The sequence below is a fragment of the Gymnoscopelus braueri genome (genome assembly GCF_963280865.1).
Source record: "Gymnoscopelus braueri genome assembly, contig: SCAFFOLD_236, whole genome shotgun sequence".
NCBI lineage: Eukaryota > Metazoa > Chordata > Actinopteri > Myctophiformes > Myctophidae > Gymnoscopelus > Gymnoscopelus braueri.
Window position 1 is genome coordinate 31144 of NW_027660696.1, and position 72089 is coordinate 103232.

At 42.0% G+C, this 72089-nt stretch overlaps 1 protein-coding gene across 2 annotated transcripts; it reads left to right on the forward strand.

Annotated features, from left to right (window-relative positions):
- Positions 1-9575: 9575 nt before the first annotated feature.
- LOC308081297 (butyrophilin subfamily 2 member A1-like) lies at positions 9576-60290 on the forward strand. 2 transcript variants are annotated; one of them, XM_080457680.1, is made up of 12 exons: positions 9576-9706; positions 23242-23604; positions 24509-24790; positions 26117-26230; positions 28104-28127; positions 28662-28709; positions 30095-30715; positions 31728-31763; positions 34876-34911; positions 43173-43208; positions 51456-51472; positions 58935-60290. In XM_080457680.1, the coding sequence occupies exons 1-12, from the start codon at positions 9589-9591 to the stop codon at positions 59592-59594; spliced, it is 2355 nt and encodes a 784-aa protein (XP_080313806.1). In that variant the 5' UTR covers positions 9576-9588; the 3' UTR covers positions 59595-60290. The 2 variants fall into 2 exon arrangements, with proteins under 2 accessions (XP_080313806.1, XP_080313807.1); XM_080457681.1 differs by lacking the exons at positions 28104-28127; positions 28662-28709.
- Positions 60291-72089: the final 11799 nt, after the last annotated feature.

Consider the following 72089-nt stretch of genomic DNA (forward strand, 5'->3'; position numbering starts at 1 on the left):
AGTAAAAGTATCAATACTGCAATATAGAAATACTCTGTTACAAGTAAAAGTCCAGAATTCAAAATTTACTTGAATAAAAGTACAAAAGTTTTGGCATTAAAATGTACCAAAAGTAAAAGTACTAAAATGTTTGAAAATAGCAGATCTACAAGCTCACAACGCGTCGCATCCGCGACACGTTGTGAGCTTGTAGATCGTCTTTTTTCAAAGAGCCTATGTATAAAATAGGGCTGAAGTGGTTAATGTATGTTTCATAATATCATACTTTATATCTGCAAAGTAACTAGTAACTAAAGTTTTCAAATAATTGTAGTGGAGTAAAAGTACAATGTTTGCCTCTGAGATGTAGTGGAGTAGAAGTAAAAGTATTGGAAATTGGAAATAGTCAAGTAAAGTACAATACCTCAAAATTGTACATAAGTACAGTACTTAAGTAAATGGACTTAATTACTTTCCACCACTGGAAGGCATACAGTCCTTGTGTTGTGCTCACCACATCACCTCGACCTCCTTCACTTGATAAACTTTCCTTCTACAAGTGTGAGCCAGTCGTGACGTCAGTTTAAACACTGTTTCTCTCTCTCTTTGCTGAGTGTGCTGACAGACTTTATTTATGCTTCGACACACCATGGTGTCGCGTACCGAACATAGAAGATCTACAAGCCCACAACGCGTTGAGTCAAAGACGCGGTGTGGCCTTGCAGATCAACTGTTATACTGTATGGGTGGGACTCCTGGGCCACTGTAGCCTGTTATTGGGCCACGAGGCTGGTATTCAGATGATAGACAAGTCAGTGGACCAATCATGTGATGTCTCTCTGCTCTGCGGGACTGGTGCTACTGAAGGATTGGCCATTTTAGATGAGAGACACCATCTTAGATGAGAGAAACCATTTTAGATGAGAGAACAAAAAACAACCTGGAAATTACAGCTATCCTAAAACGGGGGCACAAATAAATAAATTGGGCTGTGCAGCGCAAAAAGTACCGTAATGATGAAAATGAGGGCAAAAATATGTTCAGCCCTGACCCAAATTATAATAATGGAACTATTTGATGTACCATCTGTGGGATCAAATAAGATTATAGCTTTATTTTATTATTAATACAATATTGTATGATTTGACAAATTCAACGATACGTATATCTTTGAGGTAGAAGAGGAGGCGACTAGACTACATCCTGTCTACATAGCCTGGTTGTCAGTACTAAACATGATCTACAGTGGAACCACATCCTGTTCTCTACACCCTGCACACAGAGCTGTAGCTCCACTTTAATATCTACCACCAACATGCACAGCTCTCATTTTAAACTGACCTTTCTTTCTTTTCAAATATTTGTTTTATTCAGATTGTTTGTGAAAAAAATCTCAGTGGCAAGCACTCACACTAACATCTCAGATCTCATTGGTTGTAAAAGTAACTTAGAAAAGGCAACCATTACAAATGATCTAAGTTTAATCAGTATTGTATACTCTTGCACCAAAACAGAACCATATGAATATAAAACCCACATTTCCCTCCCTCCCTCCCCCCCACCTGACCCCCTCCAATCCCCAGCATCATCCAGGACAGCTAAGACAAAAAGCAGATGAATTAGAAAAAATCGACTAAGTAAATTCAGTCACAGTTTGGTGTCATGTAGTCCATGAGCCAGAGCCCCAAAATTGAGCAATTATTATCGAAAGAGTGGGCAAAACCAAACCTATATTAAATTGTTCAGAGGGTCAATACGAGTAAATAAATATATGATAACCTCACCACAGGAGCAGCTTTTTCATGGTTATCACACATTTTGTAATTTTCCCCATACGTACATGACAGGTCAAAAAATGACAAAATTTTAAAAAGAGTTATCATAATGAAACTGCCTGAGTTGATTACTTACATGAAGACGATGATTTATCGTATTACAAGTTTTCTAAAATTGTATATTTAAATATGCAAATTAGGCATTAGGAAAATATGCCCAAATTTGCATAACTTTCCAGAATCAACATTAGAACATTGGACAAAGCCAGAGTCAACATACTTATTTCATTTTGTTAAGATGTTGGAGTCAAATGTTTTTAACGAGGGAATATTCAATATTTGGCTCAATTTTGGGGCTCTGGCTCATGGACTAAATGCCTAATTTGCATATTTAAATATACAATTTCAGAAAACTTGTAATACGATAAATCATCGTCTTCATGTAAGTAATCAACTCAGGCAGTTTCATTATGATAACTCTTTTTAAAATTTTGTCATTTTTTGACCTGTCATGTACGTATGGGGAAAATTACAAAATGTGTGATAACCATGAAAAAGCTGCTCCTGTGGTGAGGTTATCATATATTTATTTACTCGTATTGACCCTCTGAACAATTTAATATAGGTTTGGTTTTTCCCACTCTTTCGATAATAATTGCTCAATTTTGGGGCTCTGGCTCATGGACTAATGGTCATAACTAGGATGCACAACACATTACGTAGGTTGTGTGTTGTGAAATAACGCCAAGAAAGGTCCCCATGACGTGTAGAAGAAGAAGTTCTGTACATTCAGGCCACTGTGCAGCCTTCAAATCTGAACAGAGCAATGGTCACTGAGTTATGTCCATTTGAAGTGTTAAACACTGTGTAACACTGCTGTAGAGACTCACTTGTGTGCATTTCAGCTTTTTTGGTCTGACAAGTGTGTGTGCCTTGCAAGTCTGGATGTTACGTTTGTGACGTCCACCGTCGGTCCACCCTCAAGACAAATTTTATATAGGATGAGAAGACTTTAAAGGGCCCCCATTTTTTTATTTTCCTTATACTCATGCAATTGATGTTCTGTATGTTGAACAGTTTGTTCCAACACATCTTTAAGTTAAACCTTTGTCTCTGTTTCTCATTCTTTGGGTTTTTCCACACATTGAGCTCCCAGCAGAACCTGGTATAAAGCAGTCCATTTATCCATTAGTCTATCTATACTAAAAGCTGTTATTCTTGCGGCTACACATGCGTCACTATTTAGTGCTTATCCAAGTTCAATGTTGGATAAGGAAGGCATCAGTGGTGGAAAAAGTACTCAAATTCTTTACTTAAGTAAAAGTATCAATACTGCAATATAGAAATACTGTTACAAGTAAAAGTCCAGAATTCAAAATTCACTTGAATAAAAGTACAAAAGTATTGGCATTAAAATGTACCAAAAGTAAAAGTACTAAAATGTTTGAAAATAGCAGATCTACAAGCTCACAACGTGTCGCGGATGCGACACGTTGTGAGCTTGTAGATCGTCTTTTTTCAAAGAGCCTATGTATAAAATAGGGCTGAAGTGGTTAATGTATGTTTCATAATATCATACTTTATATCTGCAAAGTAACTAGTAACTAAAGTTTTCAAATAATTGTAGTGGAGTAAAAGCACAATGTTTGCCTCTGAGATGTAGTGGAGTAGAAGTAAAAGTATTGGAAATTGGAAATACTCAAGTAAAGTACAAATACCTCAAAATTGTATTTAAGTACAGTACTTAAGTAAATGTACTTAATTACTTTCCACCACTGGAAGGCATACAGTCCTTGTGTTGTGCTCACCACATCACCTCGACCTCCTTCACTTGATAAACTTTCCTTCTACAAGTGTGAGCCAGTCGTGACGTCAGTTTAAACACTGTTTCTCTCTCTCTCTCTTTGCTGAGTGTGCTGACAGACGCATGCCTTTATTTATGCTTCGACACACCATGGTGTCGCGTACCGAACATAGAAGATCTACAAGCCCACAACGGGTTGAGTCAAAGACGCGGTGTGGCCTTGCAGATCATCTGTTATACTGTATGGGTGGGACTCCTGGGCCACTGTAGCCTGTTATTGGGCCACTAGGCCGGTATTCAGATGATAGACAAGTCAGTGGACCAATCATGTGATGTCTCTCTGCTCTGCAGGACTGGTGCTACTGAAGGATTGGCCATTTTAGATGAGAGACAAACCATTTTAGATGAGAGAACAAAAACCAGCCTGGAAATTACAGCTATCCTAAAACGGGGGCAAAAAAAATTTAATTGGGCTGTGCAGCGCAAAAAGTACCGTAATGATGAAAATGAGGGCAAAAATATGTTCAGCCCTGACCCAAATTATAATAATGGAACTATTGGATGTACCATCTGTGGGATCAAATAAGATTATAGCTTTATTTTATTATTAATAAAATATTGTATGATTTGACAAATTCAACGATACGTATATCTTTGAGTTAGAAGAGGAGGAGACTAGACTACATCCTGTCTACATAGCCTGGTTGTCAGTGCTAAACATGATCTACAGTGGAACCACATCCTGTTCTCTACACCCTGCACACAGAGCTGTAGCTCCACTTTAATATCTACCACCAACATGCACTGCTCTCATTTTAAACTGTCATTTCTTTCTTTTCAAATATGTTTCTATTCAGATTTCAGATCTCATTGTTTGTAAAAGTAACTTTAAAAAAGGCAGCCATTACAATTATTATCCGTTTAGTTTAAGCATTTTATACTCCCCAGCATCATCCAGGTCAGCTAAGACACATTAAAAAACTAAGCAGATGAGACATGAATTAGAAAGAAAAATCGACTAAGTAAATTCAGTCACAGTTTGGTGTCATGGACATAACTAGGATGCACAACACATTACGTAGGTTGTGTGTTGTGGAATAACGCCAAGAAAGGTCCCCATGACTTGGGGTACATTCAGGCCGCTGTGCAGCCTTCTAATCTGAACAGAGCAATGGTCACTGAGTTATGTCCATTTGAAGTGTTAAACCCTGTGTAACACTGCTGTAGAGACTCACATGTGTGCATTTCAGCTTCTTTGGTGTGACAAGTGTGTGTGCCTTGCAAGTCTGGATGTTAGGTTTGTGACGTCCACCATCGGTCCACCCTCCCACCCTCAAGACAATTTTTATATAGGATGAGAAGACTTTAAAGGGCCCCCATTTTTTTTTTCCTTATACTCATGCAATTGATGTTCTGTATGTTGAACAGTTTGCTCCAATACATCTTTAAGTTAAACCTTTGTCTCGGTTTCTCAAAACTCTCCAACTTAGCAACAAAACGTTCTTTTCAGGTAAAATGAATGATTGTGACTCTGACTGGGCACTGTCATTACATCTGATCTAGGGCACAGATGTAATGACTTTTTTCCAGGTAGCGTGCCTTTGCGTCCGCGTGCAGCTTCTCTCTGTATGGTGTCTCTCTGTATGGTATCTCTCTGTATGGTATCTCTCTGTATGGTATCTCTCTGTATGGTGTCTCTCTGTATGGTGTCTCTCTGTATGGTGTCTCTCTGTATGGTGTCTCTCTGTATGGTGTCTCTCTGTATGGTGTCTCTCTGTATGGTGTCTCTCTGTATGGTGTCTCTCTGTATGGTGTCTCTCTGTATGGTGTCTCTCTGTTTGGTGTCTCTCTGTTTGGTGTCTCTCTGTATGGTGTCTCTCTGTATGGTGTCTCTCTGTATGGTGTCTCTCTGTATGGTGTCTCTCTGTATGGTGTCTCTCTGTATGGTATCTCTCTGTATGGTGTCTCTCTGTTTGGTGTCTCTCTGTATGGTGTCTCTCTGTATGGTGTCTCTCTGTATGGTATCTCTCTGTATGGTGTCTCTCTGTTTGGTGTCTCTCTGTATGGTGTCTCTCTGTATGGTGTCTCTCTGTATGGTGTCTCTCTGTATGGTGTCTCTCTGTATGGTATCTCTCTGTTTGGTGTCTCTCTGTTTGGTGTCTCTCTGTATGGTATCTCTCTGTATGGTATCTCTCTGTTTGGTGTCTCTCTGTATGGTGTCTCTCTGTATGGTGTGTCTCTCTGTATGGTGTCTCTCTGTATGGTGTCTCTCTGTTTGGTGTCTCTCTGTATGGTGTCTCTCTGTATGGTGTCTCTCTGTATGGTGTCTCTCTGTATGGTATCTCTCTGTATGGTGTCTCTCTGTATGGTGTCTCTCTGTATGGTATCTCTCTGTATGGTGTCTCTCTGTTTGGTGTCTCTCTGTATGGTGTCTCTCTGTATGGTGTCTCTCTGTATGGTATCTCTCTGTATGGTGTCTCTCTGTTTGGTGTCTCTCTGTATGGTGTCTCTCTGTATGGTGTCTCTCTGTTTGGTGTCTCTCTGTATGGTGGTCTCTCTGTATGGTGTCTCTCTGTATGGTGTCTCTCTGTATGGTGTCTCTCTGTATGGTGTCTCTCTGTATGGTATCTCTCTGTATGGTGTCTCTCTGTATGGTGTCTCTCTGTATGGTGTCTCTCTGTATGGTATCTCTCTGTATGGTGTCTCTCTGTATGGTGTCTCTCTGTATGGTATCTCTCTGTATGGTGTCTCTCTGTATGGTGTCTCTCTGTATGGTGTCTCTCTGTTTGGTGTCTCTCTGTATGGTGTCTCTCTGTATGGTGTCTCTCTGTATGGTGTCTCTCTGTATGGTGTCTCTCTGTTTGGTGTCTCTCTGTATGGTGTCTCTCTGTATGGTGTCTCTCTGTTTGGTGTCTCTCTGTATGGTGTCTCTCTGTATGGTGTCTCTCTGTATGGTGTCTCTCTGTATGGTGTCTCTCTGTATGGTGTCTCTCTGTATGGTGTCTCTCTGTTTGGTGTCTCTCTGTATGGTGTCTCTCTGTATGGTGTCTCTCTGTATGGTATCTCTCCGTATGGTGTCTCTCTGTTTGGTGTCTCTCTGTATGGTGTCTCTCTGTTTGGTGTCTCTCTGTATGGTATCTCTCTGTATGGTGTCTCTCTGTATGGTGTCTCTCTGTATGGTATCTCTCCGTATGGTGTCTCTCTGTTTGGTGTCTCTCTGTATGGTGTCTCTCTGTATGGTGTCTCTCTGTATGGTGTCTCTCTGTATGGTGTCTCTCTGTATGGTATCTCTCTGTATGGTGTCTCTCTGTATGGTATCTCTCTGTATGGTGTCTCTCTTTATGGTGTCTCTCTGTATGGTATCTCTCCGTATGGTGTCTCTCTGTTTGGTGTCTCTCTGTATGGTGTCTCTCTGTATGGTGTCTCTCTGTATGGTGTCTCTCTGTTTGGTGTCTCTCTGTATGGTGTCTCTCTGTATGGTGTCTCTCTGTATGGTGGTCATATGGTGTCTCTCTGTATGGTGTCTCACCATATATGTCTCTCTGTTTGGTGTCTCTCTGTATGGTGTCTCTCTGTATGGTGTCTCTCTGTATGGTGGTCATATGGTGTCTCTCTGTATGGTGTCTCACCATATATGTCTCTCTGTTTGGTGTCTCTCTGTATGGTGTCTCTCTGTATGGTGGTCTCTCTGTATGGTGTCTCTCTGTATGGTGTCTCTCTGTATGGTGTCTCTCTGTATGGTGTCTCTCTGTATGGTATCTCTCTGTATGGTGTCTCTCTGTATGGTGTCTCTCTGTATGGTGTCTCTCTGTATGGTGTCTCTCTGTATGGTGTCTCTCTGTATGGTGTCTCTCTGTATGGTATCTCTCTGTATGGTGTCTCTCTGTCACACATTCTCTCTGTATGGTATCTCTCTGTCACACATTGCCCGGTCCATCTTCTGTCCTTTACCAATAAATCCCTTGTAGTGTATGCGCTCTGGAGTCATGACACGTCGTGAGTAACTGTCAATGTTGTTGATACGAGCTGTTGTTATAGAGCTCATCCAAGATGGCCACCAGAACTACATCAGCCTAACCTAAGCCACGCCTTTTGCCCGAGCCCTATAGACACACACGGCCGGAAGAGGGGCGCCTACAAATTCACGCCCACATTTGACACAGCGCCGCTTCTCGAGGTCCTTTAGAACGATGAACTGCAGCTCTCAATGCAATCTCTATGAGAGGCATTGTAAAATACCGTCATTTCACTGTTTAACTACTGAGGCTGTAGAGATTTTTTTGGTGTTCTAATAAAGTGTCCCATTTGTTTGATTTGCCCTTTTTAATGTGACATACCTGCCATCTCAATATACAACACACAATACACTATAATGTTCTCCATCAGTGTCTCAAAAGTTCTAGCATCTGAAATCTAAGGTTTAAGTGGTCGCATGCATGGTATATACATCACGGACGCATCCCTTGAGATTTCAATACCCAGATACGTTTGTGTCTCATGTATCATTTTTATAGGCTATTTATTTTGGACAATTATCCAAACAGCATCTTGCAGGACTATTTGTATATTAATACTAACCTGGAGTATTCACTAAGTAGTTGAAAATGTCGGGATAAGTTAATTCAACAACGGTAAACCCACACGTTTTAATTTGTCATGTACCGTCGGAGCTCCGTGGTGGGTAGAACATTAATATAAGCCTATGAGATGTTCAAAATATAGAAATATGGATAAAGTCAGTCGGGATTGGGATGAGAATTCCCCACTTCAGAGTGGACGCTTGGCGCTCGTAAAGACAGTGATGTCACTGAAATGCGACTACTGTGTCTGTCTGGAGTCTACTCTCTGCTGTGTTAACATTATGGGTAACCCATAAAAGTGGCAAATTAAATGTGAAACACATCAACTATTAAGAAAACAAGAAGATATGTTGACAAAGACACTCCATACATTTGGAAACATATTTTTATTTAAACCAATATCGTCTCCAGTTAATGTAGGATCATTTTAAAAGTAGGCTAACTCTCATATTATCCTCTCATAGGGAATGCATTGGCAGCTGCAGTACATCGTTCTAACGGACCTCGACTGGAGGCACTGTCTTAAAAGTGGGTGTGAAATTTGTAGTTCCCGTGTTGGTCTATACCCAGGGGTGCAATGCTCACTGGACGGCCTTGCACGCCGTGCCGGAACCTATTTAACCAGGAGCACACGCAGGCACACGCATAGATTTAAAACTACTTTAAATTCGCACCTCAACAAAAGTTTTCAAAGGCTCCCGACTCACACCTAGCGAATTAACATAGGAATAAGCCTAGATGCATATCAATTGTCCATTGTGTGACTTGCAGTGTAGGTGTTAAGCGGCTGTGCGCGTCACGTCATTGAAATAGAGTGCAAGAACATACCAAATGAACATGGCATGCCTGTCTATACCGCTTGCTAGCCATGCATCACAGGTTGTCTGTTACGACCGTCATGGATGAACTTCAACCTGGTGTTTGACTTCTACATTTACAGCCCTTACATCTACATACACGTTCATATTTCAAACATAAAGTGCTGACCTCATGGCCACAGATGTTACAATCTTATTTGATCCTGCATAAGTACCCGTATCTTCCTTATTGTTGAATAAAAAGCATTTTAATCCGATCAGTGGCCATTTTCTTATAGAGTTATAGTGTATGAGAGTGCAATACACCTCCCAACCGATAGGGTCACGTAGTTGAAAGCATACGGTGACAAAACTGAGAAAATGACCACCGATCAAATTAAAATGCTATTTATTCAACAATACGAAAGACGCAGGTACTTCTGAGGTCCCGAGTAGAATTGTAACATCCGTGGCCATGGGGTCAGCACTTTATATTTTAAATCTGAAGGTTACTGTAGATGTACGGTCTGTGAATGGAGAAAGTGCAAACACCAGGTTGAAGTTCACCCATGAGTCGGTTCAGGGCTACTGTGACAAAACTCAGATGAAAACGAAAGTAATCTCACACGATCTTTGTGAGAGAGCAGCAAAGCATGGAGCTTCACTCGGTCTCACATTTGTCTTTAAAACTCAGTGTTTTAGCAGCAAAATCATGGATTTATTTCTACATGTTGCTGATCTGGAGCAGCTGTTACAACACATCTGTCACAGGTAATGATAACAGTTATTTAGTGGAGTTATGTGAGAGAGAGAGTTATGAGCGAGAGAGAGCGAGAGAGAGAGAGAGCGAGAGAGAGAGAGCGAGAGAGAGAGAGAGAGAGAGAGAGAGAGAGAGAGAGAGAGAGAGAGAGAGAGAGAGAGAGAGAGAGAGCGAGAGAGAGAGAGAGTTAACAGTTATATATACTATATATATACATATACTACTGTACACTGACATCATGGCCAGACTAACACTGTTTATTGCATGGCTTGGTTGAATGCTTGATTCTTATTGGTATGAACTCTATAACAGACGCTGTCTAATCAGAGACTCAGAACACCTGCTCATATCAATGTGCGCTGCTTGGTTTTATGCTTTATCCAACATGACAGCCATGTAAACAAACTAACAATTTCATTTACAACTAAACGTTGCTCTCAAGAAGGTTTTTGAAAACATTTGAAGTGAGAAAGGGTCCACTATACTTCCTTGTTTATCGGGGTTCAACAACGCAAGAATACCAAAAAACACTCGCACCAAAACACAGTCGCCCCGGGGCAAATCCGGCGGTATTATAGGCCAATCCGGCGGTATGTAGAATGGGGGCATGTGTGTTTTGGGGCGACACGCTCTCAGCGTGTTGCACCACCATTTAACCGACTTACGCACTTCTCTCAGATCATTCCGCAACCAATACTTATGTTAAGACTTTGACAGGGGCCATTTTGGAATTGCTGCCTCCTGAAGGTGTTTTTTTTAGGACTGTTTTGAAAGAGAGTAGGGTTTTACACTCCTTTACTCCTTTTGGTCCTCTGGTCCAGAGCGTTTAGTGAGTTCTGCCAGGCGCACGGCTCTGTTTATAGACAAGGAATTCCACTGCCCTGCGAGGCTCCAATGAAATGAAAACAGGCATGATTAGTCCAACAGTGGATAGTATTATTTTACCAAAAGTAAACAACTGTCTGCCACGATTTGAAAAAAATGCGGTACTGCTGCTAATTAACAATAATGCATTGCAACTGTGCTGACCTACTGAACAGGGGAATATACCATTTTCAGAGCCAGGGCTGTGCTTTGCTTTAGGCAAGGTTCGGCGGCCCCATGAGATTTGAAAAAAAAAAATATATAATTATAAATAGAAATCAGGGTTGGGAGGGTTACTTTTAAAAAGGAATCCCCTACAGTTACAAGTTACTTGCTAAAAAATGTAGTCAGTAACGTAATCCCGATTACTCCATTTAAAAAGTAACTACTAGTTACTTTCAGTTACTTTTCGATTACTTTTAAGCAAAACTCTATTTAATTAGATAATACAAGTTTTACCATTGATAGACAAGAATGTTGAGCCTACGAAAATAAGATAAGGACAACAGAAATATGGTTAAGGTCATTTAATTGTTAAGAATTTGACCTCTCTGAACAGTTACATTACTGTAGAGTCATTGTGTCAACTAATAACAGATCATAAGAAAATGCATCTTGACCTACAGTACCATTTTGATTGTTTGACAACCAACACTAGCTCATTTTAAATAACACAACCGTCCCCATGGGATCTAAACTCCATCCATGTGTGGTCAAAGTGGCAAATAAAATCTCTTTTTGACATTTTGACATTCCTGGCTGACACTCATTTAGATAGACATGGCATGAGTTTAAAACATTGACTAGACAGTAAAGACTCAAAGAACTCAGCTCTATACAATTATATTTATACCGTAGGCTACTCTTTAAATAGAAATCCTCATTTTATTTGACCTTTACAAAAAATAAATAAAACCTAATAAAATGCATATCCTATAATAAAAAGACACTAAATGCCTTTAGTTTACAGCCTATATTCCCTAAGGCTATATATAGGCTATATAAAATAAATACAATATACCAAGTTACTATCAGAACCTAGTAACAATCAGAACCAAAGAAAGACACTTTAATAGATTATAGTCCCTTAACCAAACCATCTGATAAGTTTAAGGTTAAGAGTAAAGGCTTTTATGCAGGAACATCACTGCAAAGAGGACGAAAAAGAGAGCCACGAATAACATCTGAAAGAGAGTCAATCAAAAGTAAGCCGTGGGCAGTGCTCAGTGCTGGATTTCCGAACGCACCCCTGGTATCTCCGTGTCTGCAGTGTTGCCTGGTCTGATTATTATAAGCCACATTGGGCTAATTTTTCTGAAGTTGCTTGTAAATAGTGGTAGAACGGTTGTGAGCTTGTAGATCGTCTATTTTCAAATAGCCAACATATATAAATATGCACATTGTTTAATGGACGACATATATAGCTTAGAAGTGCTCATGTGGTATTTTATAGTCGCTTCTTTTGGGCTTGTTTTCATAGACCTGGTTGCTTATTTCTCTCGCAAAGTCTGGCAACACCACTCCTGACGCAACAACAGCCTCCACGGTGAGGATTTTACACAGAGAGGTGCGCGCTGTGCTCAACTCCAATCCATTGCCGTCTGTGCGGAGTGTGCGCTCTTGCAGGTGGTTGTTTGGTGTTATAATAATGTATAACTTGTTTGTAAAATTAATGAGGGGAAGGGGAGAATGTAATCCTCCTGTAACGCCCGTTAAAACGCTCCCGTTACTGTAATCCAGATTACACATTTTAAAATGTACTCTAAAGGCGGTTACACACCGGCGAATGTGCGAATATACGCAAAATTCGGACTCGTTCCGAATAATTAAAAGACGCTTTTTCACTTCGCTTTTCCTCTTTTTCGTGCCATGTACGCTTGCATTGACTTTATAAGGTTTTAAAAAAAAGTGTATTATTCGCACGAAAAAATCGCCCCGGTGTGTAAGGACCTTAAGACGTTACCTTTACGTTTTTTTTTTACTCTGATTACGTAACGGCGTTACATGTAATCCGTTACTTCCCAACCCTGATAGAAATAAACAGCTTTCCAATCCATTCGAGGCCCTTAAACAGTCAGGGGCCCCATGAGATCTCCTCAAATTATTATTTAGAAAATATATATAAATAAACAGCTTTCCAATCCATTCGAGGCGGTTAAAAAACAGACAGACAGACACTGTCTGTCTGTCTGTCTGTCTGTCTGTCTGTCTGTCTGTCTGTCTGTCTGTGGACACACACATACATGTATCTAGTGTGTGAGAGGAGAGGTTAGCTTGGTATAAACTTTTGAAAGTTTGAAACTCTCTCTCTTTATATTTCTAAATGTAATTAAGTGGCCTCCCTTTCTCTGTACAATTCTGGGGTGGCCATAGCTGAGTGGTTAGTGAGCCTGCCAGAGGAGCTAGTGGCCCTGGATGTCCCAAGTACGATTCCAGACCAGGTCAGCAGTGTGTCCCTGAGCAAGACTCTTAACTTAAATATTTAGGAAAATAACTTTATAGCTTGATCTGCCATTTTCACTTTTAACACATCGGGTGCCAAAAACGGTCCGGACCGTTTTTGAGAATCCAAACGAGGAGTGCCCAAAACGGTCCGGACCATTTTTGACCCAATTTTATTTTTATACATTGGGCCCACGTGGGGCGCTCTAACGAAACTTTGGGATCATCCAAGGAGTTTCTGAGAAGGAGAGGCCGGATGTGGATCCATGTCAAAAATCCTTCCGGTCGGCCTTTCCAATGTTATCTCCTTGACTAAAAGCTTAATATCTCCATTTCTTTTTAACGTGGTGAAAGCGAGCCGTTTTCGATCGGCGATCACTCTGCAATGGAGGATCGCGTTAGAAATATTATTGTTCCAGGCGTTAGTCGGGACCCTCCGCCGTCTCTATGGTTGCCAACCGTCCCGTAAAATACGGAATCGTTCCGTATTTGGAAACTAAAAGACGTGTTCCGTATTGAACTGTTAAGGTCCTTACACACCGGCGAATATGCGAATATACGCAAAATTCGGACTCGTTCCGAATAATTAAAAGACGCCTTTTCGCTTCGCGAAACTGATGTGGACGCTTGCATTGACTTTATAAGGTTTTAAAAAAAAACGTATTTATTCGCATGAAGAATTCGCCCCGGTGTGTAAGGACCTTTACGGGACGCACTATGTTCCGTATTTTAGGGGTCGTGGAATGACGGCGCGATTTTTATATGAGAGAGAGTATTTCTCACTCACACTCACACACAAACGAGACGGAGCAGCGGAGCTGCGTCCTGTCTCTTCTCTGTGTGTGAGTGAGAGCTCAGTGTTGCAAAGTATAGTGAGAGAAATGAGCCAGGCCGACCCACAAAAACAAGGCAAAAACAAGCCAAATTTTGTTCCAGGGAAGTTGTGGGACATAAGCAGACTTGGCAACGCTGGCTATGAAGCCATTGTCTGGGAGTGTGCTCAGCAGCTCATTGGCTCATTACTCATAACAAGCCCAATGAGAGTTAGCGCTTTCACGTTGCTAGGATACGTTCTGCCCTGCGCTACCTGCCTGTGACATGGTTCAGCGCGCACGGTGGACTGGTTGACATCAGACAGCATGCCTCAGGAGAACGTTTTTTAGCAAGATGTCAGTATTTCTATTTACCTGCCCTGGCAGCCTACATATTGGCTGCTGATGTGGGCATAGTCTAGGCTATTTCAGTAGACTAATATGGTTGATTGTTTATTAATGTTGAGTTTTTCAAGTCTAATACATAAACATTTATTTAATATATATTAATCAATATAATTAAATAGTGTGCCCATTTAAAGAATAACTCTTATATATATTAATCAATATAATTAAATAGTGTGCCCATTTAAAGAATAACTCTTATATATATTAATCAATATAATTAAATAGTGTGCCCATTTAAAGAATAACTCTTATATATATTAATCAATATAATTAAATAGTGTGCCCATTTAAAGAATAACTCTTATGTAGTTGTTAGTTGTTGTCTAATATAATCCACAAAATACATTAGTATAAACCCATTTTGTTTGAATATTTTATTAGGCAGAAATTGTTTTTTGTGATAATAAATTGGTAAAATCAGGCAAAAATATGAATTAAATAACATAACCCTAACCTAACTCCTAATCCTAACCCTAAAACCAAAATAAAGAAACCAAAAACTGAAAAAAAAACGAACCCAATCCGCCCAGAACCGCGAAAAAAATTGCTATAAATCCGCATTTATAGCGGGTCTAGCGGGTTTATAGGGGTCCGCATGCACGTTTTCCCATTTCTGAAAGTTGGCAACCCTAGCCGTCTCGCACACACGCTTTGTTTACATGCACTTCTGCGTCGGGGCTTCTATGGCACGAAACGTATCAACGTAAGTGGATGGAAGAATAGCCGGCACTGAACGTATAATATTTGAATAAACCTCTGGCACCCAATGTGTTAAAATAATTAAAAACTAAATGTAGGAAACAAAGAATAAAGGGTTATTTACTCGCGGCCCTTAAAAATTGGTCTGTGACCCACATATGGGTCCCGACCCAGGGGCCTCATACTGGGAATTGCCTAGGGCCTCCTGATCCTAGAGATGGTCCGATCAGGTTTTTTGAAACCGATCACCGATCCGATAATTTTCAAATCTGATCATCCGATACCGATCCGATCATGTTGCGCAATATTATTTTTTATTTAACTTTTTTATTTATTAATTCATTCACTCATGCATGTATTGGCTGGTCGTCCAGGCCCAGAGGTGGACAGAGTACTCGACCCCAGTACTTGAGTAAGAGTACAGAGTACTCCTGGTTACATTTACTCCACTACAACTAAAAGTAGCTCAGTCAAAATGTTACTCAAGTAAGAGTAAAAAAGTACTTGCTTTTAAATGTACTTAAGTATTCAAGAGTACAAGCTTTTAAAAATACTTAAGTACAAGTAAAAGTAACAGTACATTTCTATTTTTTTATAAGGCTTTTTTAAATCACAAGTCAAATGAGTGCAGTATTGGTTCAAAACGTGTAAACTAAATCCACAAAATATTGAATTTAAATATAATTTATATATAAATATATAAATATACCTTCGGATCCGGAGTGATATCAAACTCTTCACATATATAAGTCATGATCGGATCGGTTAATTGACCTGTTTATCGGAATGACCGATTACATTATTTTCATTGATATCGGGCCTATCCGATCCATGGCCGATTGATCGGACCATCTCTACCTGATCCCTAAGCACAGCCCTGTTCAGAGCCTTATATTAGAGAGTTCCGCCACTGGGGGGGCAGAAAACAGCGCCGGTCACGTGGTTCATGTAACTCGGAATAGTGACTAACGCCCATAGACTCCAATGCATTCCGTAAACTTCCGGTTTAGGACTTTGTCACTATTCGCCAATAGAAGCCTGTGTAGAAGACCTGGCCCGATGAAGTGGACAGAGGTGACGTAACTCACTCTCTCTACGGGTCTGACCATTTTGTCAATAGGGGTAATACAAGTGTTGTGGAGAATATAATACCTTGTGAAAGCGATCATTTTGTTCAAATTTGCATTTGTAGTTATTTTAAAGCAGGGACGCTGGAAGTGGGGTGCTGAGGGTGCTGCAGCACCCCTGGTGGTGGGGAAGAGAAAGAAAAAAATTGGGGGATTATTATTATTATTATTATTTTTGTAAATTAAACAAATATATTAAATTTTTAAAGTCTATATACACACTTACATATTAAAACAATTATGTATTTAACTTCGGGGAATAAAATATTTGTTGAAAAAGGTGAACAAACGTGAAAAAGGTGAAAAGAAAGTGAATGTGGACAGATTCCTATCCACATTATGTTGTTGAAAATGGCTTAATTTCAGATTTAAAAATAACAATAAAAATATATATACTGTTATCAAAATGGCGTAATATGATATTTAAAATATATATATATATATATATATATATATATTTATTTATTTTTTTGGGGTGGGCACAAAAACCAAATGGGTGGGCCCAGGCCTACCTAGGCCCACCCGTGGCTACGGCCCTGATTATAGCGCCACACGGAGGCCACAATAACCTACCTGACCTGGTGGAGACCTGTGCTCCAAGGAGCACTTTTTCTAGTTTAGACTTCAGTCTATTTCTAACCACTGTAGTCACTATAAATATGATCCAAACATGTTCTTCCCTTCCTGAAACCATTGTGTTCTTCTTCCAATAGGTTATTTAGTTCTAAGAAATTAACTAATCTATTAAGACTAGAAGAATACAATTTATATACAGTACTCAGTAGACTAGTACCTCCATAATTCATCCTTTAGTGATTTTGGAATTGGGGTTATGATTGATTTAAACCAAGTAGATGGTATAAAACCCTGATAAAAAAAAAGAAAGAAAAGAAAACATGTAGATCTACGGTTATGGCACTCAATGTGTTAATTACAGTGATTACACATATTTTTTCACCAGATTATAAGTAACATCTGGTGATATGACACAATACCTTACATGCTCATTCTGCATGCATACAGTTGACATAGAAACAGAACATTCTCCCTGTTCAGTGTATGTTTGTGCAGAGACCTGCAGACATTGGCACAAATCCTGCAGGTGCCGGGGAGCCCGAGCACCCATGGAAAAAGCCGAGCATCCACAGGAAATGTGTCGGTCGGATGACTATTGTGTGATGCTTTGTAACGTGCACAGGATGCATGATGTACCCGCTCTGATACTACAGTACGTGTGTTACTGTGAACATATTTCTGTCATTCAAACTCTCTCCCTGTAATCTGCAAAGTCCTTATGCCAGTTATGGTTTCATCATCAGCCAATAACCAAATTGTATGACTTGAAATGTAGTAAAAAAAAAAGGTCCTTTTGCACACCTACTGGGACAGGTGCGTAGGAGCAGGCAGCCAGTGCATGAGACAGGAAAGAATGGTGATCGAGCACAATGTCTTCACTTACAGCAAAAAAAGTATTTTATTGCGAGTACAATGTTTCCAACTGACTGTCATCAGGTATTTCTGATTAAGGGGTTAAAACTTGGTTGATGTGTGTGTGTGTGACTTGTTGTTGAGTACCCTACCCACCCAACATAAATCGGCATCCATGCCTGCAGAGATGGTGGTTGCAGAGAGGCAGGTGTTGTCTGCAAGGCATGCTGTTCTTTGTGACCACATCCTCTGTTCTCATGAGAGCAGAGGATGTTTCATACGTACTCACACGCACAACCGTTAACTTCACCATGTAGTAACCACTTCCTCTGCTCTCAAGAGAGCAGAGGAAGTGATCACAAAGGAGAAGCTGTTATCTGCCGTTGCATATGTACCCACACGCAGTGGTGGAAAGTAACTAAGTACATTTACTTAAGTACTGTACTTAAGTACAATTTTGAGGTATTTGTACTTTACTTGAGTATTTCCAATTTCCAGTACTTCTACTTTTACTCCACTACATCTCAGAGTCAAATATTGTACTTTTACTCCACTACAATTATTGGAAAACTTTAGTTACTAGTTACTTTTCAGATTATTATATTATATTATAAAACATACTTTAACCACTTCAGCCCTATTTTATACCTAGGCTATTTGAAAATAGCCGATCTACAAGCTTGTGAGCTTGTAGATCTGCTATTTTCAAATATTTTTGTACTTTTACTTTTGGTACTTTTACTCAAGTAAATTTTTAATTCTGGACTTTTACTTGTAACAGAGTATTTCTATATTGCAGTATTGGTACTTTTACTTAAGTAAAGAATTTGAGTACTTTTTACACCACCACACGCACAACCGTTAACTTCACCTTGTCAAAACAAGATGGAGCCGACATGCACAGCGGCGAACAAGATGGCACAGAGACAAGTCGACTTGCTTGGTCTCCATACAAACAACCTTTGATTTCCTATACTAACACATCTGGTCAGGATCTGTCAGATTCATGTCAGATCCTGTGTCTAGGTGAGACATGACCTTTGACACGATCTAAATGTCTCAATAGAAGAGCAGGGAGACAAAATACAACCACCCCAATTATATAAGTTATATTGTATTAGCATACTCTACCATACAGATTGTATAAGTTATATTGTATTAACATACTCTACAATACAGATTATATACATTATATTGTATTAACATACTCTACCATACAGATTGTATAAGTTATATTGTATTAACATACTCTACCATACAGATTGTATAAGTTATATTGTATTAACATACTCTACCATACAGATTGGACAAAATTACATTTCATTAATAAAAAAAAAGTGACATAGTGCCTCTTTAAGTAGATCATTATATATATATATATATATTTTACAGTACATGCTTTTAAAAATGCTTAAAGTACAAATAAAAGTAAAAGTAGAAGTACATTTCTTATTTTTGATATCAATGAATTGCTGTAATTCTTTCACAATGAATTTATAGAACCTTGTAACTCTTGTTAAACCACTTGCACTGCATGCACTGATGTGCTTGTAGAACCACTATGTTATACAAAGCCTGCAGAAACACTTATAAAAACATAGAAATGACTGAGGAACCAGAACTAAATGCTTTTACTCCTATACACCCATACAAGATGTAACAAAGAGGCGAGAGGAAGGGGAAGCCAGAAACACGGCTATAGTGTGAGAGCAAGTGTGGCCTTCCCTAAAATAATGTCTATCCTCTGAAAGAAAGGGGTTTAAGGGGCGTCATGGCCATTCACTGTGCGTACGACGAGACACCCTCACTCTCACAGATCCCTGATTTCATACCCCCCATTTTTTTTTTTAAATTGATTATAATTTTTTTGGATAATAAATCGGTAAAATCAGGCAAAAATAAGAATTAAACTAGAAAAAGTGCTCCTCGGAGCACAGGTCTCCGCCAGGTCAGGTAGGTTATTGTGGCCTCCTGGTGGCGCCTATAACAGGCCAATGTGAAAAGGGTGGCATTTCTTCCTCGGCCTAGTGGGAATGTGCGTGCAAGTTTTCACAGAAATCGCACGCTGTGTTCATGATTTCAGACATTTTGTTCAAAACGGACCAATCCTGCAAACTTTGGAAGCCAACCTTAGCCAATCAGGATGGAATATGAAATATCGGACAGATCCGTCTTGATCACATGACTATTGAGATACTGTGTACCGATTTGCGTGATGTTTGGATAAAATCTGTATAGTAAATGGGTTTTGCACAAATTGGCCTCCTGGTGGCGCTATAACAGGCCCATGTGGGCAGAGTTTCTGAATTGGCATCCAGGGACCGGGCCAACGGTGCCAGAGATTAGCTGGTAACACACGGACGGACGGACGGACGGACGGACGGAAGGACAGGGGGTAAAACATACTCTCTCGCCATGCCTTTCGGCCTGGCGGAGACAATAACATAACCCTAATCCTAACCCTAATCCTAACCCTAAAACCGAAATAAAGTAACCAAAAATCGCGCGCGCGCACGGGTGGGTCACTGTGCATGTGTCCCGCAAAAGGGGTTCACCTGTCCCTCAATGGGCCTGTCTGGAGGTGGTCACCCTAGGGAGAGGCCAATCGTATTCGGGAACGGTTGGAATCAATTGGACCCAGTCTGAATCCACCCCTAAGTACAGATCCTCAGAATATGTACTTAAGTACAGTACTCAAGTACATTTACTCCGTTACTGTCCAGTGTCCACCACCGGTAATATGTAGTGGCTTTAGATTCATTGAACATCTACAGCTGCTATTTTACATTTTTTATTCCAAAATGTGCTCTTGTCCATTCAGTCTGTTTTTTCACCACAACAAGCAGACCCATATGCTGATACATGAGTGACAGCTGTCGCTCATAACCTCAGACACGCCCAATTGTTGCTTTTAGCGTTGTGCTTACTTAGTGCCGTGGTCTAGCGCTGGAACCTTTATATCTGAACAGTAAATAATACATTGAATCACTTTTATATCTGAACAGACATGAGTAATACATTGACTCACTTTTATATCTGAACAGTAAGTAATACATTGAATCACTTTTATATCTGAACAGTAAGTAATACATTGAATCACTTTTATATCTGAACAGTAAGTAATACATTGAATCATTGTTATATCTGAACAGTAAGTAATACATTGAATCACTTTTATATCTGAACAGTAAGTAATACATTGAATCATTGTTATATCTGAACAGTAAGTAATACATTGAATCACTTTTATATCTGAACAGTAAGTAATACATTGAATCAGATTGAATGGAGTCAGACTCAAGTCAGACAGTGAAGTTGACTCTTAACTAGGGCTGTACTGTCACAAAGACCATTACAACATTTAAGTTGACGATTAATTGATGTAATTGTGTTTTTGGCCTCTAACATTGGAACATTAAAAAAAAACTATTTGTTTTGCCTTTTAGTCAACAATAATTCCACAGGGCAGATATGACAAGTAACTTAAATAAATGACTGACATTGTTTTAAATAGTGGAAATAGCTAATCTACATGTGTTGAGCTTTTAGATCTACTATTTCCACAATTCTTTAAAATATTTGAAAATATGAGAAATCTTCAACATGGAAACGATTATGACAATTATACAGAAATAAATGTGATTATCTCTAATAATTGCGAGTAGACGATTCTGTGATAATTGTGACAGGCCTAACGGTAAGCAGAACGCTCGCCCTAAAACACGCTCGCCCCCATTTTTTGAGCAGACGGCTCGCCCCCAGCGGCGGAACACCTGCCCTGCCGGTGCAGAGCGCTCGCCCTGCTTGGTGAGAACAGAGACAGAGAGGCAAAAAACTGTTACGACAACTGAGGCACACATTCTGAAGTGGACTTGAGCCACGAGAGACACCGCCGAGCGAGCTCAGGGAGCAAGACGCCGTGCCGGGGCGAGCGTGATTAGGGGCGAGTGTTCTTGTATTCCTCTTAACTATAAAGGAGGCTGGGGTGGAGGAGGAAAGCTAGCAGCATGCAGTAGCATCAGTGTTTAACAGTGTTTATCAGTGTTTATCAGTGTGTATCAGCATTGAGAAGCAGTGATCAAATGAAAGAGGAAGCTCTATTTAAAGAGAACACCCTGTTGAGAACATGAGCTGTGATTGACATGTAGAATAGTGTGGCCGTTTGAAAACAACCAGCTGACTGCAGGGGCGTCAATTAGGTATGGCAAGGTCTGGTAGCTGCCATACCTTGGCTCCAGGGGAAAACATTTAATTTACTTGTTTAAATAAATTCATGAATGTCACTATGATATGTTATTAAATTACTGTGAAATAACCACAAATGCAAATTAGAACAAAATGTATTAGATTCTCCACAACATTTGTATTCCCCCTATCTTGACAAATGGTATATTCCCGGTTCAGTAGGTCAGCACAGGTGCAAGGCAGTATTAATTAGCAGCGGTGTGTTTTTTCAAGTTGGTGGTGGTTGTGATAAAATAATAGCCTACTATCCACTGATGGACTAATCATCATGCCTGTTTTCATTAAAGGGATATTTCACTTTCAAAAAAACTTTTGGTCATTTTATCATCTACTCAGGCTTTTGTGAACCCCCCAGACCGTTTTTAAGTTGCTTGATTCATTATTTAGATATTTGATAATCGTTTTATCAGACACGCCCCCTTCCTATACAAACCCATTATAACTTCAAACTTCATTTTAACCCGTTAGATTCATCAAAAACACCCGTCCTTGGCTCTGCTGACTCACCCTGCCCTCCTAATTTTTTATTTTTTTTTTGGAAAATGAAAAAAATTAAATACATTAAAAAAATTAAATAAAATAAATGAAAAAAGTAATCAAAAAAACACGGCCCCCTCACGTATTAGGAGGGCAGGGTGAGTCAGCAGAACCAAGGACGGGTGTTTTTGATGAATCTAACGAGTTAAAATGGAGTTTGAAGTTATAATGGGTTTGTATAGGAAGGGGGCGTGTCTGATAAAATGAATATCAAATATCTAAATACTAAATCTAGCAACTTATAAACTGTCTGGGGGGTTCACAAAAGCCTGAATAGACGATAAAATGACCAAAAGTTTTTTTGAAAGTGAAATATCCCTTTAAGTTCATCTTAAAGTAAGACAGCACTGCTCTTTCTTATACTCTTGCTTCCTTGTTGTGTAGGCCTATGTCTGTGTGTCTTCAAATGTGTATAGGCTGACTTTTAAGGCATTAGTAGGCAGGCTACTGCTGGATTATTCTCTTCAATTTGTATTTGCTGCCTTTGGAGTGAATCTGGTCTGGTCTGTAACTGGTCTGTTCATGTGATACTGTTGTGTTTTGTTGTTGCATAGTAGGCTAATCACTGAATAAAATCAGTCGAATCGATTGCTTATCAAGACAGGCAGGCTATTTCTCTGTTTGCTCTCTAACCGTGCCACTCTGAAAACAGAACTGCACATGTCAAAGAAAATGACAGTTAATTAGCACATTGTGTAGGCCTACATCCTTTCTGTTTGTAGTAGAGGGATGAGACTGCATTTGAAAAGGCTTATGTTGTCTCAAGTCATTTGCACACATTGACATGTTACAATGTAGCCTTTGTTTGGTTGTACTATATAGCCTATGAGTGTTTGGTGGCCTTTGATGTTAATGCTGTCACGTGACCTTGCCATACCTTAGCTTTTGCTGAATTGATGCCACTGGCTGACTGACAGCTGATTACAGTATGAGTCCAGTGTGCATCATGAACTAACACCATGCTTCATTTGGTTTTGTTTTAAGGACAACGTCAGGTGATCGGGTCATCTCAGGACATCCTGGTCAAAGTGGGAGATGAGGTGATCCTTCCATGTCGTATCGAACCACCAGTCAACATGGGCAGGAAGACAGTGGAGTGGTCCAGACCTGACCTGAAGCCGTACCTCATTTATCTCCTCCAAGATGGAGATTACAAACATGGCGAAGACCTGATCCCGTTGTACAAAGATAGAACGTCTCTTTTTCGTGATAAGCTTCCTGATGGTAACATGTCACTGAAACTGTCCAGGGTGAAGCTCTCAGACGAGGGGACCTACAGATGTTCTGCTCCACATCTGCAGCAGCAAAGCCACAAAAACAGCTTCACTTTGATCCAGCTCCTTGTTGGTAAGTTGTATTGTCCTAGTGATGCTGTGACCAAAGATCCAACTGGCCTGAGTCACACTTCAACACAACATTGTCCACTTCACATCAAAGACAACAGTGCACTCCATAGAGCAAGGAAACAACCATTAATAAACCTCCTTCTCACAACACTGTAACCTGTGTGGTGTTATGAGGACCCAAACATTGGTAACTTCCTACCTGCCTGTTAAGAAAACCCTTAAATACCTGTATCACTACCATAGCATCACTTCTCTGCCTTCCTCTAGGGGCAGACAGAAAGACAGACCGGCAGGCAGGCAGACAGGCAGGCAGACAGGCAGGCAGGCAGACAGGCAGACAGACAGACAGACAGACAGACAGACAGGCAGACAGACAGACAGACAGACAGACAGACAGACAGACAGACAGACAGACAGACAGACAGACAGACAGACAGACAGACAGACAGACAGCACAATAATTGACCGACCGACAGACAATTTCCCAATCTTAATCTTCCGTTAAAAACCTAGGTGTCACCTTTGACCTGAACCCAAGACATGAAGTGTCCGTAGGCCTACTGAGAGCACAAAATAATAATTGATAAAGACATAAAATTAAGGAAACTTGTAGCTTCACCTGCTGTTGTTACAAGCATTTAGGAGAAACACTGTTGTTAATTAAGTATTCAATCAATCAATCAAACAATGTAATTACAGTAGAACTCCCCGAGCTGTGTCTGGAAAGAATGTTGTACATGTTCTCTCTTGTTGTAGCAGCCATAGCTTTAGATTTTAGATTTGTAAATGTTGTCAGCATTGTAGATGGATGGATGGATGGATGGATGGATGGATGGATGGATGGATGGATGGATGGATGGATGGATATATTGATTATCATATTTATATGTTTTATGTTTTTGCAGGGTCAGTGTCTCAGCCAGTGATCTCTCCAAATGGACCAACAGACGGTGGTGTATCTTTGACATGTGACTCTGGGTGCTGGTATCCACAACCTGAGATGTCTTGGCTGGACGGTGATGGAACCCTCCTTCCTGCTGGACCCTCAGTGACAGAGAAACCTTCTCAACACTGTTATGATGTCCAGAGGAATGTGACAGTGAGACAAGCAGGTCATGTGACCTGTAGAGTTCACCTGCCACGCTTTAACCACACTGTAGAGACACAATATGTGTATATAATCTCAGGTAATGTTTATATGTATTAAAGGATCCCCATTAGAGACACATGAATCTAGTCTTCCTGGGCTCCTGCACAAAGCAAATACAATACAGACATACAACTAAAAATACTAATTCAAGTAAGAAAAACAACAACAAAAAACAACTAGAAAATAAAATTAAAAAATCAGTTACATCTTATCACAATCAATAGAGCAGTTCAAAATATCAGTACAAACAATCACAGATCATGAAGAAATCACAGAGGTTATTTGTTTTAATTATTTTTTAGATTACAAAAAATAATAGTATACATCATGGTTGAAAAGAAGACAGCACAGAATGACCACATCAGGGACTCAAACATCAAAACACATCAGAAAGACTTTAAACACAAATGCATAGTGACCTCTGAAACTCCAATAAGATGAACAGAACACATTCCTTGTTTATAAGAAGGGTTTGTAGGAGAAATCATGGTTTAAGCCTCAACACCATTTTTTTGTTAATACTTTCTGCCTGTCAAAGGATGTGAGAAGAATTTGCAATTGGTGATTTATCAACTCAACACCATGCAACCACAGAGCTTAAACCATGACTTCTCCTACAAACCCTTCTTATAAACAAGGAATGTGTTCTGTTCATCTTATTGGAGTTTCAGAGGTCACTATGCATTTGTGTTTAAAGTCTTTCTGATGTGTTTTGATGTTTGAGTCCCTGATGTGGTCATTCTGTGCCGTTTTAGATGATTTCAACCATGATGTTATACTCTGTGATGTCTAAAAAATAATTAAAACAAATAACTTCTGTGTTTTCTTCATGATCTGTGACCCCCCCCCCCCCCCACACACACACACAGGTGGGGATGATGATGTGTAGCTTAAAGAAGAGTCTACACCTCCATTATCACTTTTTAAATCTTCTTTGAGGAAGGCTGAGGCCCAAACGTGTCAAGCCTTCTCAATAAATAGAATGTTGATCTGAACCAGTCTTGCGTTCTTTATTCTGGAGTGTTGCTTTTTCCACTTTGGTGGTATTTGAACCTATTTAAGCAGAGTGACTTAGTGTAACATGTAGGACACATGGCTGTTAATGGAGACCAGGCAGGCAGGAATCAAACCTGTGAGCTTTGTACCACAGGACAGTGAATAGAACCATTTAACACAACTGTTGATTTTATTGATTGAATTGTATAATGTTGTAACAGTCACATAGACCACAATGGAAACAATGCTTTGTGTTATCCTTTTAACATTTATTGTGTCATTGTAGTTCTCTACTGTTTGCAACTTGTTAATAAAGTAATCAATCAATCAATCAATCAATCAATCAAACAAACTCACTGTGTTTCAGAGAGTGACATTCCCACAAAGAGAGAATCAACTGGAGCAGTGATTGCAGGGATTTTTACACTGATCATCATCTTAGCAGGACTGGGATATTTATACTGGAAGAAGAAGCACCCTGGTAAGTCTTGAACTGATTATTTATTTGTCTGTCTATACTATAGTTGATAAATCATCCATCTATGTATCTATAATGATAACAATGATAAATACATCTATATATCTATAATGATAACAATGATAAATACATCTATGTATCTATAATGATAACAATGATAAATACATCTATGTATCTATAATGATAACAATGATAAATACATCTATGTATCCATAATGATGATAATGATAAATACATTTATGTATCTATAATGATAACAATGGTAAATATATCTATATATCTATAATGATTACAATGGTAAATACATTTATGTATCTATAATGATAACAATGGTAAATATATCTATATATCTATAATGATAACAATGATAAATACATCTATGTATCCATAATGATAACAATGATAAATACATCTATGTATCCATAATGATAACAATGGTAAATACATTTATGTATCTATAATGATAACAATGGTAAATACATATGTATCTATAATGATAACAATGGTAAATACATATATCTATAATGATAACAATGGTAAATACATCTATGTATCTATAATGATAACAATGGTAAATATATCTATATATCTATAATGATTACAATGGTAAATACATCTATGTATCTATAATGATAACAATGGTAAATACATCTATGTATCTATAATGATAACAATGGTAAATACATCTATGTATCTATAATGATAACAATGGTAAATACATTTATGTATCTATAATGATAACAATGATACATACATCTATGTATCTATAATGATAACAATGGTAAATACATCTATGTATCTATAATGATAACAATGATAAATACATCTATGTATCTATAATGATAACAATGATAAATATATCTATATATCTATAATGATTACAATGGTAAATACATTTATGTATCTATAATGATAACAATGGTAAATACATATGTATCTATAATGATAACAATGGTAAATACATTTATGTATCTATAATGATAACAATGATAAATACATCTATATATCTATAATGATAACAATGATAAATACATCTATGTATCTATAATGATAACAATGATAAATACATCTATATATCTATAATGATAACGATGGTAAATACATCTATGTATCTATAATGATAACAATGGTAAATACATTTATGTATCTATAATGATAACAATGATAAATACATCTATGTATCTATAATGATAACAATGGTAAATATATCTATATATCTATAATGATTACAATGGTAAATACATGTATGTATCTATAATGATAACAATGGTAAATACATATGTATCTATAATGATAACAATGGTAAATACATTTATGTATCTATAATGATAACAATGATAAATACATCTATGTATCTATAATGATAACAATGGTAAATACATCTATATATCTATAATGATAACAATGATAAATACATCTATGTATCTATAATGATAACAATGATAAATACATCTATGTATCTATAATGATAACAATGGTAAATACATCTATGTATCTATAATGATAACAATGGTAAATACATATATCTATAATGATAACCATGATAAATACATCTATGTATCTAAAATGATAACAATGGTAAATACATCTATGTATCTATAATGATAACAATGGTAAATACATTTATGTATCTATAATGATAACAATGATAAATACATTTATGTATCTATAATGATAACAATGTGAAAATGTAAATGATTAATGTCTCCACACTGACCGAACACTGTCTCATATCTGTGTACAGATCATGTCAAACCTTCTTCTATGTATTGATTATATTGATCAAACATGTGTTCATGTAGTAAATGTATATATAGTGTTTGTAAGAGCATTACATAACATTATGCTCAACATACCTGTAATCTTTCTCCCATAGATGTGAAAAGGACTCGTGATGAAGGTAAGATCAAATCCATGACGTAGCCGAGGCAGTTCTAGCCTGGCATTGGCCAGACTGATGAAGTGGATTCACTCTCACGTTCCTCCCAAGTGTCAGTCTGGACTTGGGCCCATAGGGAGAGAGTATGTGAAATCAGAACATTATTTTGATGTTTTTCACTTGTACGGACAGCAGTTGAAACGCAGTCACTGATTGGCCCGATCATTTTTTGATTTCTCATACTCGCTCCCTATGGGCTGAAGTCCAGACTGATACCTGGGAGGAACTTGAGAGTGAATACACGTTATCAGCCTGGACAATGCCAGGCTAGCCGAGTTCCACTGCATCCAATCAACTGTTGTACTGTATCTGTCATTTTATTATGGTTAAATAAAATGAAGCCCAAATAATTATTAAATATAAATTAATTTGCTCTATCCCTTAAGCAACATTTAATTAAATGTAATATTCATGAAGTGTTACCACACATACTTTAAGCTCCAGTCAACAGATTAAGTACAGATCAACACATGATTTTACTCTAATGTGTTTCAGAGATGAATCCATTGGTGAATCCAGCAGACCAGCCCATAACATATTCAGGTAGGTCTTCTGTTGTATTATCACTCTTTATTCTGAGGTCTTCTGACTCAGTTCTACTGGTTGTCTCCACCAGGCTGAAGGCATGGCCGAGACTATGTTTTGCACCCTGTCCGTCCGTCCGTCCGTCCGTCCGTCCGTGTGTTGTGTCCGTCCGTCTGTGAACAGCTAATCTCCGGCACTGTTGTCCCGATCAATGTGAAACTGTGCTCACAAACTCCCTGGATGCCAAAGCAGAAGCTCTGCCCCAAATGTTTCACATGGGCCTGTTATAGCGCCACCAGGAATACTGCTACAGATTGCCGTGAAACTTTGCACGCACATTCCCACTAGGCTGAGGAAGACATGCCACCCTTTTCACATTGTCCTTTTAAACACCACCAGGAGGCCGACATTTCTTGATATTACTCCTACAGATTTTGTCCAAACATCACCCAAATCGGTAGCCTACACATTATCTCTATAGTCATGTGATCAAGACGGATCAGATTTGTAATATTCCATCCTCATTGGCGAATTCCGAACATTACTGGCCCACAATAACCTACCTGACCTGGTGGAGACCTTGTGTGTGCGCGTGTATGTTCGTGAGCTGTAACTTTAATCCTTTCCATAATTCTGCTTCTATTATTTATTCATTTAAAAGTTAATTTGATTGGTTCAGGCAATGTCACAACTACATGGCTGATGCTCTAAATCAGGACAGATTTTAGCGCGATATCATCATATCGTCAGATCACCTGTTCACTGGCAGGTTGGTGGGTGTGCAATGCAACACGACAGTGATCAGTGTTTTATGATCACTAGGGGTCCCGACCCATAGTTTGAGAACCTCTGTTTTAGATGGTTTCACTGTACTCCTTGACCATCTAATAGAAGTAGAATCACCTATCAAGAACAAGCTCACCATTCAAAGTAATAGGGTGACAGAAAAGAACATGGTGGCCACATCCATTGAAGTTCAATGTGACTCCATGTTATATTCAGTTCCTCAAGCTTGATTATGTGTTGTCATGTTTACTTCAGGAGAAATTATGCTAGTATATAATTTGGTTATGGCCAAATATTTATTTAACTATAATTTGACTGATAGTAATAAAAAAAAAGGGGGGGGGGGATACATTGCTGAGTAGGCCTGTTGATACACCAATATTTAACTAAATAAAATTAGTACAAAATGCAATGGTAATTCTAGTGAGAGTAGCCTTCTATAACTTAGAGAGCCTAAACATTAAATTATGCAATACTTAAACTGTCATCTGTTGCTATGACATGAAAACACACTTCAAATGATAAATTCATACATTACGGATGCCGTCATTGATGTCTTTCTTTCTTTCTTTCTTTCTTTCTTTCTTTCTTTCTTTCTTTCTTTCTTCATTTATCAGATCTCATAACAAATGATGAAGACATTCGTATTGTGATGGTGGGGAAGACTGGAGCTGGAAAGAGTGCCACAGGAAACACCATCCTGGGTCCTGAAGCATTTAAATCCACGTTGTCACCTGATTCTGTGACACAGACCTGTAATAAGGCCAGTGGTGTAGTGGCTGGTAGAAAGGTTTCTGTTATTGACACTCCAGGCTTGTTTGACACTGGATTCAGTAATACTGAAACCACTAAAGAGGTCATAAAGTGTATTACTTGTGCTGCTCCTGGTCCTCATGTGTTCCTGGCTGTGATCAAACTAGGGAGATACACAGATGAGGAGAAGAACGTTGTGTTAAAGATCCAGAAAGCATTTGGACAAAATTCAGATAAATACACCATGATTCTCTTCACTCATGGTGACAAGCTTGAAGGTCAAACAATTGAAGATTTTTTTAATGATTCTCCAGAACTACAAGAATTAATCAGCAAATATAGTGGTTTTTATCATGTCTTTAACAACGTCAGTAAGGATCCCTCTCAGGTCACTGAGCTGCTGGAGAAAATCAACCAGATGGTGGAGGAGAACGGTGGAAGCCACTACACCAACCAGATGTTCCAGGAAGAAGCAAGGAGACAAGGTGAGAGAAACAAGTCATTACTCATTAAGGTGAGCTGATAATGGAGGAGTAACTGGTGGGAGAGTCTTGTCATACAGGGTAGGCCTCAGCATTTTATTGTATTACTATTTGTCTGTTAACTATTTTATTTGATCCTACGATGCATCTTAATTAATCTACGTTTTCTATATTACTGCACATGGCTACTTTATGTGTGCCTCAGTAGTTAACCAGTGAAATTATGGTATTTTACAATGCCTCTCATAGAGATTGCATTGAGAGCTGCAGTTCATCTTTCTAAAGGACCTCGAGTAGCGGCGCTGTGTCAAAAGTGGGCGTGAATTTGTATGCGCCCCTTTTCTGGCCGTGTGTGTCTATAAGGCAGGATGTGTTAGGAGAGTAGAGTTAGGCAGATATAAATAAATGCAGATAAACATGACTTAGGCAAAATGTGTCTTTATTTCTCATAATTACTTACAGTAAGTCACTTAGATGACTTATATACAGAAATTGATTTTTTTGTATTTCTTCGTTCCTGAAACCTTAAAAATATGACTTATAGGCAATAATGCTATGAGGCTAACAAAAATTAACTCAGTGAACAACCACTGTGTGTGTGTGTGTGTTTCTCCAAGGCTGGTGATCATTTGGACGTGACATTGTGTGACAAAAACCCACAAAATACACCAAAATAACACTGTTCAACGGGCTAATTAGATTGCATTGATGACATTGACCACACTAACGTTCATACAGGTTGTTGATAAGATGTTTAACATAGCCAGCTCACAGTGGTGGCTTATCCAACAGGCTTTAGGTGCTGAAGCACAGGGCACCAACCTTGGGGGGGGGGGGGGGGACACCAAATGCCGTTGGGAAAAAAAAAACGGCGAAAATCGGCGAAATTTAGAAGCAGGGCTTCTACAGTATATTGGTTAACAGTATTGTGTGATATCTACTGGCAAGATATTAATGTCTTCCTCCCTAGATAATGACTCACTGAGCTCACTTCATTACTCCTCTTCTTATGCAGGAGCTGTACTTCCATCAGAAGACTCAGCTAACAGTGGTGAGTTATGAAACATTTGATTTAACTGAGAGAGCAGTATGAAAGTCACAGCTTTAACATGATGGAGAGCATTAAGAAAGTCTTTATTAACAGCTTTAACATGATGGAGAGGATTAACCACATGAACTCTATTCTGGGCATATCATAGGCAAACATTCAGCAAAACTACTTTTACAAGCTCACAATATGTTGCGCCTTGTAAGATTGTTTATTGGCTATTTTCATTAAAGATGATTTAGAAGGAAAAGGGGAGGGGAACAAGTGTAGACCCCTGAGGGACTCTGGTCATCTGGGGTCTAAATGGAAGCATTCCTGACTGTGAACTGAAAATAGTCTGGAACTTACACCAACACTTTGTCTTAAAAGGCAAAAAAAAGACAAAACCTCTTAAGTTTCAAAGCATTCTGATGAAAAGAAGCGATGGATGCAGACTTGATGTGATCCAAGTCTGGTAGTACATACCTTTAAAAATACCCCCAAAGGAACATTTTTAACACCTACATATACCAGGGATTCCGTTAGCCGGTATTTACTGCCCATTGACCGGTAAAATGTTTAATTGACCGGTAATCATAAACACCACCGGCCACCGTGGCCGGTTGGGAAAATGCTGTTATTAGGCTATTTTTACCATTATAATCATTTAAAGTTTTTATCATGATCTGACTGTGTGGTTTAATTCCGACAGCCTGCTGCTGTGCGCTGAGTTATGGATTAGCCTATTTGTTGTACGATGGTGTCGCGCGTTGAAAATATCAGAGCTACAAGCTCACAGCAAGTCTCAACGTGCCGTGTTGTGAGCTTGTATGTCTGCTATTTTTGATACGCCACAACACAGCCGAGAGACACAGCTGTGTCTCCTCCTAATCAGCGCTGAGTAGGGTGGTTTGCTCGGGTGTTGATAAACAGAATCGGGATTTTCCGAGGTGATCTGAACCAAGCCGGACCCAATTGTCGATAAAGGGACCCGAACACGTGTGGGTCGTGGATATTATGCAAGCACAGTGACTGTCTGTCTGCAATGGATAAAGTGGTGAAAGTTGGCGAAAGCTGGTGACACCGATTGTAGCAGGCAACTAAGAGGCAAGTAATCAACCTCGCGCAAGGCCACATATATCATGACATATAATTAACGTTAACAAAACAAAACCTACTTTTGCATATCAAGGTTGAATGAGAATCGATGTAAAGCCCAAAATATATATTAATTTGTTTATACTGTGCGACGGTGTCGCGCAGGGAAAGGCTCTGGCGCAGGGTAACCGGAGGACTCGCCCCAAAACACCCTCGCCCCCATTTTTCAGGCGGACCAGCGGTTCTTGTATTCTTGTATTTGTTTTACTGAGGATAAGGGTAGAAATTGTTTAGGATTAGGCATAGTTTTACTGAGGTTAAGATTAGGAATAAGGTTAGGTTTAGGCATAGTTTACTGATATGTTTAGGAATACCAGGCGAATACCGACAGATTTTCCCCGGGGCGACTGTGTTTTGGGGCGAGCGGGCGTTTTGGTATTCGTCGCGCAGGCGGTGCAGCATTTCACTCATCTGGCCACTTTATTCATTTCATTTTTGGCAAGCGACATCTCTGCATGATATAGTAGATCATATAATTTAGTTATCTATAAAAACAGGAACAGATTGCATCTGTGATGAAGTGGAAAGAAGCGCAGCTCTAACGTAACAAGGTGTAATGATCAGTTGGGTGCATGTATGCAGTGCACTTAATTATAATATATGGCCGGTAAATATATTCTTTGGCCGGTAAAATATAATCCTGCCGGCCATGGTGGCCGGCCCAAAAAATGCCTAGCGGAAACCCTGACATATACTGTATATGCTTATTTCCAAGTGTGACAGGTACTGCCTTAACTCATTCACTGCCAGAATTATTGCTGGCCGCGTTTGCCCACTGCCAGAGATTTTTCATTGAAAAAAAAAAGTACTCAGGAGCCGAGATACAGAATTTTTAAGTGTTAAGTTAACAAGGAAGTGGATGGGAGTCTAGATCTTCGAAAAATCATATCTCCTTGGTCTTTGGGTCAAATTGAAAGAAAAAAAAAAAATACGTTTTTTACGTCAGTGGCAGTATTGGTTAATTACATCAACTAGAACTTCGGCTGCGCTGCGCACGGCCTCAGCTCTATATCATATGATTATTATATTTGATTAAGATATATGATCTTATAATAATCATGGGGCACGTATAATCATTATCTAATAATCATATAATATAATGAATCATCATGCATCTTATTAAGTAATGTGTTCACAGAGAGACAGACAGGCTAGATATAGATAGATATATAGTTAGATAGATAGATAGATAGATAGATAGATAGAATATTCGTTTTATGCTGATGGATAGATAGATAGATAGATAATGTACATTTGTTTGTACTCAAGTACTGTAGAAATGTGAGGGGTTTTAACTTTACTGGGTTATGTTCAATTTTCAGTACTTGTACTTCTACTCGACTACATCTCAGAGGCAAATATTGTCCTTTTGTAAACTGTAGATTTATATAATTATTACACAACCTGCATTAACCACTGTATCCCTATATACTTTGGCTATTTTAAAATAGGCAGTGTACACGCTCACAACGCGTGGCTTTGCGAGTTGTTGTGAGCTTGTAGATCAGCTGTTTTCTAAAGATTTCTCAACATGTTGACTTATTAGAGGTTGCACATGAACTCTGCAGCCGCACTGTGTCTCTCCAAGGCTGGTGATCATTTGGACGTGACATTGTGTGACAAAAACCCACAAAATACACCAAAATAACACTGTTCAACGGGCTAATTAGATTGCATTGATGACATTGACCACACTAACGTTCATACAGGTTGTTGATAAGATGTTTAACATAGCCAGCTCACAGTGGTGGCTTATCCAACGGGCTTTAGGTGCTGAAGCACAGGGCACCAACCTTGGGGGGGGGGGGGGGCACCAAATGCCGTGGAAAAAAGAAAACGGCGAAAATCGGCGAAATTTAGAAGCAGGGCTTCTATATTGGTTAACAGTATTGTGTGATATCTACTGGCAAGATATTAATGTCTTCCTCCCTAGATAATGACTCACTGAGCTCACTTCATTACTCCTCTTCTTATGCAGGAGCTGTACTTCCATCAGAAGACTCAGCTAACAGTGGTGAGTTATGAAACATTTGATTTAACTGAGAGAGCAGTATGAAAGTCACAGCTTTAACATGATGGAGAGCATTAAGAAAGTATTTATTAACAGCTTTAACATGATGGAGAGGATTAACCACATGAACTCTATTCTGGGCATATCATAGGCAAACATTCAGCAAAACTACTTTTACAAGCTCACAATATGTTGCGCCTTGTAAGATTGTTTATTGGCTATTTTCATTAAAGATGATTTAGAAGGAAAAGTGGAGGGGAACAAGTGTAGACCCCTGAGGGACTCTGGTCATCTGGGGTCTAAATGGAAGCATTCCTGACTGTGAACTGAAAATAGTCTGGAACTTACACCAACACTTTGTCTTAAAAGGCAAAAAAAAGACAAAACCTCTTAAGTTTCAAAGCATTCTGATGAAAAGAAGCGATGGATGCAGACTTGATGTGATCCAAGTCTGGTAGTACATACCTTTAAAAATACCCCCAAAGGAACATTTTTAACACATACATATACCAGGGATTCCGTTAGCCGGTATTTACTGCCCATTGACCGGTAAAATGTTTAATTGGCCGGTAATCATAAACACCACCGGCCACCGTGGCCGGTTGGGAAAATGCTGTTATTAGGCTATTTTTACCATTATAATCATTTAAAGTTTTTATCATGATCTGACTGTGTGGTTTAATTCCGACAGCCTGCTGCTGTGCGCTGAGTTATGGATTAGCCTATTTGTTGTACGATGGTGTCGCGCGTTGAAAATATCAGAGCTACAAGCTCACAGCAAGTCTCAACGTGCCGTGTTGTGAGCTTGTATGTCTGCTATTTTTGATACGCCACAACACAGCCGAGAGACACAGCTGTGTCTCCTCCTAATCAGCGCTGAGTAGGGTGGTTTGCTCGGGTGTTGATAAACAGAATCGGGATTTTCCGAGGTGATAGAATCTGAACCAAGCCGGACCCAATTGTCGATAAAGGGACCCGAACACGTGTGGGTCGTGGATATTATGCAAGCACAGTGACTGTCTGTCTGCAATGGATAAAGTGGTGAAAGTTGGCGAAAGCTGGTGACACCGATTGTAGCAGGCAACTAAGAGGCAAGTAATCAACCTCGCGCAAGGCCACATATATCATGACATATAATTAACGTTAACAAAACAAAACCTACTTTTGCAAATCAAGGTTGAATGAGAATCGATGTAAAGCCCAAAATATATATTAATTTGTTTATACTGTGCGACGGTGTCGCGCAGGGAAAGGCTCTGGCGCAGGGTAACCGGAGGACTCGCCCCAAAACACCCTCGCCCCCATTTTTCAGGCGGACCAGCGGTTCTTGTATTCTTGTATTTGTTTTACTGAGGATAAGGGTAGAAATTGTTTAGGATTAGGCATAGTTTTACTGAGGTTAAGATTAGGAATAAGGTTAGGTTTAGGCATAGTTTACTGATATGTTTAGGAATACCAGGCGAATACCGACAGATTTTCCCCGGGGCGACTGTGTTTTGGGGCGAGCGGGCGTTTTGGTATTCGTCGCGCAGGCGGCGCAGCAGTTCACTCATCTGGCCACTTTATTCATTTCATTTTTGGCAAGCGACATCTCTGCATGATATAGTAGATCATATAATTTAGTTATCTATAAAAACAGGAACAGATTGCATCTGTGATGAAGTGGAAAGAAGCGCAGCTCTAACGTAACAAGGTGTAATGATCAGTTGGGTGCATGTATGCAGTGCACTTAATTATAATATATGGCCGGTAAATGTATTCTTTGGCCGGTAAAATATAATCCTGCCGGCCATGGTGGCCGGCCCAAAAAATGCCTAGCGGAAACCCTGACATATACTGTATATGCTTATTTCCAAGTGTGACAGGTACTGCCTTAACTCATTCACTGCCAGAATTATTGCTGGCCGCGTTTGCCCACTGCCAGAGATTTTTCATTGAAAAAAAAAAGTACTCAGGAGCCGAGATACAGAATTTTTAAGTGTTAAGTTAACAAGGAAGTGGATGGGAGTCTAGATCTTCGAAAAATCATATCTCCTTGGTCTTTGGGTCAACTTGAAAGAAAAAAAAAAATACGTTTTTTACGTCAGTGGCAGTATTGGTTAATTACATCAACTAGAACTTCGGCTGCGCTGCGCACGGCCTCAGCTCTATATCATATGATTATTATATTTGATTAAGATATATGATCTTATAATAATCATGGGGCACGTATAATCATTATCTAATAATCATATAATATAATGAATCATCATACATCTTATTAAGTAATGTGTTCACAGAGAGACAGACAGGCTAGATATAGATAGATATATAGTTAGATAGATAGATAGATAGATAGAATATTCGTTTTATGCTGATGGATAGATAGATAGATAGATAATGTACATTTGTTTGTACTCAAGTACTGTACAAATGTGAGGGGTTTTAACTTTACTGGGTTGTGTTCAATTTTCAGTACTTGTACTTCTACTCGACTACATCTCAGAGGCAAATATTGTCCTTTTGTAAACTGTAGATTTATATAATTATTACACAACCTGCATTAACCACTGTATCCCTATATACTTTGGCTATTTTAAAATAGGCAGTGTACACGCTCACAACGCGTGGCTTTGCGAGTTGTTGTGAGCTTGTAGATCAGCTGTTTTCTAAAGATTTCTCAACATGTTGACTTATTAGAGGTTGCACATGAACTCTGCAGCCGCACTGTGTCTCTCCAAGGCTGGTGATCATTTGGACGTGACATTGTGTGACAAAAACCCACAAAATACACCAAAATAACACTGTTCAACGGGCTAATTAGATTGCATTGATGACATTGACCACACTAACATTCATACAGGTTGTTGATAAGATGTTTAACATAGCCAGCTCACAGTGGTGGCTTATCCAACGGGCTTTAGGTGCTGAAGCACAGGGCACCAACCTTGGGGGGGGGGGGGGGGGGGGGGCACCAAATGCCATGGGGAAAAAAAACGGCGAAAATCGGCGAAATTTAGAAGCAGGGCTTTTATATTGGTTAACAGTATTGTGTGATATCTACTGGCAAGATATTAATGTCTTCCTCCCTAGATAATGACTCACTGAGCTCACTTCATTACTCCTCTTCTTATGCAGAAGCTGTACTTCCATCAGAAGACTCAGCTAACAGTGGTGAGTTATGAAACATTTGATTTAACTGAGAGAGCAGTATGAAAGTCACAGCTTTAACATGATGGAGAGCATTAAGAAAGTCTTTATTAACAGCTTTAACATGATGGAGAGGATTAACCACATGAACTCTATTCTGGGCATATCATAGGCAAACATTCAGCAAAACTACTTTTACAAGCTCACAATATGTTGTGCCTTGTAAGATTGTTTATTGGCTATTTTCATTAAAGATGATTTAGAAGGAAAAGTGGAGGGGAACAAGTGTAGACCCCTGAGGGACTCTGGTCATCTGGGGTCTAAATGGAAGCATTCCTGACTGTGAACTGAAAATAGTCTGGAACTTACACAGACACTTTGTCTTAAAAGGCAAAAAAAAGACAAAACCTCTTAAGTTTCAAAGCATTCTGATGAAAAGAAGCGATGGATGCAGACTTGATGTGATCCAAGTCTGGTAGTACATACCTTTAAAAATACCCCCAAAGGAACATTTTTAACACATACATATACCAGGGATTCCGTTAGCCGGTATTTACTGCCCATTGACCGGTAAAATGTTTAATTGACCGGTAATCATAAACACCACCGGCCACCGTGGCCGGTTGGGAAAATGCTGTTATTAGGCTATTTTTACCATTATAATCATTTAAAGTTTTTATCATGATCTGACTGTGTGGTTTAAATCCGACAGCCTGCTGCTGTGCGCTGAGTTATGGATTAGCCTATTTGTTGTACGATGGTGTCGCGCGTTGAAAATATCATAGCTACAAGCTCACAGCAAGTCTCAACGCGCCGTGTTGTGAGCTTGTATGTCTGCTATTTTTGATACGCCACAACACAGCCGAGAGACACAGCTGTGTCTCCTCCTAATCAGCGCTGATGTCTTAGTGCTTATCCAACGGGCTTTAGGTGCTGAAGCACAGGGCAACAACCTTGGGGGGGGGGGGTGGGGCACCAAATGCCGTGGAAAAAAGAAACGGCGAAAATCGGCGAAATTTAGAAGCAGGGCTTCTATATTGGTTAACAGTATTGTGTGATATCTACTGGCAAGATATTAATGTCTTCCTCCCTAGATAATGACTCACTGAGCTCACTTCATTACTCCTCTTCTTATGCAGAAGCTGTACTTCCATCAGAAGACTCAGCTAACAGTGGTGAGTTATGAAACATTTGATTTAACTGAGAGAGCAGTATGAAAGTCACAGCTTTAACATGATGGAGAGCATTAAGAAAGTCTTTATTAACAGCTTTAACATGATGGAGAGGATTAACCACATGAACTCTATTCTGGTACTCAGGAGCCGAGATACAGAATTTTTAAGTGTTAAGTTAACAAGGAAGTGGATGGGAGTCTAGATCTTCGAAAAATCATATCTCCTTAGTCTTTGGGTCAAATTGAAAAAAAAAAAAAATTGAAAAAAAAATAAATATGTTTTTTACGTCAGTGGCAGTATTGGTTAATTACATCAACTAGAACTTCGGCCGCGCTGCGCGCGGCCTCAGCTCTATATCATATGATTATTATATTTGATTAAGATATATGATCTTATAATAATCATGGGGCACGTATAATCATTATCTAATAATCATATAATATAATGAATCATCATATATCTTATTAAGTAATGTGTTCACAGAGAGACAGACAGGCTAGATATAGATAGATATATAGTTAGATAGATAGATAGATAGATAGAATATTCGTTTTATGCTGATGGATAGATAGATAGATAGATAATGTACATTTGTATGTAATCAAGTACTGTACAAATGTGAGGGGTTTTAACTTTACTGGGTTATGTTCAATTTTTGGCGAAAATCAGCAAAATTTAGAAGCAGGGCTTCTATATTGGTTAACAGTATTGTGTGATATCTACTGGCAAGATATTAATGTCTTCCTCCCTAGATAATGACTCACTGAGCTCACTTCATTACTCCTCTTCTTATGCAGGAGCTGTACTTCCATCAGAAGACTCAGCTAACAGTGGTGAGTTATGAAACATTTGATTTAACTGAGAGAGCAGTATGAAAGTCACAGCTTTAACATGATGGAGAGCATTAAGAAAGTCTTTATTAACAGCTTTAACATGATGGAGAGGATTAACCACATGAACTCTATTCTGGGCATATCATAGGCAAACATTCAGCAAAACTACTTTTACAAGCTCACAATATGTTGCGCCTTGTAAGATTGTTTATTGGCTATTTTCATTAAAGATGATTTAGAAGGAAAAGTGGAGGGGAACAAGTGTAGACCCCTGAGGGACTCTGGTCATCTGGGGTCTAAATGGAAGCATTCCTGACTGTGAACTGAAAATAGTCTGGAACTTACACCAACACTTTGTCTTAAAAGGCAAAAAAAAGACAAAACCTCTTAAGTTTCAAAGCATTCTGATGAAAAGAAGCGATGGATGCAGACTTGATGTGATCCAAGTCTGGTAGTACATACCTTTAAAAATACCCCCAAAGGAACATTTTTAACACCTACATATACCAGGGATTCCGTTAGCCGGTATTTACTGCCCATTGACCGGTAAAATGTTTAATTGGCCGGTAATCATAAACACCACCGGCCACCGTGGCCGGTTGGGAAAATGCTGTTATTAGGCTATTTTTACCATTATAATCATTTAAAGTTTTTATCATGATCTGACTGTGTGGTTTAATTCCGACAGCCTGCTGCTGTGCGCTGAGTTATGGATTAGCCTATTTGTTGTACGATGGTGTCGCGCGTTGAAAATATCAGAGCTACAAGCTCACAGCAAGTCTCAACGTGCCGTGTTGTGAGCTTGTATGTCTGCTATTTTTGATACGCCACAACACAGCCGAGAGACACAGCTGTGTCTCCTCCTAATCAGCGCTGAGTAGGGTGGTTTGCTCGGGTGTTGATAAACAGAATCGGGATTTTCCGAGGTGATAGAATCTGAACCAAGCCGGACCCAATTGTCGATAAAGGGACCCGAACACGTGTGGGTCGTGTATATTATGCAAGCACAGTGACTGTCTGTCTGCAATGGATAAAGTGGTGAAAGTTGGCGAAAGCTGGTGACACCGATTGTAGCAGGCAACTAAGAGGCAAGTAATCAACCTCGCGCAAGGCCACATATATCATGACATATAATTAACGTTAACAAAACAAAACCTACTTTTGCATATCAAGGTTGAATGAGAATCGATGTAAAGCCCAAAATATATATTAATTTGTTTATACTGTGCGACGGTGTCGCGCAGGGAAAGGCTCTGGCGCAGGGTAACCGGAGGACTCGCCCCAAAACACCCTCGCCCCCATTTTTCAGGCGGACCAGCGGTTCTTGTATTCTTGTATTTGTTTTACTGAGGATAAGGGTAGAAATTGTTTAGGATTAGGCATAGTTTTACTGAGGTTAAGATTAGGAATAAGGTTAGGTTTAGGCATAGTTTACTGATATGTTTAGGAATACCAGGCGAATACCGACAGATTTTCCCCGGGGCGACTGTGTTTTGGGGCGAGCGGGCGTTTTGGTATTCGTCGCGCAGGCGGCGCAGCAGTTCACTCATCTGGCCACTTTATTCATTTCATTTTTGGCAAGCGACATCTCTGCATGATATAGTAGATCATATAATTTAGTTATCTATAAAAACAGGAACAGATTGCATCTGTGATGAAGTGGAAAGAAGCGCAGCTCTAACGTAACAAGGTGTAATGATCAGTTGGGTGCATGTATGCAGTGCACTTAATTATAATATATGGCCGGTAAATGTATTCTTTGGCCGGTAAAATATAATCCTGCCGGCCATGGTGGCCGGCCCAAAAAATGCCTAGCGGAAACCCTGACATATACTGTATATGCTTATTTCCAAGTGTGACAGGTACTGCCTTAACTCATTCACTGCCAGAATTATTGCTGGCCGCGTTTGCCCACTGCCAGAGATTTTTCATTGAAAAAAAAAAGTACTCAGGAGCCGAGATACAGAATTTTTAAGTGTTAAGTTAACAAGGAAGTGGATGGGAGTCTAGATCTTCGAAAAATCATATCTCCTTGGTCTTTGGGTCAAATTGAAAGAAAAAAAATTGAAAAAAAAAAATACGTTTTTTACGTCAGTGGCAGTATTGGTTAATTACGTCAACTAGAACTTCGGCTGCGCTGCGCACGGCCTCAGCTCTATATCATATGATTATTATATTTGATTAAGATATATGATCTTATAATAATCATGGGGCACGTATAATCATTATCTAATAATCATATAATATAATGAATCATCATACATCTTATTAAGTAATGTGTTCACAGAGAGACAGACAGGCTAGATATAGATAGATATATAGTTAGATAGATAGATAGATAGATAGAATATTCGTTTTATGCTGATGGATAGATAGATAGATAGATAATGTACATTTGTTTGTACTCAAGTACTGTACAAATGTGAGGGGTTTTAACTTTACTGGGTTGTGTTCAATTTTCAGTACTTGTACTTCTACTCGACTACATCTCAGAGGCAAATATTGTCCTTTTGTAAACTGTAGATTTATATAATTATTACACAACCTGCATTAACCACTGTATCCCTATATACTTTGGCTATTTTAAAATAGGCAGTGTACACGCTCACAACGCGTGGCTTTGCGAGTTGTTGTGAGCTTGTAGATCAGCTGTTTTCTAAAGATTTTTCAACATGTTGACTTATTAGAGGTTGCACATGAACTCTACTCTGCAGCCGCACTGTGTCTCTCCAAGGCTGGTGATCATTTGGACGTGACATTGTGTGACAAAAACCCACAAAATACACCAAAATAACAATGTTCAACAGGCTAATTAGATTGCATTGATGACATTGACCACACTAACGTTCATACAGGTTGTTGATAAGATGTTTAACATAGCCAGCTCACAGTGGTGGCTTATCCAACGGGCTTTAGGTGCTGAAGCACAGGGCACCAACCTTGGGGGGGGGGGGGGGGGGCACCAAATGCCGTGGGGAAAAAAAAACGGCGAAAATCGGCGAAATTTAGAAGCAGGGCTTTTATATTGGTTAACAGTATTGTGTGATATCTACTGGCAAGATATTAATGTCTTCCTCCCAAGATAATGACTCACTGAGCTCACTTCATTACTCCTCTTCTTATGCAGGAGCTGTACTTCCATCAGAAGACTCAGCTAACAGTGGTGAGTTATGAAACATTTGATTTCACTGAGAGAGCAGTATGAAAGTCACAGCTTTAACATGATGGAGAGCATTAAGAAAGTCTTTATTAACAGCTTTAACATGATGGAGAGGATTAAACACATGAACTCTATTCTGGGCATATCATAGGCAAACATTCAGCAAAACTACTTTTACAAGCTCACAATATGTTGCGCCTTGTAAGATTGTTTATTGGCTATTTTCATTAAAGATGATTTAGAAGGAAAAGGGGAGGGGAACAAGTGTAGACCCCTGAGGGACTCTGGTCATCTGGGGTCTAAATGGAAGCATTCCTGACTGTGAACTGAAAATAGTCTGGAACTTACACCAACACTTTGTCTTAAAAGGCAAAAAAAAGACAAAACCTCTTAAGTTTCAAAGCATTCTGATGAAAAGAAGCGATGGATGCAGACTTGATGTGATCCAAGTCTGGTAGTACATACCTTTAAAAATACCCCCAAAGGAACATTTTTAACACATACATATACCAGGGATTCCGTTAGCCGGTATTTATTGCCCATTGACCGGTAAAATGTTTAATTGGCCGGTAATCATAAACACCACCGGCCACCGTGGCCGGTTGGGAAAATGCTGTTATTAGGCTATTTTTACCATTATAATCATTTAAAGTTTTTATCATGATCTGACTGTGTGGTTTAATTCCGACAGCCTGCTGCTGCTGCTGCTGTGCGCTGAGTTATGGATTAGCCTATTTGTTGTACGATGGTGTCGCGCGTTGAAAATATCAGAGCTACAAGCTCACAGCAAGTCTCAACGCGCCGTGTTGTGAGCTTGTATGTCTGCTATTTTTGATACGCCACAACACAGCCGAGAGACACAGCTGTGTCTCCTCCTAATCAGCGCTGAGTAGGGTGGTTTGCTCGGGTGTTGATAAACAGAACCGGGATTTTCCGAGGTGATAGAATCTGAACCAAGCCGGACCCAATTGTCGATAAAGGGACCCGAACACGTGTGGGTCGTGGATATTATGCAAGCAGAGTGACTGTCTGTCTGCAATGGATAAAGTGGTGAAAGTTGGCGAAAGCTGGTGACACCGATTGTAGCAGGCAACTAAGAGGCAAGTAATCAACCTCGCGCAAGGCCACATATATCATGACATATAATTAACGTTAACAAAACAAAACCTACTTTTGCATATCAAGGTTGAATGAGAATCGATGTAAAGCCCAAAATATATATTAATTTGTTTATACTGTGCGACGGTGTCGCGCAGGGAAAGGCTCTGGCGCAGGGTAACCGGAGGACTCGCCCCAAAACACCCTCGCCCCCATTTTTCAGGCGGACCAGCGGTTCTTGTATTCTTGTATTTGTTTTACTGAGGATAAGGGTAGAAATTGTGTTAGGGATGGTGAGTGTGACCCAAGTGCACAGCAAGGAGGAGGCAAAATGGAGGATTAAAGCCCACCCGGGCGAGTTTATTAACAATAAGCTCAACAACAACGGGGGGAAGAGGGGTGTAGGCTCCGATGGCTGCTCCAACTCATCTTGGGATCCCGGGAAACTGGAGAGGAGAGGAGAAGCAGGGTCAGATATAAATTCACAATGAAAGTGTGCGCTGCCACTGTGTAAGGTGAACAGGCTAAGAGCTCTACTAAACTGGGAAACTAGTCAGCAAGCTATACTTTACCATACGAGTGGAAAGGTTAAGATCTGGCACTGAGCTGTATGCCGGCCAGGCTCTTATAGCCTCTGGGGTGATTGCCAATGCAGGGCAGGTGAGGAGATTGGGGACTGGAGGCAGGTGTGCTGAGAGTGTGCTGTTGTGCCCTCTGGGTGGTGCTGATGAGTACAGAGAGGCCACAGCAGCAGGATGTGGAGGCGAGGGGGAGCGAGACGTAACAGGACCCCCCCTCCAAGGATCGCCACCTGGCGACTGACGGGGGACGTTGGGGTGAGCCCGACGCTGACGATGACCCCTCGGCTGGGGAGGAACCCGGGCAGAAGAACCTTCAGCTTGGGCGGAGGTCGGGCCAGGCCGAAGGCAACAGACCTGGCAGGCGGCGCTCCAGCTGAGAATGCGCCCAGAACTCCAGCAGACGTGGGGGGTGTGAAGCTCCAACCAGGGTCTACCCAGGATGAACGGGGCGTCCGGGGAGTGAATGACGTAGGGGCGGATGTTCTCCACGTGATCTCCCGAGACAGTGAGGGAAAGGGGTTGGGTCCGATGTGTGATGGGACCCATGGTGTGACCGTTCAGAGCGAAGGCAGAGAGAGGTCTCATCAGAGCAGAGACCGGGAGTCCCACCTTCTGAGCATACTGGAGGTCAACAAAGCTCTCATCGGCCCCGGAGTCGATAAGAGCTGGAATGGTGAGTGTCTGCCCCTGCCAGGCGAGTGTGACAGGGAATCTGGCAACACTGTTGAGGGGCTGGGAAGTGACGAGGCGACTCGGCTGGGAAGTGACGAGGCGACTTACCCGAAAACCCAGAGTGGGCGAAACTACTCCCCCTGGTGCCCGAGAAGAGGACACTCTGGAGAGCAAAACTGGACAGGAGTGAACAATGTGCGCTGAGCTGGCACAATACCTACAGAGTCTATGTAGTCTGCGGTGCTCACGCTCAGCTGGAGATAAGCGGCCCCTGGGAGTCACACGGATTCGGCCCAGTTGCATGGAGTCCTCTCCTGAGGAACCAGGGAAGGCAGATGGAACCTGCACAGGCCGAGTGAGACTGGACAGGGTGGAGGAAGATGGCTTGGCAGCAACATGATGCTGGGACGCCCTCTCACGCTTACGTTCGCGGCGGCGCTCATCAATGGAAACGGAGAGTGAGATGAGCTGGTTCAGAGTGGAGGGTCTCACCCTCTCAGCTAGGGCGTCCTTCGTAGCCTCACCCAAGCCATGGAGGAACGCGCTGTGAAGCGCAGGCTCGTTCCAATCACAACGGGCAGCGAGGATGCGGAACTCAGCGGCATAATCTGCTACAGAGAAAGAGCCCTGCTGGAGAGTGGAGAGAGCTGTGTCTGCGTCCTGCCCCTGGACGTCGTGGTCGAACACATTCTTGAACTCCATCACAAAATCCTTGTAGATCTGCATATAGGCTGCAGACCCCTCACGGCTAGCCAAAATCCACCGGCGCGCCCTTCCGGTGGTCAGGTTAGTTATGTAAGCTATACGGGCAGGGGAGGTGGAGTACATGCTGGGCTGGAGATCAAACACGTACTCACACTGCATGAGAAACTCCCGGCAGAGGGAGAAGGTACCGTCATAGGGGGCCGGGGCAGCAAGGTGGGGTTCCCGGCTGCGTGACATGACCTGCTCAGGGACCGCGTCTGGCGCTGGGACAGGCTGGGCAGGAGCGGGGGCCGGATGGCCCGGAGGTGGAGTGAGTCGAGCGCAGAGCGCGGCGACCTGGTCAGAGAGATCCTGGACCAAAGTAGTGAGTCGGTTAGGAGATCCTGGACCAAAGTAGTGAGTCGGTTAATCTGGGCTTGCTGCTGAGTGGCCTGGGACTGCTGCAGAGTTGAAACCCCCTGGAGCTCCTGTTGCACATTAGAAATGACAGCAGATGCTTCCTGTAGCAGGCGGGAGTGCTGTGCTAAAACCTGTCCCTGGGCCTGAAGCGGACTGAGAGGCGGTGGCTTTCCTTCCATGCTGGCTGGGTCCAGGTGGCCAGATCTTACTGTTAGGGATGGTGAGTGTGACCCAAGTGCACAGCAAGGAGGAGGCAAAATGGAGGATTAAAGCCCACCCGGGCGAGTTTATTAACAATAAGCTCAACAACAACGGGGGGAAGAGGGGTGTAGGCTCCGATGGCTGCTCCAACTCAGCTCGGGATCCCGGGAAACTGGAGAGGAGAGGAGAAGCAGGGTCAGATATAAATTCACAATGAAAGTGTGCGCTGCCACTGTGTAAGGTGAACAGGCTAAGAGCTCTACTAAACTGGGAAACTAGTCAGCAAGCTATACTTTACCATACGAGTGGAAAGGTTAAGATCTGGCGCTGAGCTGTATGCCGGCCAGGCTCTTATAGCCTCTGGGGTGATTGCCAATGCAGGGCAGGTGAGGAGATTGGGGACTGGAGGCAGGTGTGCTGAGAGTGTGCTGTTGTGCCCTCTGGGTGGTGCTGATGAGTACAGAGAGGCCACAGCAGCAGGATGTGGAGGCGAGGGGGAGCGAGACGTAACAAATTGTTTAGGATTAGGCATAGTTTTACTGAGGTTAAGATTAGGAATATGGTTAGGTTTAGGCATAGTTTACTGATATGTTTAGGAATACCAGGCGAATACCGACAGATTTTCCACGGGGCGACTGTGTTTTGGGGCGAGCGGGCGTTTTGGTATTCGTCGCGCAGGCGGCGCAGCAGTTCACTCATCTGGCCACTTTATTCATTTCATTTTTGGCAAGCGACATCTCTGCATGATATAGTAGATCATATAATTTAGTTATCTATAAAAACAGGAACAGATTGCATCTGTGATGAAGTGGAAAGAAGCGCAGCTCTAACGTAACATAGTGTAATGATCAGTTGGGTGCATGTATGCAGTGCACTTAATTATAATATATGGCCGGTAAATGTATTCTTTGGCCGGTAAAATATAATCCTGCCGGCCATGGTGGCCGGCCCAAAAAATGCCTTGCGGAAACCCTGACATATACTGTATATGCTTATTTCCAAGTGTGACAGGTACTGCCTTAACTCATTCACTGCCAGAATTATTGCTGGCCGCGTTTGCCCACTGCCAGTGATTTTTCATTGAAAAAAAAAAGTACTCAGGAGCCGAGATACAGAATTTTTAAGTGTTAAGTTAACAAGGAAGTGGATGGGAGTCTAGATCTTCGAAAAATCATATCTCCTTGGTCTTTGGGTCAAATTGAAAGAAAAAAAATTGAAAAAATAAAAATATGTTTTTTACGTCAGTGGCAGTATTGGTTAATTACGTCAACTAGAACTTCGGCTGCGCTGCGCACGGCCTCAGCTCTATATCATATGATTATTATATTTGATTAAGATATATGATCTTATAATAATCATGGGGCACGTATAATCATTATCTAATAATCATATAATATAACTAGAAAAAGTGCTCCTCGGAGCACAGGTCTCCGCCAGGTCAGGTAAGTTATTGTGGCCTCCTGGTGGCGCTATAATAGGCCAATGTGAAAAGGGTGGCATTTCTTCCTCGGCCTAGTGGGAATGTGCGTGCAAATTTTCACGGAAATCGCACGCCACGTTCATGATACTGTGTACCGATTTGCATGAGGTTTGGTTAAAAACTGTAGGAGTAATGGGGAAAAATGGGTTTTGCACAAATCGGCCTCCTGGTGGCGCTATGACAGGCCTATGTGAAAATTTTGAGGCAGAGGTTCTGAATTGGCATCCAGGGAGTGTGTGTGCACAGTTTCGCAGCGACCGGGCCAACGGTGCCTGATATTTGGTGCTAACACACAGACAGGACGGACGGACGGACACACGGACGGACGGACACACGGACGGACGGACAGGGGGCAAAACATACTCTCTCGCCATGCCTTTCGGCCTGGCGGAGACAATGAATCATCATACATCTTATTAAGTAATGTGTTCACAGAGAGACAGACAGGCTAGATATAGATAGATATATAGTTAGATAGATAGATAGATAGATAGATAGATAGATAGATAGAATATTCGTTTTATGCTGATGGATAGATAGATAGATAGATAATGTACATTTGTTTGTACTCAAGTACTGTAGAAATGTGAGGGGTTTTAACTTTACTGGGTTGTGTTCAATTTTCAGTACTTGTACTTCTACTCGACTACATCTCAGAGGCAAATATTGTCCTTTTGTAAACTGTAGATTTATATAATTATTACACAACCTGCATTAACCACTGTATCCCTATATACTTTGGCTATTTTAAGCCCCCGTTGACAAAACGCTCCCGGGGGGCACCGAGCCATGGACCGCGCAGCACCCCCCGTTGACAAAACGGTCCCGGGGGGCACCGAACCGGGTCCAAGCACCGGGCACCGCGAAGGGTTAGTCCGCCCCTGCCAGCTCAGCTCGCCCTACTCTCACGGAGCCCTGTTGTTGCTGCGTCTGCCTGTAATGGTGACAGCAAGCTCTCTGCGATGGCCTCAGGATGACACGACCAATGAGAGTGAGCGCTTTCGTTGTTGCTAAGATACGGTGTATGGCACATGGGTCTCTGCCCCATAGCTTGTGGATCTCTGTCACATGATTGGCGTAGCCTGCGTTGCCAGGTCTGCCTTTTGTATAATCGATTTTGGTCTTATTTGGGCGCGCTTTTGGGCTCGTTTGCATAGACCACGGCAGCGCTTGTTTCTTTCCCGTTGACTGATGTGGCAAAGGTGCTCAGTTTGGTGAAACGAACCATCCGGAAGTAAATTGCGAGCTGGCGAAGTGATTTGCATAAGTATTGGGGCATAATGCGTTTCATATAATTGTACATCCTGCAAGTACAGTAACGGTATGGGAAGCAGGTATGCTGGGAGGCAGAATATTGAGGAATTTTTGTGAAAAGTTTGGAGTTAGTTGGGCCATGGGTCTGCTTGGATGCCCTCCACATGCAATCATTTCATCTCCATGAGTTTGCTTGTCAATTATAGTGGGAGGATTATGTCAGAGGCAGTGAATGAGTCAACAGGTAGTGTTATGTTAGCCTGCATGGCATTGGCCTGACTGATTCTCCCCGGTATCAGTCGAAGGTCGATATGAAGGGAAATATAAAGCCTGACATGCAACTGACACATCAATATCTTATTCCAAAATATAAATACCAGTTGTTACACTACTATTCATGTGGGGATGTACCAATGCAGATAGCTTTATGTTTGATTGATATGACATAATTGCCTGTGATGCATTTAACTCAACTGTCTTTTTCTCTTCAAACAGCACATTTTGTGATCCAGAACAGGGCAGACTTGATTCAAAAGGTTTCTAAGGTCATGCCTATAGTAGACAGTTTAGTAGACAGTTCTAAAAATCATATAGAATTTCTAAATAACCTGGTATACCTTAATACCTTGATAGCACCTAACCTCTATGTAGTATGAACATATATGGAAACACTGTAATTTATTTGTATTCTGTTTTTGTCTCCGCCAGGCCGAAAGGCATGGCGAGAGAGTATGTTTTCCACCCCGTCCGTCCGTCCGTCCGTGTGTCCGTGTGTCCTTGTGTCCGTGTGTCCGTGTGTCCGTCTGTGACCAGCTAATCTCCGCCACCGTTGGCTTGATCGCAGCGAAACTGTGCACACAGACTCCCTGGATGCCAATTCCGAACTTCTCCCCCAAATTTTTCACATGGGCCTTTTATAGCGCCACCAGGAGGCCGATTTGTGCAAAACATATTTTTTGACAGTACTCCTACAGATTTTGTCCAAAAATCTCGCAAATCGGTACACAGTATCTCTATAGTTATTAAAAAAATGGCTTCCAAAGTTTGCAGGAGTGCTTTGTTTTCAACAAAATGCCTCAAATCATGAACACAGCATGCAATTTCCGTGAAATTTTGCACGCATATTTCCACTATGCAGAGGAAAAAATGCCACTTAAAAAAATTCAAATCAGCCTCATGGTGGCGCTCTAACAGGCCGATTCGTGTTTTTTACCTATAACTGCACCGATCTGTGTAAAACCTTGTATGCGCACTCCCTAGAGGTCAAGGAAAAACCTTTGCCCTGCATTTTTTACATTTGCCTTTTATAGCGCCACCAGGAGGCCGACTTAAGTAAAACACATTCTTTTATATTACTTCTTCCGATTTTATCCAAATTTCACGCAAATCGGTACACATGATCTCCATAGTCATGTGATCAAGACGGATGTGTTTGATTTTTCATATTCCATCCTCATTGGCTAAGATTGACATCTAAAGTTTGCAGTAGTGGCTTGTTTTGAACAAAATTCCGCAAATCATGAACGCACCGTCCGATTGCGGTCGAAATTTGCACGCACATTCACACTATGTTGAGGAAAAAATGCCACCAGCAGGTCTAATTTAGCAAAACTTATTTTTTTTGCACAAAATGCCTCAAACCATGAATGCTGTGTCCGATTGCCGTGCAAGGCCTAAGAACAAATGTAACCCTTTAAACATTGGCCTTTTATAGTGCCACCAGGAGGCCACAATAACTTACCTGACCTGGCGGAGACCTGTGCTCCGAGGAGCACTTTTTCTAGTTCATTGTGTTTTTGATTTTGTAATTCTAACATTTCTTTTCTTTTTGTTATTTTTCATAAAACCACATAATGACAGAACTTCTGCTGACCCAGGTAAGAGTTATAGTTGTCACAGTGTAACACTGTCTAGTGTGATGTAGAGTTGTCACAGAGTAACACTGTCTAGTGTGATGTAGAGTTGTCAAAGAGTAACACTGTCTAGTGTGATGTAGAGTTGTCACAATGTAACACTGTCTAGTGTGATGTAGAGTTGTCACAATGTAACACTGTCTAGTGTGATGTAGAGTTGTCACAATGTAACACTGTCTAGTGTGATGTAGAGTTGTCACAATGTAACACTGTCTAGTGTGATGTAGAGTTGTCACAGTGTAACACTGTCTAGTGTGATGTAGAGTTGTCACAATGTAACACTGTCTAGTGGGATGTAGAGTTGTCACAGTGTAACACTGTCTAGTGTGATGTAGAGTTGTCACAGTGTAACACTGTCTAGTGTGATGTAGAGTTGTCACAGAGTAACACTGTCTAGTGTGATGTAGAGTTGTCACAATGTAACACTGTCTAGTGTGATGTAGAGTTGTCACAATGTAACACTGTCTAGTGTGATGTAGAGTTGTCACAATGTAACACTGTCTAGTGTGATGTAGAGTTGTCACAATGTAACACTGTCTAGTGTGATGTAGAGTTGTCACAGTGTAACACTGTCTAGTGTGATGTAGAGTTGTCACAATGTAACACTGTCTAGTGTGATGTAGAGTTGTCACATTGTAACACTGTCTAGTGTGATGTAGAGTTGTCACAGTGTAACACTGTCTAGTGTGATGTAGAATTGTCACAGTGTAACACTGTCTAGTGTGATGGAGAGTTGTCACAGTGTAACACTGTCTAGTGTGATGGAGAGTTGTCACAGTGTAACACTGTCTAGTGTGATGGAGAGTTGTCACAATGTAACACTGTCTAGTGTGATGTAGAGTTGTCATAGAGTAACACTGTCTAGTGTGATGTAGAGTTGTCACAATGTAACACTGTATAGTGTGATGTAGAGTTGTCACAGTGTAACACTGTCCAGTGTGATGTAGAGTTGTCACAGTGTAACACTGTCCAGTGTGATGTAGAGTTGTCACAGAGTAACACTGTCTAGTGTGATGTAGAGTTGTCACAATGTAACACTGTCTAGTGTGATGTAGAGTTGTCACAGTGTAACACTGTCTAGTGTGATGTAGAGTTGTCACAGTGTAACACTGTCTAGTGTGATGTAGAGTTATCACAGTGTAACACTGTCTAGTGTGATGTAGAGTTGTCACAGTGTAACACTGTCTAGTGTGATGTAGAGTTGTCACAGTGTAACACTGTCTAGTGTGATGTAGAGTTGTCACAGTGTAACACTGTCTAGTGTGATGTAGAGTTGTCACAATGTAACACTGTCTAGTGTGATGTAGAGTTGTCACAGTGTAACACTGTCTAGTGTGATGTAGAGTTGTCACAGTGTAACACTGTCTAGTGTGATGTAGAGTTGTCACAGAGTAACACTGTCTAGTGTGATGTAGAGTTGTCACAGAGTAACACTGTCTAGTGTGATGTAGAGTTGTCACAGTGTAACACTGTCTAGTGTGATGTAGAGTTGTCACAGAGTAACGCCAGGTTACATCCTATGTAACCCAGGTTCTCTGAGTGGAGAGACTGGCTCTCCACTAAATATTATTCAATATTTACGGGAACTGTCCCCCCGGGGGCAGTGCTCGTGGATACTCTTTAAGACACATCACATATGGTGGCCCTGCCCTGATTTGCAATCAGTGGGGTATTTAAGCCCCACCCAGGCAGAGCCACTTTGATTAACTTTGATTGACACGAATTTCGGAGCGGCTGATTCGTGGAGAGCCAGTCTCTCCACTCAGAGAACCTGGGTTACATAGGATGTAACCTGGCGTTCTCTTTCGTGGTCGAGACTGGCTCTCCACTAAATATTATTCAATATTTACGGGAATTCTCTAAGACACACCGCAAGGAAATAAGCAGACCCAGCCGCCCCCGCGGCAGCCTGAAGCAGTTTAAGCCCGAAGTATCACAGCCCAAGGCGTGCTCCAAAATCCTATCATCCAAAAGTATGTAATGCTCGTGGCCTAGGCGCAAGACGCTACCTAGGCCCAGCTGGCGACAGCCAGTCAACTGATTAGCCACCTAGCCCGCAAGACGCAGGGCTAGCTTACTACCGACATCACTCCGAGCCCGGCCTGTCCTACGGGAGCCAGGGTCTCGGAGGCACGGTGAGTATGACCTGCTCCACCGCCTGGAGCCCAGCACTCGCTCCGTGAATGGGGTGCTGGCTGCCACGCTCAGTCGGTAGAACTGGGTAAATGTAGACAGAGTCGACCATGTTGCTGCAGTGCGGATCTCCGCCAGAGACGCACCATTCCACAGCACCCAGGAGGCCGCCGTCCCACGGGTGGAGTGTGCCCGCACCTAGGCGGCACTGGTACTCCTGCCCGCCTGTATGCCTGCTGGATCATTTCTGTGATCCAGCGGGACAGCCTAGCCTTTGCCAGTGGTCCAAGCACTCCTGCTTCGGCACCCGAAGAGCTGGTCTGTTACTCTGTGGGCCTGTGTGGCCCTGACGTACGACACTAAGCTCTAACAGGGCAGAGTGGGAACCGACTCTGTCTTTGTACTCCATCTGTCCGCATGTCAAAGAGGGACAGAGCTCAAACACCAGTTTGGGATATACCCCTGCGAGAACTTTGGGGAGAAAGGCCAGGATGGGGCGTACACCGCTCCTGCATCATCTAGGCCTAGACCTGCAAAGCTCCTCATGGACTGACAGAGCTTGCAACTCCACAATTCTCCTTGCAGATACGACTGGTGAATGCCATGTCCTGCTGCGGAGCCCAGCACGCACTCAGTGATAGGGGTGCTGGCTACCACACCCATGCAGTAGAACCTGATAAATGCGGACGGCGTCCAACCGGAGCCGTCCCACAGATCTCAGATAGATGGGCACCTCGCCAGACGCCCATGAGGCAGCGAGGCCCTGTGTGGAATGTGCAACATTCCTGTTGGGGCTGGCCTGCCTGCCCAACTATATGCCTGCTGGATTGTTTCTCAACCCATTGAGGGAGCCCAGCCTTGGAGACCATCTGCCCAAGGCAGTTAGGTCCCTACACAGGGCCCCACAGTGACTGCAACCCTGCTCCCCTGCCCTGAGGGGGTGGGAAGGGTGCAGTTCAATAGACTGACTCGTACTCTGATCAGGCCATAGGGTGGAATGCAGGGATCGACCCCAGCACCACCCAAGCATTGCCATGTAGGAAGCGTCAGCATCTCTCATGCACGACAGGGACATTCTTGTAGCTGAGAAGTTAACAGCAAGAATGCTGCCTCGAGAGAAGCCATTGCAGCCCAAGTGCTCAAAGGCTCAGATGCCCCATGCCGCAAGGCACTGAAGGCACACGGTCCCACCTCCTGTGGGGGGACTGCTGGCCTATCGTGAGAGGGCCACGAGCCCCCTTCGGCAACTGGGTAATTTACATGTTGCCCTTGTTTGGGACCGTCGTGTCACTGGCCCAGCACAGCGACACAATTATCTTGGGATGAGGAGGGAGCTCACTCCGTGACTCACACGACCACGCCGGCTTCCGCCCTGCAGAACTACATTCAGGTGCGTAACTGGCCATGCCGTAGCACACCCGTATGGTGCGCTCTGCTCACCCCTGACAGTCTCTGCATGCTCCACTGTGTCACCGTCCTGACGGGACTACATACCCGAACGCGTTAGCTGACCCCGCCAGCAATACGCCCGTATGGTGCATGACTGTAAATGACAAGGAATGTACGGCGTCAAACAGGAGCCGTCACACAGATCTCAGATAGAGGGGCACCTCGCCAAAGCCCAAGAGGCAGCGAGGCCCTGTGTGGAATGTGCACACATTCCTGTCGGGGCTGGCCTGTCTGCCCACCTATACGCCTGCTGGATTGTTTCTCAATCCATTGAGGGAGCCCAGCCTTGGAGACCATCTGCCCCAGGCAGTTAGGTCCAACACCCTTTCAAGGCCCTGACAGGGCCCAACAGTGACTGCAACCCTGCTTCACTGCCCCGAGGGGGTGGGAAGGGTGCGGTTCAAGACTGACTCGTACTCTGATCAGGCTGGATAAGGTGGAATGCGGGGATTGACCCAATCAGTACTGGCCGCATGTTCAGGAGAGCCGGGGGCACAATGCGTGCCGTGGCTGCCATCAGCCCCAAAGGGCATAGGTACAGCCTCCAGGTCAACCTGGCCCTCAACTGAAAATCTGGGCGAGCCCAGAGGGTGGCCCGTCCCACTGGAGCAAGGGACAAAGTCCCTGCTCTGGCCTCTAACCCATGCCGAGCCTGCAACCTCTCTTGTCGAGGCGCCGGCCTCAGTGCCCAAGTGCCGCCGGAGCCTGGCCACATCGTTGTGGCACTGCTCCTCTGAGCAAGCACGCACCGGCCGGTCATCCAATCTTGGATGCGGAGGCTCTCCCGACGCCAAGGTCCCAGGACTGAGTCCAAGCACCTTGTAACATGCGGGGGGCTACTCTTGCTCTCCTTTAGGATCTTGTTTGTTTCACCTCTAAACGAGCCGCAACCCAACCCCAAGAGGGGCGATTTACCACGCCCGCTCTCTGAACTGCACACTGCAGTTGGTTAATAGGCTGCCAACACTCGTAGTCTTGTCCAAACAAAATCCAACTCTACAGACCTGTCCAAACCAGGCAGGGCAGGTAAAGAGGGGGAGCCATAGCCTGAGCTTGGCTCTCACAGCTCCGTCGCCCACGAACGTTTAGTCTGTTGGGCTGGAGTGGAAACGGCAACACACCATATATGTTGCGCTCCGCTCGTCCCTGACAGTACGGATGTGCTCCGCTGGAATCACCAAACCCGGTTCTCCAGCGAACTATGCCACAGCTGTAAACCGACCCAGTCGGCGATACGCTGTATAGCGTGCACTGACTGATTCAGGGGACCCCTGGCAGACCCAGCGCGTTCTGTCTCGCGTCACTGAGACCAGATTCACCGACAGAACTCCGCCACGGACGCGTAAACCGACCCAATCGGTGATACGCCGCATAGTGGGCTATAATGGCCGCCCAGGTTGTGTTCGACAGACCACCAGCCGCCTGCCAAGTGATTCCGCTGACGGAACTCCGCCATGAACCCGCGAACCGGCCTAGCCGGTAATACGTTGTATAGCGGGCTCCAATGGCTGCTTTATGTGTGTTCTAACAGACCACCAGTAAGCCCCGCCCAGTGTTCCCACTGACGGGACCCCGCCACGGACGCGTAAACCGACCCAATCGGTGATACGCCGTAAAGCAGGCTATAATGACTGTCCACACCAGTGGTGGAGAAAGTACTCTATTACTTCGGCAAGCTGCTCACAGCCCCGCCGGAGCATTCCTGCCATCACCTCCCGTGCACATTCACGAGCCTCCTAGCTCGTTGTAGCCGGGCACTGGCCTCTTGGCCTAACATGGCCGATGGCTCAATAGGCCGCTTCATCGGACAAGCTCGGTCCTCCTGCCGCAGCTTGGACTAGGACCGCCACCGATGGCGCCTCACCGGCCGGAGAGCAGCCATACTCCATAAAGGTCAGGGCTATTATGGTCACGCACGCGCCACGTAAGCGCGCGCTGATACAGTGACGGAATAGCCTCTGTGTTTGGCTAGCTGCGTCCGGATAGCCATGGCTCTGTGCATTCTCGGGATGAGCAAGGAGCTTACTCCGTGGCTTCACACCGATGACCGGATTCTACCACGCAGAATTACCCTAGGTGTGTAGACGGCCCTGCCGTGCCACACACCATATATGGTGCGCTCCGCTCGCCCCTGACAGTACGGATGTGCTCCGCTGGAAACACCAAGCCCGGTTCGCACAGTTTGTGTACAACAGACCAGCATGTCCTGTCTGTGTCACTGGCAGATCGACAGACAGACCTACACCACGGTCGCGTGAACTGACCCTGTCAGCGACACGCCGTATAGTGCGTTATTACACCTGAACGCAGAAGCTGCCGAACCTGGCACCAATACGCTCGTATGGTGCGGCTCTGCCACCCTGGGACGTTCAGTCCGTTGGGTTGCAGTGGAAACGGCTTGCCTCTAAACGACAGGCACCTGGCCTTTTCTTTTTTTTTTTTTGTATATATATATACATCAATATTTGTATACATACATTTTATTCGTTAGGATGGATGCCCATATCAGACTCAATGCCAGCAGTTTGTCTTGTGTCTCCAGCAGAGTCTCTAGTGTCTCCATCTTCCCCTGGAAGAGGTTGCACCTGAACTCTGCAGCCGCACTGAGGCGCTCCAACACGGAGACTCTGACATTTCTACTCCAAACTCTCCTTGTTGTGGAACGCGCGCCACAATGTAGAATTGCACCTAGGTGTGGACGGCTCTGCCGTGCAACACACCATATATGGTGCCCCCCGCTTCGCGGGTTGGAGAGAAAACGACTGCCAGCAGGATAAGCGATTCATGCACGCAGAGGGGTCCAGACTCCCGTGCGCGCATGATCCATCCCCAAGCAAAGCATACATCTATCGTGGCCGCCCACAGCCCAGACAGACGTGGGGCGCTGGGCTGGCCATGTTTGCTATATTATTTAAGCCATGTATGCTTATCTATGTACCTAAACAAATAGGTATATATTCGTAAACGTATGTATTTGTATACTATACACTTACATGCTCAACACTCGAATATTTGTATACTCATATACTTCGTATACACTTACTCTATCAGTATATGAGCAGAGCCAAGTGTCTCTTTATCTTTATTTCACCTATTTACCGTGAAAGTATTTATTTGTATATTTATATACTCATATATATTCATATACTCAAACAAGTCAGTGAATTGCAACGAGAGGAGTGACGGCCAGGAGAACTCCTGACCTAGCGCCACGCTGCCCTCTTGTGACCTGTGGGGCACAGTGCAGCCCTCTTCTAGGACGCACCTAGGCCCCTCCCCCTACGCTGACGCCTTGCACAGCGTGCTGCGTCAACGCGGAAGTAACAGAGTCACGCTGCCACCTTGTTTGTTTGTGTTTTTTTTTTTCTCACTTGGCTCCGCCGAGGGCTTTTTGGACCGCGGCGGTGATGACCACCGGTAGTAGATGGCCCGGAGGCTACTGTCTAGTGTGGTTGGTGACTCACAGGAATGTTCATATAGGTGGATGGTGTGTTTATGGTTTCAGGTTGAAAAACACTACTTTAGCCAATACTGTACAAAACAATGTTGTTCAATAGCACTACAGTATAACATGACTGTGTTCAACAGGATGATGATGATGGCTTGACGTCAGTAGAAATGAGTATTTGTACACTCTGAGAGTTAAATAAGCACTGAGCATGTTACAGTATAGATTGGGGTCCCAGAGATTTAAGTAAATCATATCAAATGGTGGTCCATGGTCTAATGTATATCTAACTGGGGGTCCTTGAAATGTACAACGTTGAGAATCACTGAGTAAGAGTAATAAGTAAGAGTAAATGATAATTATCACACGTTAACCTATAATATCATTGATTTAAAGGCTCGTATTAAAGAACTGGAAGAACCTGCTGTGGCTCAGCTGCTGAAGACACTCGGTCAAGAGATGAAGAAGCTGAGTGATGTTGAGATGAAGATGATCCAGAAATATGCAGTGGATGTGACTCTGGACCCTGATACAGTACATCCTGACCTCATCCTGTCTGAGGATGGAAAACAAGTGAGTGATGGAGACATAACGAAGAATCTCCCAAACAACCCAGAGAGATTCTATACATATATCTGTGTCTTAGGAAAACAAAGCTTCTCCTCAGGAAGGTTTTACTATGAGGTTCAGGTTAAAGGGAAGACTGCGTGGGGTCTAGGAGTGGCCAGAGAGTCCATCAACAGGAAGGGATCAATCACACTGAACCCCAACAATGGTTACTGGACTATAGTGTTGATGAATAGAAAGTACAGGGCTTATGCTGGCCCTCCTGTCCTCCTCCCTGTAGGAGAGGAGGTCCAGAAAGTGGGAGTGTTTGTGGATTATGAGGAGGGTCTGGTCTCCTTTTATGATGTGGAGGTCAGAGTTCATCTCTACTCTTTCACTGGCTGTACCTTCACTGAGAAACTATATCCATACTTCAGTCCTTCTCTTAATAATGGTGGTACAAACTCTGCTCCTCTGATCATCTCTCCTGTCAGTATGACCTACATTTGATATCATAATTATTTGTATTTTATTTCATTTTCGGCTAATGTTGATATTGTATAATTATTTATTTGTTATTTTTTTTATTTAGTTTTCAGTTTTTGTCACCACTCACCACAGATCATATCAGGAACATCATACACATATTGTATAAACATACACTGGCTTCCCAACATACACACATACACAACATAAACACCACACACAGAAAGGTAAACACTTAAACAATACAAAAACAAACAAACAGACAGACATCACACAGGGAGAAGAGTAGGATAAGAGACGCCTGTCCAATGACTCTTATGATTCTTTTTAAAGCTGATAAATATTCTTATATTCCTGTTACTGTGTACAATGTGTTTCCCACTTCTGTACAGAGCTGTGTGTGTGTGTGTGTGTGTGTGTGTGTGTGTGTGTGTGTGTGTGTGTGTGTGTGTGTGTGTGTGTGTGTGTGTGTGTGTGTGTGTGTGTGTGTGTGTGTGTGTAAGCATGAAGCAAGTTGTTGTTGTCGGGTAGAAACCTTGCATGTCCAAAACCGTTCCTTTTTTATTAAAAAAAATTGGAAAAAAAAAATATATATTAATATCCACTGTACAAGCTCATCACATGACGGATGTCATATTGTATTCAACATAAAAGTGGACGTAGCTTAAAGGATGGAAACAAGCATAACCTGTAACTGTACCTTCATCTAATAATGTTGTTAATAAAGGATTGAATCAATCAATCAATGTGATGTATTTGTATTGTATATACTATAGACTATATTCAACATTAATATAATGCTATACTATCACATTCTGTCAGAAGTTCTCTGTATTCCTCATTAGGCGGTAGTGGTGGGGGGGGGCGCATCAGGTGAAAGTCGGTATTACACTCGATTTAAACAGGATGTAAACGAGGAAAATAAATGACTTTAAGGCAGAGATGGGATTAAAACACATCTATTGATAAATACATGTTCTGAATGTAGAGTTAACACCGTGGTTACAGGATCAGCACTGTATGGTTTTTGTCAGTGGTGGAAAAAGTACTCAAATGTTTTACTTAAGTAAAAGTATCAATACTGCAATGTATAAATACTCCATTAAAAGTAAAAGTCCGGGATAAAAAACGTACGATACAAGTACAAAAGTATTGGCATCAAAATGCACTTAATTATGCAGAATGTCCCATTTCACCTTTTCAAAATGTATACAAATCTTTGTAAAATATCTTCTGAGGTGTTACTCAGTCTAAAAAGGTTGAGAACCTCTGCTCTGCTGTATTACATTTCAAGAGGTGGGTCTACTTGCATGCAGTGGTGGAAAGTAACTATGTACATTTACTTAAGTACTGTACTTAAGTACAATTTTGAGGTATTTGTACTTTACTTGAGTATGTCCAATTTACAATACGTTTACTTCTACTCCACTACGTCTCAGGGGCAAATATTGTACTTTTACTCCACTACAACTATTTGATAACTTGAGTTACTAGTTACTTCTGCAGATATAAATTAATACATTATAAAACATACATTAACCATTTTAGTCCTATTTTATACCTAGGCTGTTTGAAAATAGCAGATCTACAAGCTCACAACGTGTCGCATCGCGACGCGTTGTGAGCTTGTAGATATTGATGCCAATACTATTGTACTTTTACTCAAGTAAATTTTGAATTCTGGACTTTTACTGTAAATATTTTCAAATATTTTAGTACTTTTACTTTTGGTACTTTAAGTACATTTTGATGGCAATACTTTTCTACTTTTACTCAAGTAAATTTTTAATTCTGGACTTTTACTTGTAACAAAGTATTTCTATATTGCAGTATTGGTACTTTTACTAAAGTAAAGAATTTGAGTACTTTCTCCACCATTGAAAATCACTGAATCTACACACACACACAAAAACACCTACGAAAAGGAATGACAGTAATAATAAAGGGTTTAATAAAGGGTTTTATGTTGCATTGTGTATGAATTGACCTTTAGCAGGTATTCTTACAGAGGTCAGAGGTCAAACTAGTGCTTGGTTAAAGCTCATTGAAATGCAGAGACAAGGCCGATGCAATGTGGTCTAGTCGCCAGTAGATGTCAGTATAACACTGCAGTTCTGTCATAAACTGCCTATACACACTAACTGGCAAAGCATTACAGATGTGATATTTATAGACCTACATAAAGCACCTGTTATGTTTAAACCCAATAATTCACACTAATAGACCTATATAGGAAGGACAGCAGGGAAATGACAAATGTAACATACAGGTTTCTAGAGTTTTATTGTTACACTTACACATCACATCATATCGTCACCTTCCTAAACTAATGGCATAAGTCATTTGAGGAAAATGTTATTTTTGCCTAAGTCAGCTCCTCATGACACTGGCCACCTCTGGTAAAATCACCTACAGTATCTCCTAATTGAAAACGATCGTGCTGTTCCCTCCCCATTATGTATAATGGTCTAAAACTCCCTAGTGTTAGGCCAAAATAGGCCAGTTTTGTGACTTAGGCCAAAAAGGTCAGATGTAATCCTATTTAAACCTATTTAAATCTCTTATGTAACATAACTGACAGGCAGTGTTATTTTTATGTTATAATAGTCACAATTTGTTATAAACGTTTTGGGTGAAATGATTAAGAAATATCATATAGTTTTGTTTTGGATCATTTTTTATTATTTTCTGAACAAATGACTTAGGCCATTTAGGAAGGTGATGAATTATCTTACACAATTTATAGTCTCATTATTTGGCTTCAGTTCCTCAACATTGTAGCAGCAAGAACAACAAAGAGATGATTTAGAACAGTGCTTCTCAATCTTTTCAAGCCACGACCCCCCAGAATAATCATATTTGAACTGGGGACCCCCCAAAATGATCACATTTCAACTGGGGACCCCCCAAAATGATCATATTTCAACTGGGGACCCCCAAAATAATCATATTTCAACTGGGGACCCCCCAAAATAATCCTATTTGAACTGGGGACCCCCCACCCTGACAAGCACTTGGAATTGTAGGAGTTGAGGGATTACATTTAGTTTGACTCTGTTCCACAGATAAATATTATAGATGAAATTATGAAATATAAAGAAATACAAAATGCATAAATAAATAAATTACATATATTAAACAAATTAAACACATTAAATACATTAAATATGTAATAATAATAATAATAATAATAATAATAATAATAATAACAACAATGTATTTGACAATGGTTGTTAAAGTTATTACACAGTCATCCATATTTTCATGCAATATTCAACTGACAGTGACAGCATGTGTGTGTGTGTGTGTGTGTGTGTGTGTGTGTGTGTGTGTGTGTGTGTGTGTGTGTGTGTGTGTGTGTGTGTGTGTGTGTGTGTGTGTGTGTGTGTGTGTGTGTGTGTGTGCGTGCGTGCGTGTGCGTGTATCATCATCACCCCCCACCCACCTGTCCACTGGGGGGCGCAGTGGAGCAGAGCAGCGTGTGTGTGTGAGCGCGTGCGTGTCTTTTAACTCCATCATGGTGCGTGTCAGCTGGGTCTCGTGCTGCTAATCCCTGTCAGTGACGTCACAGTGGACTCACACACACACACACACACACACACACACACACACACACAGAGAGAAATGGCGGAGCGGCAGGACAGAGACACATCCTCCTCTCCAGAGCCAGGTATGAACACTTTAAACACTTTAAAACACACTTTATTCACCTTTAAACGCCTTTAAACGCCTTTAAACACCTGTTAACAACACTGACATCACCTTAAAGTGTCTGTATGGTGTAGTTCAGTGTGTGTGTCGCTTGTAGTTGTGTAATGAACAGTGTAGCGTCATGTGAACAGGATTAACGTCATAAAGCCGGTTTATTCTGAATGTTTTATTTTCTCTCATGTTCTCCGTTTATAACAGCGTGTAGTGTTGTTTATATGGTAGTTTATATGGTAGTTTATATGGTAGTTTATAACAGCGTGTAGTGTTGTTTATATGTTGTTTATAAGGTAGTTTTATGGTGTTTCTAACAGGGTTTTATCTGTTATGTTCGTGTTTCTGACTGACTGACACCTGTTGCTGCGTTTATTAACAACCTGCGAAGCTCTTCACTTTATTAATGGAGACAGGTGTATATATATATATATATGTATATTAGTGGTGTATATGTATATTAGTGGTGAGTGGCAGTGGTGAGCTGTGGATTTTTTAACTAAGGGGGCTATATTTTATGACGTCACGTGCGCGCGCACGTGCACGCGCGCGGGCACATGCGCGTGCAGGCATGTGCACATAGCAACATGCCTGCATATCCAACATAGCAACATTATTTTCCTTTTTTTATATTAAAGCCCTTTACATATATTCACCCACACATAAGTACTTAAAATAATCAATCAACTTGTCTTTACTTGAATAGCTTTTTTTTTAAGACTTACATTGCTTTTAAAACAGTGTTTTTAAAAACAAGTAAAAAATAAAAAAAATACCCTTTTGCTACTCACCAAAACAAAGACGGTTTTATGGAGTTGAAAACCTACTTTACTAAATGGGAACACTGTGAGTCCCCACCTCACGTCTAAAATACACTTTTTGGCCAGAAAAGGAAATATTTCACCGGAATTAAAACCTGTTTTTCGTTACTCCACAGTGCCCTCTACAGATCTGGTCAATGGAATTTTCCTATTGACCAGATTCTTCCTTCCGGTGAAATATTTTCTTTTCTGGCCAAAAAGTGTATTTTAGACGTGAGGTGGGGGCTCACAGTGTTCCCACTTAGTAGAATAGGCTTTCAACTCCATTAAACCGTCTTTGTTTTGGTGAGTACCAAAAGTGTATTTTTTATTTGTACTACAGACGAGAGGCTGCGCTACCGCGGTGCGAGGGGAAAGAATCGAAAGTACCATAACGTTAAGGAGAACTCCTTCTAACGCTATGGACCAGAGCTAGACAGGGATAAGTTTGTGAGTGTCTGGCAGGCTACTAGCTCTTGTCCTCTGCTAAGCGATTAACCCTTTCACACTCCATGTCTTTAATGTTATGCAAAGCAGCCAGGTTGAGGCCATTGTTAAAGGTGTTAAAGACGGCTCGCCCCCATAGAGGTATAATATAGCTCGCCCCTGACGGTGCGTTGTTGTGTTAATGATTGACGGCTCGCGGGCGGCTGACGGTGAGTGCTTGCGCGTGCATGTGGAGCTCGTGCATGTGGAACACGCGCGAGCCCCCAGCCTGGGAACTAAGGGGTCGACGACCCCCCGTAGCACCCCCTTCAGCTCAACCCTGGTGAGTGGTGACAGGTGTTTATATATATATATATTAGTGGTGATAGGTGCAAAGGTACAGGTGACCTTACTCTTTGTATGAGTTATACAGTTTACAAGTAGTATCAGAAATACAAGTTGTGTTAGACTTGAACAGGTGCACAGACTGTCAAATCCTTAAGGTCCTTACACACCGGGGCGATTTTTTCGTGCGAATAATACGCTTTTTTAAAAAACCTTATAAAGTCAATGCAAGCGTACATGGCGCGAAAAAGCGGAAAAGCGAAGCGAAAAAGCGTCTTTTAATTATTCGGAACGAGTCCGAATTTTGCGTATATTCGCACATTCGCCGGTGTGTAAGGACCTTTAGTGTTTTAAACTCAGAGCATTTCGGGTCCATTTGGTTCGGACAGTTTATATATTATTACTCTGATCGTGGTACAAATGGTACTATGGAAGGCCTACCAGATACGTAGTTCTACCATATACACAAACGTACGGGTCCATGTTGTTCCATTTCCATTAGTAGACTATATCCTCTCAGTTACAACTTACAAGTGCAAGTGATATCAGAACGACACGTTGTATTGACTGATATACTCACCCTGTCTTTATTGTTTCTTGAGTCGTTTTATCATGTTTTTATTGTAATGGAGCTTCCGAGCATCTATGCATCTAAGTGCCAATGAAGTGAATCTGAATCTATTAGATGTGTTTGTGTGTGTGTGTGTGTGTGCGTGCGTGTGTGTGTGTGTGTGTGCGCCTGCGTGCGTGCGTGCGTGCATGCGTGCGTGCACAGGATTAGCATGGTGGAAAGTAACCAACCAAGTGCTGTACATACTTAATCTCAGATTTAAGATATAATGTACTTGTGTATTTTATTCCATATACGGCGGAGATGTATGCTTTGCATGTATGTGTTCTCAGACGTGTTCATGTCAAGGAACCCACAAATTCATATGTATTACATACCATATGTATGCCACGGGCCCTCATCTGAACATATTTTGTGGCCAGTGGTCCCCCCCCCCCCCTCCAAGATTTATGTTGTTCAAAATGTTTTGTTAAAAGCAGATCTACATGGGTCGTTGTGAGCATTTTCAAATAGCTTTAGTTAGTATAAGTGATTGATGTAAAACAGCACAAGGTACAGTCAGACATTAAGGCTAAAAGGATAACACACAAAACGTGTGTGTGTGTGCGTGTGTGTGTGTGTGTGTGTGTGTGTGTGTGTGTGTGCGTGCGTGCGCGCAACAATACAGTTGATTTAAGGCAGGTACAGACTGCAGGATATTTGGTCCGATAATGCTGTCGGCGCCATTTTTTGGCGACAAAATCTCCCGATCTGACGCAGATCGGCCTTTGATCGGCGAGATAATGCTCGCTGTGTGTGAAAGGCTCTGCGACACGATCTAGCCGCGATTATCCGCTCTGCGATGGCTTTCCGACCGTTTTCAGATAACTACCCTGTTAGATATTCAGCTATGTCGCGCCGACAAGTAAGACGCGCGAACGCGGGAAGCGAACGCAAAAAAAGTAAAATAAATATGAAAAAAAAATATTTTAAAAAAAGTAACCAATAAAACATTAAAAAAAAATATCATAAAAATCTGTGTTAAGAGCATCTTAGAAAAATACAAATTGACAAAAAAAAAACTTTGAATGTTTTTGAACAATTCAACAAAGTGTTTGAAGTGCCTGTTTCACCCACTTCCGGGGGGCGGAGCCAAAATCCGAGCCCGAAGTATTTGTTCGTAGACCCCCACTTAGGGGGGGTAGAAAAAGTTTCGGAGCGATTCGGGCACTTTTCATTTAACATGGGGTTTCAATGGGGAGTTTTTAGGAGCCTTCTCCGGGGCGTGGCTTCCGGGGGAAGGGGCGGGCTTAAACGCAACCTTGACAGGTGTGTTCAGTTTTCAAAGACCTTTCATTTGATGTATGGTACGTCTAAATTGGACATTTACTTATCTCAGAGGAGCTGCACACAGGCAGTGCACACAGAGACACAGATACACAGAGACACAGAGAGAGACACAAGTAAGACGCGCGAACGCGGTAAGCGAACGCAAAAAAAGAAAAAAAAGAATGAAAACAAATATTTAAAAAAAAGTAACCAATACATTTTTTTTTTTTTTTTTTTTTTTTTTTTTTTTTAAATCTGCGTTAAAAGGAGCATCTTAGAAAAATACAAATTCCCCAAAAAAAAACTTGGAATGTTTTTGAACAATTCAACAAAGTGTTTGAAGTGCCTGTTTCACCCACTTCCGGGGGGCGGAGCCAAAATCCGAGCCCGATGTATTTGTTCGTAGACCCCCACTTAGGGGGGGTAGAAAAGGTTTGGGAGCGATTCGGGCACTTTTCATTTAACATGGGGTTTCAATGGGGAGTTTTTAGGAGCCTTCTCCGGGGCGTGGCTTCCGGGGGAAGGGGCGGGCTTAAACGCAACCTTGACAGGTGTGTTCAGTTTTCAAAGACCTTTCATTTGATGTATGGTACGTCTAAATTGGACATTTACTTATCTCAGAGGAGCTGCACACAGGCAGTGCACACAGGCAGTGCACACAGAGACACAACCCAAGCAGGGTTACATAGTAAGCTCCACTTGGTCGGAGGCGCGGCTTCGCCGCGCCTCCTCCCGCGTTCGCAACAACCCGAGCACGGTTTCATAGTAAGCTCCACTTGCGCGGCGCTGCGTTCGCAACTAGACATCTCACAGTATCATACAGTATGAAAGGGGTCTGCGAGGAGATCAGCGCCACAGCCAATGAGAGCACATTACAGCCACCGTGGCTATGGAAGGTCGGTGGACCTGACTGACCACAACAAACAGATCCCCCGCATACTGTCCAGTCCTGTATTAAGTTAAACATTATTATAAAACAGAATGAGAGTGAGCGAGCGTGCTCGAAGGGGGCTGTTTATTTGAGACTATTGCACAGAGATAGAGAGAGAGAGACACACAGAGAGCGAGCGATCTGTATGTATGTATGTGTGTGTGTGTGTGTGTGTGTGTGTGTATGTGTTTGTCTGTGAGTGTTGCCAGATTTTGCGAGAGAAATAAGCAACCAGGTTTGTGAAAACAAGCCCAACAAGCGACTATGCATGAAGCCTATATACACATACATTGGATACTTGAAAATAGACGATCTACAAGCTCACGTTGTAGATAGGCTATTTTTAAAGAAGAAATCTTGGGGGGGGGGGGGGGGGGAAATTGAAATATTTTCCAAATCCACGCAGATCTTGTATGGGGGTCTATGGCACAACATATTTTCAGAAGGGGGGGGTCTGCACCTCTGCGGACAAATATTAATTTGGGGGTCCTTGCTATGAACATTTTTGAGAACAACTGGTTCAAACAACATTAGGAAACAAGGCCAAAAAAGCAACTACACTTTCAAGCAACTTTACAGAAAAACAATCCAAAAGTCGCTTATAATAAGCGGACATGGCAACTCTGTCACTGACTTCTTCTGCGCACTTGACGTGCGAGAGAGTGAGAGAGAGTGTGTGAGAGAGAGAGAGAGAGAGAGGGAGATCGAGGGGCATATCACGGGATACGTCGATTAAAATGAATTGGAATAAACACAAATGTATGTATTGGGTCTGACTCTGGAGATAGCATCCTAGTGAACTATCGGGGATCAATCTATAGTGTGAAAACCACAACGATATATGACAGCCCATTTCAAGAAATAAACTCCTGCAGTGTGTAATGCTTAACGATCAGATGACCCCCCGACCACTTAAAGGTCCTGCAGTGTGTACCTGCCCTTAGTCGACTAAAATGTATTCATTATGGCTGATTTTACGCTTGGTTGCATGCTGAAAATAACACATCTACAAGCTCACAACACGTCGCAGCACGACACGTTGTGAGCTTGTAGATCTGCTATTTTCGGACAACACCCGAGTGCAACCAAACATAAAATGACTTGTCTTTAGTTCTACTGGATCTCTTCTCCACTAGATCCTCACTGACATTTTGGTCTAGTTTTTATTTGTTGACGAAATTGTCAATATATTTAGTCTTAGTTGTAGTCATCATAGCTTAGTTTATATTTAGTTTTTATTTAGTTTTCGTCAGTGAAAAAAGGTAGTCGACGAAAGTTTTTCGTCATAGTTTTAGTCGACAAAATCAACACTGTACAACAGCATGATTTAACATACAATTAAGCCCTATTTTATACTTGGGCTATTCAGAAAATAGCAGATCTACAAGATGCTACGTGATGCGACACGTTGTTGAGAGCTTTGTTGTTGTAATCGAATGAAGTTGAGTTTGATCTGTGGTGACATCATCAGACATGAGTGACAGGTGGATGTGTGACACACGTGAGCGAGACACTCACTGAACCCATGACTGCTGAATGTCATTTAGATCAGGGGTCTTCAACAGGGGTTCCGGGACCCCTAGGGGGTCCTCAGAGTTACTGCAGGGGGTCCGCCAAATCTTTGGGTAATATCTTTTTTTTAATTTTTTTTTACCATTTGAACCCTAGCATCCCTTTTCTGTGGAGAACGTTAGCCAAAAATAGCAGATCTACAAGCTCACAACGCCTCGCGCTGCGAGGCGTTGTGAGCTTGTAGATCTGCTATTTTTGGCAAAGAGGTATAGGAGTAGAGGGAAAAAAGAGCAGACCAAGTAAACGAAAAAAATAGTTTAATCTGAAACACAATTTTATACAATGGGGGTCCCTGCTTCATCTCTCTCTCAGCTAGGGGGTCCTTGCCCTGAAAACGTTGAAGACCCCTGATTTAGATAGCATAATGCTGCTTAGAGTTCTCAACTGGCCTGAACATTAAGGAAGCCTAACGAAGCTCGGCTCGGCCCGAACAATTACCATACGTTTAGGCCCGAAAACCCGAAAGATTTGTCATTAATGTGCTTAATGTCCTCAAAGTCAGGCATCCAACAAGCTTTGAACTGAGTAGATTGGACCTTCTGTTCCAGAGAGAATGGACAAAACATCTTGACAACGGCCACGTTCGCCTATTGAGTTTTGGCCACTGTCGCCTGTTTTTCTTTAATAACACGGGCTAGGAAGGTCGGACGGCGACAAACTAGATACCTGAGTAAAGTTCATATTGAGCTGCATCCAACACATACACTGATATTTCCGTCGGCCTTACCGTTAGGCCGCTAGGGGCCGTCGAATTCTTTTTTTTGGGGGGCTAATTAGCATACATTTTGGGCCCAGCCCGGCCTGAAAACGTCGGGTCGGGTTCAGGCAGAATAAGAGAACTCTGATGCTGGTTACAGATGATACGTTCATTGTTTATTTTGACAATTGCTAATTGTTGCTCCGGAAGAGCAGGTTTGTGCTCTGCATGGTTTCCTCTGCTGTGCGTGTGCCTGTGTGTGTGTGTGTGTGTGTGTGTGTGTGTGTGTGAGAGTGCGTGTGTGAATGGGTAAATGTACTGTACATTGTAAAGTGCGTTGGAGAATTACCGTGTGTGTGTGTGTGTGTGTGTGTGTGTGTGTGTGTGTGTGTGTGTGTGTGTGTGTGTGTGTGTGTGAGTGTGTGTGGCGGAGAAAAAAAAGGCGTATTTCTATTGTTGGTTCTTCAGTGTGTGTGTTTCTCAGCATTCCATGAGTGACATAATGATGTTTGATGGGTGTAAACATGGCTGGTTGTGCTGCAGGCTGTCAGCAGCTTACACCATGCTCTGAATATCACCTGTCTCTGTGTCACCACACCTGGCTCAATTATTACATCATCATCATCGCCTAATCACTATTATTTAACCCAGTAAGACCTGAGGCCCATTCTACAAATATCTTCTAAATCCTTTCTGGTTCTGTGGTTCTCATAACTTTTTCATGTGAAGGAAGTGTCAAAAATAATTGATTCATAAGATTGATCGCGATGCGGACATTTATTAAATATTTGATCATATTGCTAATTGCTGTTAGGGGTCCATGGTCTGAAAAAAAAACGTTAAATACCCCTGCTGTAGAGGAGTGGTTCTCAAACCTTTTTCATGTCAAGGACCCCCAAATTGACACTTATTCACCCCCGCGGACCCCCATTTGAAAATATATGCCAGGGACCCCCATAAGAGAAGATTTTTACGGCTCTAGCAGTGATTCTCAACCATTTTAATTTCAAGGACCCCCAGTTTGACATGCCATTAGGCTACGGACCCCCATTTAATGCCATTTCTATCTCTGGGACTCCAATTTATATTCTAAAATCAAGGTTAATTTAACTCTGAGAGTGTACAAATGGAACCAAATGGACCATTTGGTTCCATTTGTACACTCTCAGTGTCCCATACAGCAGTACTGACTCCACTGTGAGGGTCCATGTCTCAGCTCCATACAGCAGTACTGACTCCACTGTGAGGGTCCATGTCTCAGCCCCATACAGCAGTACTGACTCCACTGTGAGGGTCCATGTCTCAGCCCCATACAGCAGTACTGACTCCACTGTGAGGGTCCATGTCTCAGCCCCATACAGCAGTACTGACTCCACTGTGAGGGGTCCATGTCTCAGCTCCATACAGCAGTACTGACTCCACTGTGAGAGGGTCCATGTCTCAGCTCCATACAGCAGTACTGACTCCACTGTGAGGGTCCATGTCTCAGCTCCATACAGCAGTACTGACTCCACTGTGAGGGTCCATGTCTCAGCTCCCATACAGCAGTACTGACTCCACTGTGAGGGTCCATGTCTCAGCTCCATACAGCAGTACTGACTCCACTGTGAGGGTCCATGTCTCAGCTCCATACAGCAGTACTGACTCCACTGTGAGGGTCCATGTCTCAGCCTCATACAGCAGTACTGACTCCACTGTGAGGGTCCATGTCTCAGCCTCATACAGCAGTACTGACTCCACTGTGAGGGTCCATGTCTCAGCCCCATACAGCAGTACTGACTCCACTGTGAGGGTCCATGTCTCAGCCCCATACAGCAGTACTGACTCCACTGTGAGGGTCCATGTCTCAGCTCCATACAGCAGTACTGACTCCACTGTGAGGGTCCATGTCTCAGCCTCATACAGCAGTACTGACTCCACTGTGAGGGTCCATGTCTCAGCCCCATACAGCAGTACTGACTCCACTGTGAGGGTCCATGTCTCAGCCCCATACAGCAGTACTGACTCCTCTTGAGTTCTTCTCCCATGTCTGATTTCCACACTCTCCTCATCCAGTGCAAGGCATTGAACATGAACATAGTTTTATATCTAGGAGTTAATTTGTAACAGGAGTTAGGCCTACTTGCTTTCACTTTCTCTACTTTCTCTAACCTACTTGCTCTCTCTC

What these genes read in the sequence shown, in the direction of transcription:
- LOC308081297 (XM_080457680.1), top strand. Translation starts at nt 9,589, where the DNA reads ATGGAGCTTCACTCGGTCTCACATTTGTCTTTAAAACTCAGTGTTTTA. An exon ending in ATATGTGTATATAATCTCAG is followed by an intron (nt 24,791 to 26,116) that starts GTAATGTTTATA and finishes ACTGTGTTTCAG; the next exon opens with AGAGTGACATTCCCACAAAG. An exon ending in CTGGAAGAAGAAGCACCCTG is followed by an intron (nt 26,231 to 28,103) that starts GTAAGTCTTGAA and finishes TTTCTCCCATAG; the next exon opens with ATGTGAAAAGGACTCGTGAT.